This window comes from Fundulus heteroclitus, chromosome 18 (genome assembly GCF_011125445.2).
Source record: "Fundulus heteroclitus isolate FHET01 chromosome 18, MU-UCD_Fhet_4.1, whole genome shotgun sequence".
In the NCBI taxonomy this organism is placed as follows: domain Eukaryota; kingdom Metazoa; phylum Chordata; class Actinopteri; order Cyprinodontiformes; family Fundulidae; genus Fundulus; species Fundulus heteroclitus.
In genome coordinates this window covers 17,671,574-17,743,662 of record NC_046378.1, presented here as the reverse complement: position 1 = coordinate 17,743,662, position 72,089 = coordinate 17,671,574, and the positions used below count along the sequence as shown (strand labels likewise).

At 39.3% G+C, this 72,089-nt stretch overlaps 1 protein-coding gene across 1 annotated transcript; it reads right to left on the bottom strand.

Moving 5' to 3' along the window:
- Nucleotides 1-33,965: 33,965 nt before the first annotated feature.
- On the bottom strand, nt 33,966-71,090 carry LOC105936466 (cGMP-inhibited 3',5'-cyclic phosphodiesterase A). The gene is made up of 15 exons (XM_036150173.1): nt 70,882-71,090; nt 58,364-58,609; nt 48,651-48,796; nt 48,459-48,574; nt 48,138-48,381; nt 47,979-48,055; nt 47,689-47,885; nt 47,474-47,611; nt 46,988-47,099; nt 45,561-45,668; nt 43,867-44,066; nt 42,752-42,955; nt 41,534-41,695; nt 37,899-38,160; nt 33,966-35,452 (listed from the first exon to the last, which is right to left on the bottom strand). Exons 1-15 carry the CDS (start codon nt 70,948-70,950, stop codon nt 35,133-35,135), a joined length of 2,601 nt encoding a protein of 866 aa, XP_036006066.1. The 5' UTR covers nt 70,951-71,090; the 3' UTR covers nt 33,966-35,132.
- Between the last annotated feature and the right edge of the window lie 999 nt (nt 71,091-72,089).

Genomic DNA, 72,089 nt, shown 5'->3' with positions numbered 1-72,089 from the left:
GAGGAGAACGGTAAGCACCGCCCCCAGCTGTTTTTTCCAAATGAGAAGGCCTCGACATGCACGAGACTAAACACGCCACTTAAGCTTGAGCACAATGCTCCGGAAGATAGAGACTTCTTCACGGGACTTTTTTTTTCATTTTCTTTGACATAAATAGCTACGTCCTTGTGTTTTCTTATGTGAATGGTCAACTCTTACATGTATGCCATGGGGTTCTGTTTACATACCCTCTTGTGCACGCTCTAGAGGAGCTGCTGCTAAGCAACGATTCTGCACCTCGTTGTGCCATTGGCAGAGAAAAGTTGTCCTGGGTTGTCCCCATTTCGCTGCTTATCGCTACCAAAAAAGCCCGTACTCACTCGGTCGCACAATCAATTGCTTTATCAAATTATGTCTTGTAACTCATAATACATTGTGCAGAAAGCATTTTTCTTAACCAGACAAAAATAAATTAAGGTATATTGCCTTTAATAAAAACACTTCATTGAAAATAGTTGGTTAAAAAAGATGAATTGAAAACAGTAAAAACAATGGCAAATTTAGTATCCTACTGGTTAAAAGAGTACTAAAAGAACCCATAATCCTCTTACCCTATGCAAAGACGATCACAGAACCAAGCGGGTTAATGAAGATGTAAGGAAGAATGCTTGGTTTAGTTTGTGTATGAAGCATCGTTACCATGTCACATGCAAACATGGCCAAACAAGGCCAATTTGCCTCTACCAATTGTCCTACGTGCATGTTTATTAACCCCAGATGGTAAGTGGACAGCCATGGATTAACATGCAAATTCCAGAGACACAGAGATTTAACCTGGTAACCTTCAGTGACCTGTAACCTTAGAAGACAGTTCTATAACCCTCCCCAAACCATTCAGCTTCATCTAGAGTTCAGACCCAAGCTAGTAGAGGGTAAATTAGAGGACTTTTGAACAAAAAAAATAATGGTGGATTTAAAATCCAGGCTATTTTGTTTGCCGACACCATTTGTGTTCTGCAGCTGCACCACTGGCAGCACTTTACAAACACAGTGAAAAACACCAATCACCGAGGATTAAAGATTAGACACAGCAGCATCAAGAACAGATTAGATTATCTCTGTGAAACACTATATATATCCACATTTGAGTCACAACTCTTTGTATTATCTGCTCCTAGAGAAACTTTTATCAAAAATCAGTTTTATGAAGTGACGAATGCTTGTCTATATGAATTTATACAAATACCTAAATCTGGAATACTAAAGAATTGCTATAGTACAATTGTAATAAATCCTTCAAATCTAGAAGAGCATTTCTTACACTGCAAAAACGGATCTAAAAATAAGTGAATTGTTCTTAAAATTCGTGTTTTTGTCCTAGATTTGAGCAGGTAAATAATATTATCTACCAATGGAATGAGTGTTTTGACCCCTAAAATAAGATAATTTGACATCTTGCACTTGAAATAAGATGAGGAAGATGAGTTGTTCCTATTTTAAGTGCAAAAGTCTTATTCCATTGGCAAATCATCTTATATACCTGCTCAAATCAAGGACAGATACACTCATTTTAAGAAAATATTACTTATTTTTAGTTCCATTTTTGCAGTGTATATCCTAATTCTGGGATATGTTTCCAGTTTAGGCGCTGGTACAACTTATTCATTAATTTCTACTGTTTTTATTATGAATTCATAAAGTAGAAATTAGGTTTTAACCGATTCTTTAGAAAAAAGAAGGAAATTTTAAGCTATACTTGATAAACAGACCTATTTAAAAGCAAACGAGTGTACTAAGATTGTGTCTTTTGCAAGAAATCAATGCAAAGTGAGGCAACACTGAGACATTGTGGCACCATAGTTTTTACCCCATTTGGAGGATTTAACAAAAGCGGAGAATAACACTGAGCACCGGATTAGAGTTGTAACACACTGTGCCATATCCCACCCAGCCACTTGGGGAACCAAACAATTCTGAGAAGAAAAAACTCTGTCCTGCCTTAACAATCTGTATTATGATAAGCTGCTTGAAACACCATTGTCTCACATCTCTTTCATGTTGGGGGGGGAGGGGGGATCTTCCACAATGATTGATCTTATTCACGGCTTTGGCTGGGTCTTTTTCATATATTTTTATTTATTTATTTATTTCTTAGGAAGCGTGTTTGAAGCTCTTGGTCAGAAAAGACAAAGTGGAATAGCCCGAGGTAGGCTGGGAGATTGCCATCATGTTATACAGAAGAAAAAAGCTGAAAAGTGCTATCACACACAAAGGTGAGATCTGCATTATGACAGACCAAGAGGCAGATCCTTAAAAAGCTATTTCTTGCGCAGTGATAGGGTTTCCATGGATAAAAATGGTTTAATCCACTACTTTCCACTAAATGTTGATTTGAATGAGATCACAGAGGATCAACATTTTACTGGCATTTTTTTCTCCAGCCTGTGAAATGTTCTTACTGTGGGGTAAGGCACAGCTCAAAGAGGCCGGAGGATTTCCTCTTTGCTTTTTTTAAGCATGTGGTCATGTGGTTTCGGCTTCGCTGCCTTTCTAATTAAATAAACTATGATGACGTCTAATCTTGATGTTTATTGGCTAAATGTATCCATTTATCCACATTAAGAAAACTGTAAATTAAATGTCCCCAGACCAGATTACCTTCTGAGAAAGGATAATGGCCCGGTTTTGGTGTGTGCATGCTATTTATGAGTCATTTGTAAAGAAATGGTTGATGTTAATGCATTGTGAGTTCTGAAATCAACAGAATGAATGATTTTAGCCAAGCAGAAAAACTATATTTACTGAAGTAGTTTCCTGCAGATTGTTCTCAAGATATTGATTTTCTAAAATTTTAAGTCAGAAAATTTTAAATAAAGGTCCAACCAAAGCCATGATCCTGACCTGGAAAGCCAGAGGCCCTGGAACCAAGCTAAGATCAGCGTAAAACATGCTCAAAGCTGTAGCATTAAACTTTTCTTTTTTTGATGTTTGACAGTTTTGCACTACATTAAACTAAGCCACACAAAATACTGTTTAATCTGTATTTGTGAGCTTGTTCTTTATTTCATAAATATGTTGATGTAGATTGTGTTAGTAAAAGTAGTTACGGGCACAACAACTGGAATGACTTTGACTTAAGAGTGATTCCCATGTCCCAGGTTCATTTCCCAAGACAAATTGCGCACAACATAACTGTGGTACAAGAAAGCTCTGTTGTTGAAAGACCCCCAGACCAGGGTAGTCTAATCACACCCAATATATTCACTTTATTGACCTAAACTGACAACCTTTGATGATGTCAGAGAAATCCAATTTTTTATCCTTTTTCTAAGACGTTTCTGGGGCTTAATTGGACTAGTTATAGAGCCAGTTCTTTACAGGTTCCAAAACAGAACCTGCTTGTTTTTTTCCGCAGCTTTGACCCATCTTATGATAACACTTAAAATGCTCTTCCCTGGCATTTTTTTCTGGCAAACCAGTTTCTTTGCACAACACCCATTCTTTTTGGTTCTACCTCCACAAGTACTGGCTGTGTACCTAGGGAGGAGAACTGCTTCACAAGTTCCACAATGCTTTCTAAAAAATACATTTCTATTCCCTAAAAACACAGGAGACAAACAAACAAAAAACAAGGTATAAAATACTTTGCTATTTTGAACACCCTGCCTCTTTTCTTGAGGATAAATAGGTTTCAGAACACATGCAGCATTGCCATTTTCGGTCTTGGTTCAAGCTCAATGCGTGAAGCTTTTGGCCAAATAAAGCTGATACTGAAATGAGAGGTATTATTCAGGGCCTCTATAGCCACTTTCAAATCATTATTTCATGAACAACCTGTGTTTTTATCCTTTCGCAATCAACTTACAGGATCCAAGACGGACTAGAATCTGTCCCATCTGTATTGTACCCCTGTTCCGCCTTGGGAGGTGGTCATAAACCCTAAACTAAAAGGTGCAATTAGCCATTTCTGGCAAATATGATGTAGTGGAGCAGCAGTTGTCTGCGGTGAGCACAGAGCAGATGCTTTACATGATCTTTGATTCCATCTGAGGACCACATTAATAGCAGAATCTGAGGACAATTATGTTGAGGATGGTAATCATTAGCTTAATGCTGTAAAGAATAAGCCATGCCCCTTTGGTTCTGCAATCTCAAGTGCAGGCTCTGAAAGCAAAGAGAGCCCATGATCTCGCTGAATCAATTTTTATGATGTGAAAAGAAAATGTGATTCATAATCGGGCGGGGGGTTGAGTGCAAATAACAGTGTGAGGTAACAGCACAGATTATTCTTTATCAAATGATTTAGTCAACGATTTAGATCAGAGTCAAACCAAAATGCTCTTGACTTGAGTGCCATAAACACCAGAGCAGACGGGCTTTCTTTGGCTTCTGACGTTCCTTCAGACTCGAACTGTGATTTTTTTTCACAGCCTCTAAAGATCTAGTAGTGATAACACCGTGATTTAAAAAAAAAAAAGATTCACATAATGTTCAAAAGCTATTAAATGTGATTCATGGCTTTTTGTTCCCACATCAACATGTACAACAACAAGCAGATCGTGAATTCAGTCACTTTTTCGAATTCCTTTATCAAGCTCTTCTAAATGGAAATGTCTCACGTGTTGTATAACACGGCCTTCTTCTAAAGAAATTATGGGCAAGGTTGTTGTTAAGGACTAAACACTGAAAGAATAATTATTGGTTGTTTCCTGGCATACAAATGTTGTTTTGATCTTTGCAACGATGACACACTACAAGGTCTGATGGCCCATTTTCTTAAATGAACGAGAACTTGAGAAGGTCAGATCAACAAGTGAAACATTACAGAGCAGAAATATGATTCATTTCCAAAGAGATTGTATCTTTGCGGAGAAACATAACTTAAAATTACTACTGGATCCCATTGATCTTAATTTTTCCAATATTTTTAAGCCGCTGCAGTTGGGTTATTTACTAAAAATATACATGTTGCTGCATAACTCCCAGAAGAGCATGTGACTCTGTAACAACACATAAATCAGCACGCCAAAGGTGTTAGTTGGAGCGCGATAATCCCAGCATTATGAAAGATATATTATCACATGTACCCTCAGACTGGTGCAGGGAGAGCCGCTGGGTTTCCCGTTGGTCCCGTCACTTCGTCCGTTCTCCTGCGCAACGTCTTCCTCGCTTCTGTCCTCCATTCTCCAGATATGTCTTTGCGTCTCCTTAGCAGGCATGCAACCCTGCAAATGGATAATTCAAGCATGTGACCCACTTCTCATCCACAGCAAAGGGGGGGAAAAAATAAATAAATAAAGCCGCAGTACAGAGGAAAACTGACACACAAACTGAAAAACTGCCCGTGTTTTGTTCTGAATATCCTCAGGCTTCAGTCACAAGTAAAAGTCAGCATTGTATTCAGGCTGCGAGACGTGGACGTGCTTTTAGAACAAAAGCTTTTTGTTTAAGGTTAACTATTTAAAGCTACAATATCAAACGCTCTGAGCTGAACATTCCAACCAATCAAACTCTGTACCTACTTGTATTGTTCAGGGCAGTAACTGAGATCATGAGACCAAATATAATGAATCTTAAACCAGGACTGTGAAGTCTGGTAAAACCATAATCTGCAGCCTAAGAACCTCAGTGCACTGAAACCAAATATAAACAACGTCAGAGGGGATTTGACTTACTTTGAGATTGACAAAATGAACTTGAGTGGCTCTAGTTACCACATCAGTGATGGCAGGAAGTGTTGGAAAATTTTGATTTGGAGAATATTATAATAAATACTAAAATAGACTAAAATCTAGTCACAAAAGCATTCCATTCATCAGACACTTTATTAGGTACACTTCTTTTGTTGCTTGTAAGCACATGCAAATAACAAATCTCAATGCATTTAGGCATTTAGTCATGGCAAAGACGACTTTCTGAATTTTAAAGAGGAAAGGGGAATTAACTGACTTTGAGATTGGGATGTATAGATAATATGTTGTTTATCATTATTGGGATATTTTTATTATAAGAATTATAATTTATTGTAACAACAGTAAATTTGTAATCATGATGCTTGCAAGCCCTAAGAAATAACATTATGCTTGGGCTACTGAGGTAGCCTATTTGATAATGTGTACGTTTTATTTTTAACTTCAGCATCTATGTTTGTAGGGCTTTGAGAATGGGCCGGGACATGCAGCCAAAAAAGACTGTCATTCATTTTTTTATATTTTTATTTTTACTCTTACCCTTATCACAATACTTACTATCATGATGAAATTTTAAATCCTTTAGAAAGTTTATACTCTCAATGAAGTAAGAAATTCACATGACCAAGTATTTCTCTCACACCAAGCTATAGCTTCTTACGACCCAGGACAGTGATGGGTCACTGACTCAGAATGCGCCTAGCAGGGCCTCCATGCTTTTAACAGCAGCGCACCAACTACAGGTTGCTCAAGTGTGAGCCACCAGAATTGACATAGACTCCTGGATAGGTGTTGAAACATATTCAGAATAAACTGAACGAAAGTCTGGTTGCCTCCAATTTAAGCCTGTTTGCTGTCCCAATGAAGTAGACAATGAGTTTATCTCTTGGAGGATTCATTTCTGCTACTTTTAAGACCAGGCTTAAAAGCTTCCTTTTTGACAAATATTATAGGTGTTTTTTTTGTCTCTGCTCTGTCTTCTCTAACCCCAAGTTGGTCGAGGCAGATGACCGTTCACACTTAGCCTGGTTCTGCTGGTGGTTTTCCTTCCTGTTAAAGGGTAGTTTTCCTCTCCACCATCGCTTTATGCATGCTCAGTATGAGGGATTGCTGTAAAGCCATCAACAATGCAGACGACTGTCCACTGTGGCTCTACGCTCTTTCAGGAGGAGTGAATTCTGATTGTCAAGACTTATCTGCTGGGTTTCCTTAGATAGCAAATTTTTGACCAATTAGTCTGTATGATTTGATTGAATTTGAATCAGCAGCCATTTCTGCAGCCCTTTCGCTGGCCTCTCATTAAAAGGATTTTAAATGGTATGGTGTAAAAATTCAGTTATTGAAACTGTAGCTGTTTAAAGCCTTGGTATACTTTGAAACCAGTACCTGGTCCATGCCTACTTACGGTCCTCTTATTCTGGGATAGCAAACCCAAAGCAAATCAAGAATGGGATATTGTGACCTCAATTAGGGACCTTAACGCTCCAACTAGTCTACAACGATAAACCTGATCCTCCAAACTATGTTGAGAACTGAAGAGGTGTTTTGGATAAGCGTTAAATTGTCTGCAAGAAACAATTGCCTTCTCCTAAAAGCACAATTAACCCCTAATTTTTTTTTGTAATAATAGCGGTTTCCCGATACCGATACTAGCATCGGGCCCTAGACCAGCATCAAGTAATCATACTCATACTTGTAAAAGCATCCAGATACACAAACCGATACCAATTTTGTGCTTGATTTTCCTCCTAAGCTGCAACTCAAAGGGTAGATGCCACTCCATACCAGGTGGTGGTGCTAATACAGCAAGAGGTTGTTTGCTGACCCTCAAAAAAAAAAAAAAAAAAGAGAGAGAAGTAAGCTCGCAGGAGGGGGAAAATGTCCATGGTATGGAGATATTTCAAGGTAGACACAGAGGATACTAAAAAAGCAGACTGTCTGCTATGCTCAGCTGAGCTGTGAAGAGAGGCAAAAAGAAATATTTTAACATGAAAATTAGATCAACATATATACAGTTTTCAAAACTAAACAGCAAGATTGCAACGAGTACTCCAGAAACATGAAAAAATTGCACCAGACAATTCACGTCTTGTAAGGATACCTGACGCGCTTACTAAATTGATGTTCAGTCGTTTTCAGTGGTAAATGATATTGTTACGTTATATGGGATCTATAAGTACCAGTTTATTAAGTACTCAGTATTGGTACTTGGAATGTCTCTAAACTGAAAGTGTAAATAACCACCATGTAAAAGCAAAATCCTGCCCCCAGACAAATTTGAAAACTCTATCAATGTGGGTGGGGATACTTGGGGTGGGGAGGGGGCTTTGGTCAGGATGCGAGGTAGGAGCCGCAAGCTTGATTTATGATGATAGTTACACCACGGTCGGTCTTTTGTGGTAGAGGATTTTTCACCCCCCTTTTCCCCAGAGGTTAAGGGAGGCTTATGGAGCCCAGTGGGCCTGAGCCTTATCAAGGTGCTGACTGAGCAATGCCCGAAGCCAATGCTGCCAAGGCAGTGGAGCACAGGATCGGTTTGGTTATATATTATATTTATTTCCCGCATTGTATTCCAGACGGGATCACCGACAGCTTTGCACATCATGAGTCATTTATAATACGGACACACAGCATGGTTGATCTTCTCTTCGCACTGACTGCAGGCAGGTATCAGGACACGGGAAGGCAGAGAGGGAAGTTCACAGCAACCGCAGTGAAGTTAGTTCTAGGTTAGACAGTGGATATTTGTGCTCCGTGGCTTCAGCGGCATCTGCCTCCTGTTTGAGCCGATACAAGGAGGCTGATCTGGGGCTGCCGTTCTTCCCACTTCCCAGCAGCTTCAAGACACTAACGGCAGAACAACTGGCTGCTTTCACGTAAATTCGGCAATAACACGTAAAGAGTAGACAGATTTGTTTCCAGCCGCTTTTTTTAAAAGAAAAAAGTCGCTAGAGGGTGACATCACCCAGAAAAACTGACTTCAGTAGCTCTGATGCTTTGGGGTATAAAAGCTGCTCCGTCTTGTACGCTTCCGTAGTGAGTTGAAGTTGGATTAGTGAGCTTAGTGAACTTTTAATTGATTTTCAGGTTAGTGAATTATTAGCTTAGCATTAAGTTAGTTTATTTAGCATTTATTTACCTTGTTCAACTATCCCAGACCACGGCCAGTCCCCATCCCCCGCATATTTCCTGGTCCACTGTGCACTGCTTCCTTGAGGCTCTGGTACAGGGGCAATTGTTCTTTAAGCACTTAGGGTTGTCATGTCCTGGATGACTGAGAAACTACTAGGGGTCTTCAATTCCAGTCCACGAGGTCAGGTGTCCTGCAACTTTTATATGTGTCTCTGCTTCAACACACCTAAGTCAAATAATCAGGTTATTAGCAAGACTCTGGGGAACTTGACTGCATACTGAGGAACTAATTTACCATTTGATTCAGGTGTGTTGGACCAGGGACAAATCAAAAAGTTGCAGGACACCGAACCTCCAGGACTGGTCTACACCTAGGATGCAGAGCTTCTATAAAAGATATGAAAGTCTATTTAGACTCATCAAAAGCAGCTGAGTACAACTGAAATCTACATTTCATAGCGGAGTTTAACTTTTTGTTGGCTAAACTAGGCACTTTGCTAAAATATCAGCACTAAATGTAAAGAACTAAACATGGTTTAAGTTTACTTTCTTCCCACTTGTGCCTTTTGATCCACATGAATAATATTATAATTTTTCGAAGTGTGGTTTGGCCCAGTTTTTTTTCTGTCAGTCTGTCTGAAAACACATGTGCACCAGGGAATTCTGACATAGCACACTGTGCTTCAAAGTCAGCGGAAAGCATGATTGTGTCACCCTAAATAAAACTCCCCTGACATCAACATCAATGTCAGCAACATTTAAGCGGATGAAAGTCGGAGAAAAGAAGGCATGACAACAACATATAGAAATCATCCAGTATTTTTATCATAGCTAAAAGTTGTTCTAGATATTTTGACATTATTATACCACTTGAGTTAACTATTTTCTGTATCACTCTTTAGTCTCTTAAGAAATTCTGTCCAATTCTTCCTGCATTCTTCCAGCAGGGCTGGACAATATAGAAAAAAAGCATATCGATAAAATACAAATCATATAGACCGATACCGATAATTATCAACAAATTCAAAACATAGATTTAAGGTGCAGCCCTCGCCATTTTATGTGGTGCCTAACAACCTATTTTTAGGTACAGAACACACAAATAATGAATTCAAACTCAACCCTAAATTCAACCAACTGTTTACCAAAACTGCGAATTTTAAAAAAAATGATGAGTGCACTCTGAACTCTATGAAGAGGGCGGAGCTTGGTGATGGAACGTTCCTGGGTCTAAGTTGTGATTGATTGGGAGGATGTAATAACTGTAGTATTAACCTACATGACAGGCTAGAATGCAAAAGGAAGGAAAACTTTTAGTCTACTGAACTTTTTATTGACCAATTTTTTTCTATCATTGATAAATGTCTATGATCGATATATATTGTTATTGAATTGTCGTCCAGCCCTATCTTCCAGCATTCCTGGACCATTGCAGCCATTCATTTCCACTCATCTCTCTTACCGCCCAGTGGCAGCATTTTACTCGAGCCGAGGGCTGGACTTTAAGTGGGTCATTGTAGTACCTTGGTTATTTTCATTTTAAATCAATCTGTTGTTGAACCAATGGGTTTCCTAAGAACATGGTAGTGTTTCATGACTCAATTTTGGTCAAGTTAAAGATGTTGGACAGATGGCCTTGCTTTTTGTTAGCAAACGTCCTTGCTGGTCTTGATCACCTCCCTTTGTAGAGCTGGTCAAATTTCTTGATAATCAGTTACACTTACAATGATCTCTTCGGAAGATCATTGTAAGAATCATTAGAATCAGTGGCAAAAAAGGCAGACCAGCACACACATTTTTAACGAAGGCCTTACACTTTTAATGTCAGTCCTGTTTTACTGAGTCTGTTCTTACCTTTTCCTTTATCTGGTGGCACTTTCAGTTAAAAAAAGACTTGTCTTCAGGATATTGTAAATGTACAAAGTCAAATTGCCAGCATACTGCTGCAACATCAGAACCCTAAAGAATCATCTAGGTTTGATTGCCACCATCATTTATGGGGAGAGTTTTCCCTGTTACCCTCAGGTAGCAAATACGGGAAGCTACGCTGCAGAACAGACGGAAGAAAATCTGTCATCTGTGCTGCTGTCAGCTTGGTGCACAACAATGCGAGGACAAAATCAGACCTTTTCTTTTTTTTTTTTGGTTGTGTGTGTGCTTTGATGTGACTGCTGTCTGCACAACAAATTGCCCCTGGGGGATATGAAAATTTCTCCTTGAACCTTAAACAATTGCACCTGGTAGCCACTTAACCTTTTAAATTTGATCCTTTTTGATTTCATCAGCTTCTTCTTTTTTTTTTTTTTGCTTCATGTTTCCTAAATAATGACAGAATTGGTGATGTTCCCTTGTATACTTAAAGTTAGAGTGGACTAATTATTGAACCTGCATTAGATTATATTGCATTGTGTGCTGATGCTCCAATTTAATAACTGTTTTAATGAAAACAGCTTAGAAAAGATTTTCGAAGGTGGATCAATGGGTGTGCAAAAAGAAATATTTTTCTGTACAGGGGAAATTCCAACACAAGGTAAACCCTTCCACTGACCCAGCCTACTCTGTATGGATCTGAAGGCAATAAATGTTGCTATACTATTCTAAAACCTTCTCTCCTTTTGTATCACCTTTTTTACCTCTATCTTCCGCTGCGTACAAATTATCTCTTACTTCTCTCATTTCACATTCCTCCAATCTGCTAGGGTTCACTTCTACAGTCATGTTCTGCTGCAGGAGAGAAATCAATTAGATAGCTACTTCTGTGGATCAGAATGACAATACGAACACATTTACAGTTCACTTCAGTGGGTTTTTCTCTTCATGTACTGAAAAAAAAAACTCACTTACGGCAACAACTTAATCTACTTCTGACGAACTGGAACAAAACCAGCTTTATGTGATGCAATATGGAGCACATAATATTTATATTTTCTTGCATTATATAAATGATTAAACAACTTTTTCTTACTGTAAGCACAGATTTAAATAGAACACAAAGATCCATGTAAAAGCTTGATGAACATTTCTATTAAAAAAATATTAACTGCTATATGTTTTAATGTGTTGTCTGCAGTTTGTCACAGACTGGGTTTTCTGCTTTTCTCTCATCTGCCTGTTATAACAGATTTACTGACCTGAGCCTTTCTGTGCTCCATATCTCCAAACAATGTGTCTCCAGATCTCTGCTGTTTATACCCTTGAATCCTATAACCACTCTGCAGTGATGTCTCAGAATTTTGCCTTGTGAAACACCCAAGAACAAAGATGTGGTAGTAATATCTTCATGATGTCAGTTGAGTCAGCTGAATTTATGGAGTAATTGCGGTTTTAGACATAATAGTTAAAAAACAAATAACTAACAAGGTCCCATTATCTGCTTTTTCTTGAAAAAAATCAAAAGGCACGATGGTTCTGTGCTGCAACAGAGATTCTCACTCAAACAACTAACCAGCATTGCTTTTTATATTACGTCAGGAGGGGTCTTAATGAAAAAGGACAAGCTTTGCTTGAAGTCCACCTTTATCAAGACTAGCCACTAAGCCCCGATACCCAGGAAAACACCAACCACTAAAAATTCCATTGTTGATAGAAGATTGTCAAGGCATGATTTGATTAAAGGCTGGTGTCTGTGGCTTTGCCCACAAGGAGACGAACAAGGTAAGTTTTCATAAATGATTCAGAGAAAAATGTGCATCCACACAAGAAAAGGTAGTACTAGGTATGCCAGGCCCATTGGCACGGCAGTGTCAAGAAACATGCAAAAAACACTGGACATGCGCACACAACTCACAAAGTAAACACAGCACTATGGCAGGGGATCTGACACAGGGGACATGCTAGAGCAGGCTCATTAGAAAGGAATAGCCTGAGAACGCTATTAAAAGCCATAACAGTCACAACACCACACAACGCCATCTTTTTTATTTGTGAGAGTTAGGCGCATGCGGGTTACAGGTAGAGAGGGTGACCATAAGGTCTTACAAGTATGTTATACAAACTTTTAAAAGTAGTCACATTTTTTTTTGAGTGGCCCCTTCCCTCATAGGGTGTTGCCCTGAACAGACAGCCTTATCACCCATAACAAAAACCTCCGCTGCTTTGGCAAGAAGATTCTCTGTTTTATCTCCACCATCTCTAAAGTTCTTCTGTTTGGTCAATATAGAAAGTAGAATATCATTGTTGATAAAGTTATAAATTTAGTTACAAAAGTCATTTAAACCTGTTACGTCTGTGTCAACACTATTTCACCAGACTGACTCACCAGTATTCAGAGAAAATATTTATCAACAACCAACGTCCCAAAGTATTTATACCCTTTTTAAATAGATTATATAAAGAAAAATTTTTAAAACTATTTTAACTGTAGTGATGTTAACACATCTAATGTACAGGCATCACTAAAATAGCTTTAAACATTTCTGTCATAATGTAGAAAAAGTCAGATCTCAATAACACAATAAGGCTGACAGAAAATGTAATGATTCCGAGCACATTGAACTGCTTAAGCTTGTTTTGTTATGCCTAAAGCAAGTTTTCATTGAGACTTGTTGATCCTATTTTGCATCTATCTAACAGTAAGCTTTGGATATGTGTTTTACCTTGCCAATGTCCTCACTTTGTGTTGGAAAGATAAGCCTAACTTTAACTTGAGTTTTTATCCAGGCTTGTTTATCAATGTTCCAGTTCTTTTTAACTTCTTTTGAACTTGAGACAAGAAGCTATTTTTTCTTGGAGCCATTTCAGGTCTCCAAACACTACAATCTTTCTTGAATGGCATTTTGTCTTGTCTTGCATGAGTGGCTAAGAGAAAATGGCTCCTGGATAACTTCATATTATTGTATTGATGTTAAGGTTTAAATACATTATTATTATTATTATTATTATTATTATTATTATTATTATTATTATTATTATTATTATTATTATTATTATTATTATTATTATTATTATCACTTTGATGGTTATGGCCAAAATCAAATGAAAACCTAAAAGTCAGACCCTGAGAAGATAATTATTTTACAATTAAACAATATATATTTTTAACAGAGAAATGTCATATTATGCTCCATGTAAACAGGGAGAAGACTGATATATCAATCCTTCAGCAGGCAGTCGTTGACACAATAGGCTCTTGCCAAAGACGTTTGCTGTTCACGGAGGTCCGTTGAAAGATGTGTGTCAGAAAAAAACGCGAACAAAAGCAACAGAGACAACCACAGCCTTGAGATGACCACGAAACAAAGCCCAATCAAGTATTTGTGGGAGATTCTCAATGCTGGCAAGGCTGTTAACATAGAGCTGTATCCAAATATTTAAATGGAAAGTTTAGTGGAAGGAGAAATAAAAGAGTGGTAAAACAGATTATTGACATGCTGATTTATTTCCCAGCCCAACTTGCCATCTACTCACACAGCAAAAAGTACCATTACCGAATGCAATGTGCATGATAGGAAAGTGCTTGATTGGCCAGACATAGATCGATTCACCCCAAAGATATTGTAAATCATAATCATCCATCCATCCATCCATAATCATAATAATTTAAAATCTAAACCTTCCCAGGGAATGCGCAACAGTGGCTTAACTTCGCATGTAAGTTTCCTAACTGTTTTTTGTCGAAGTTCACTTGTTGGTTGAATTGCAAAATAAAACTTAATGAGAGCAGCGAGGTCAGACGTGTGAAACGGGCTTCAGGCTGAAAAAAAGCAATAAAATAAAAAATAAAAACAAAACTTGCCTGTTGCCATCTTTTAATTAAAGACGCCCCGACTCCCTGATTTCTCCAGCTCCGCTTTTCTTTTGTCGAGCAGGGGGATGATGAACTGGGAAGACAAAAGCGCTCACCTCAGCGTCCTTCTTGGTCTCGACTCGCTTGAGCTGCTCGGATTTCCCGAGCAGCGCAGCCAGGGTCTCCCTCCTTCCTCCTCCTCCTCCTCCTCTTCCTCCGCAGCTCAGTGCGCTTCTTCTGTCAAACTTCTCATGTGGAAGGGCGGCGACAACAAGCGCCGATTAGGACCGAAGTGTGTTACCGCAGCGGCCCATTGCCAGCCGAGCAGTCTAATCCGAAACGTAGAAGGGCGAATCCAGCCCTACGCCACATATCCTCGGCGCATACAGACAGGAGCAACAAGATGCGCGCTTCCAGGTGGGATCCCTCCCGCAGCCTCTCACCGACTCTGCAGACGAGCAGGCTGACAGGCAGCTGCCTTCGGTGCAATAAACCCTCCGTGCCAGAGAGGCGGGAGTCTTCATCAGCACACACCTCTCTCCCTCTCTTTCTCTTTCTTTATCGTGTTCTTTCCCCAACCAGCTGTCTATCTCCTCCCATCTCAACCCCCCAATCCACCTTACTTATTGAGAAGTGACTTTATGTTCTAAAGAAATACATCCAAAACATTCTTTTAGTTGATTTTCTCATCTTTTATTTCTCATGTCATTTGATCAATTGGGGAGAAAAACATATGGATGAGGGTATCTTTTCCTAGGGAGCCCTAGAGGGGTCATCGCAAAATGTTTTGCATGTTGAGAGAATGTGCGCTCGTTTAACTATATTGTGCACTCGTTTTACTAAATCGTGTGCACAATTTACTATATTGTGCTCTCGTTTTACTATAGTGTGAGCTCATTTTACTAAATTGAGCTCTCATTTTAAGCATAGTAAAACGAGGGCACGATTTATTAAACGAGTGCACTATTTACTCAATCGAGCGCACGATTTACTAAAACGAGGGCACAATTTATTAAAACGAGAGCACAATTTAGTGAACATGGTTATAGAACATTGTGTGCACGATCTACTTAAACGTGGCCACAATATGTAAAACGTGCACTCAATATTGTCTTGACACATGTAAACATGAGCACGTTATAGTATATTCGAGATCTCGATCTACCAAACAGCACCCACGAATAATTAAAACGTGTGCTCGAATAAGTTTTATTAATTCGAGGACTCAATTAAAAGAAAACGTGCTCACGTTTTATTAATTCGAGAGCTCAATTAAAGGAAACGTGCTCACAAATTATCACGACCTGAAAAAAAATATCACTTAAAGTGAGCTCTCCCGGGTTCCGTATTTTCCTGTAATTGACGAGGCAGAGAGCTCAGCTTCCCATGGTTGGAATGCTTTGGTAATAATAGGTGTGTACGTATTGTCATAGTGTCAAAGAAACATTTTTTTATTCATCATGCTAAGGGGCACTTTATCTCTGCTGCCCACAACTGACCCAATAGCTGTTTACAACATGGTTGAACAGTTCGATTTGTTTACACTTGCACTACTACCAGGCATGTTATGTCATATTGTTATCTCATATTGGTGTATTTTCCACTGTTTAACTTGAATGGTCCATCTTCCTTAATCTGTGTATGCCATATTAATTGAACTTTATTGATCTCACAATGGAGAAATTCACTTCTGCATCTTAACCCATCCCCTTGGGGAGCAGTGGGCTGCCACTGTGCGGCGCCTGGGGAGCAATTGAGGGTTAAGGGTCTTGCTCAGGGACCCAGAGTGCAGGCAGTGGGGATCGAACCGAGTACTTGCATCCTTCTCTGAGTGCAAGCACTCTGCTCTAACCACTAGGCCAACACTCCCACTCCCAAATAGTGTTAAGTTTTTACTTTTATTTTTGGCCTCTCTGATAAAGCTCGTCCTCTGTTTCTTTAGAACTAATTTTAGATAAGATTACCTTGTTTTTTTGTTTTTGCTTTCATTACTATAAGCTGCGTAGAACTCTGCCTGTGTCTTTGCCACTTTCACCCCCAAATTTTCCCATCGTGGGACAATAAAGGAATTTCACACATCTTTACAAAAGATTAACTTGTTTTAAGCAGGCTTGGTGACCCTAAGATGCCACTTCTTGTTAAAGTTCTGCAACAATGAGCTTTGGAGATTTTTCTTAAGCTTCTTGCTAACCGTTCTCCTTACTGAGCCGGTTTCTGAGATACACTTGGGTCCCCGCTGAGCCTTGTTTGTCACAGTTCCAGTCGGCTTAAAACCCTGAATTGTTCCTCTAACGGGATATCTAGGTAGGTTTCGGCAAGCAGCTATTCTCTTGTTGTCATTTCCTGACTTTAATAGATCAACACACATCTGTCTCGCCTAGCGTGTTCTCTAATCTTTTTTCATGTTGATGAGGAGCTAGGAAAACAGACTTCCGCGTCACATCAGATTTAAACCCCAGGAATACAGAAAATAATACATTGTATCTATTCCTATACATGTGGATTAAGGGAGACATATGAAAATCCACTTTTTTTTAGCCCTTAAATACATTTTATTGTGTACTTTGAGTGCAGAAAAGTCAAATGTAGTCTGTTAAGGTGTTGCGTAAATGTCTTTAAATTCTTTTTGGGGCTTGTTTTTGATGCTGTTTAGGTTTCTCTATTCTCTATTGCATTTTCTGAACAATTTCATCACAGTATTTGCTTTGGAGCTGGTTAACTTTCAAGGACGTCCAGCTTATCAATTTTGCAAATCTGCCATTTTTAGTCCTCCCTGTGATTTTGTAGTCTAAGGAGGTGCCTCCTTTAGATTGCAAGAGGCAGCACAAAAACGAGTTGCTCTCAGACGTACCACAGAACCGAGGGTAAAAAAGCAGGAACGTGGGGTTAAATCAACAAGGAATTCAGAATGAAGCAATGAAGTTTTATTTTATAGAAATAGAACCTTAACCCTAACCACAACTGAATGATTTCAATGTGAAAAGGAAGAATTGAAAAGCCTGAGATGTACCCTTTAAATGCCTTCCTAAAGCATTGCTCTTGAACTTTTTCACTTGGAAATCGCATCACATTGCAATCACAAACTGTAATTTATTGGGATTTATTGTGAAACACACAGTGTGGGATGCATTCATGTTCATCCACTTTTTCTCAAATACCAGAAATAAAATCAGGTGCAACCAAATGCCAGCAGTTAATAATGATAATAATAACAATAATAACATTAATAATAAAAATAATAATTTCTCATTGCAACATCCATTCCAGTGAAACTCATCCTCCATCATTTAACCCATCCCTTTGGGAGCAGTGGGCTGCCAATGTGCGACCCCTGGGAAGCATACTGTGCCAAAACTGTGCCAAATGTGTTTTTCCGCCTCATAAAAGAGAATCTGGTCAAATAAAAGTGACGATTTTACATTGTAGACCTCCTGCATATGACAGAGCCTTTGGTCACAACATTTATGCTGTATATCGTCAACTGTGTCAACAGGGTGTTATAACATAACTAGCAATTATTTTATTTGCTTTATATAATTTTTAAAGTATTCCTTAATTCCTTTTTTATTGTCTAGGTAATAAATATGAACCATTCTTATTGACACAATCATTCTACTTATTTTATTTGACTTTTATTTCGGCATTCTTTTTAATCTCATGCTTAAACCTAATGGATTTGCATAGACTTCTCTAATGGTGTTTGTTCAGCCTATTCCTTTGATCTTTTCTGTGACATGGTTTTACTTTAAACTGCAGTAGCCTCTGTCGGTGCTGCTATCTGCGGTCTGTGGAAGAAGAGGCGCTGTACGCTGGTCAGATGACAGCTTTGTTAGTCGCTGTGGTATAACAGACAACCGACAGCACACCATCCTTAACAACAGCATGCAACAACTGTGTTACAATAACAGGAACCTGTGGGGATCTTAAACACGTGCCATTGCTTTTGCTCTACTTCAGTGGGGGAGAACATCATGCTCGACTGAAGGGTAACCTTCTCCTACCGCTGGGCGTATCACTGTTACATACGCTTAAAGACTCAGAAGGTGACTGGTCATCTCTGCCATGTTCTTAAAGCACCTGTCTTGCACATTATATCTTGTTGCATTAGCACTCACAGCTGTGAGATGGTGCAAAGAACAGGAGAGCACAGACACTATGAAGTCCTTGATTTGCCTTGGAAGTCCTACTCAGATGTTAATCTAAGGACCCTGTGGTATTTAACACAATGAAATTGAGGCCTGTGCTTTGTGGGAAACGTTGAAACCACTTTTTGTTCAGATGAGACCATTAATCACGTTCCAATAAGAGTTTCTGGCACATCCTTGAAGGCTATCGAGCCTTTGAATAACCTGTGACGGAGCAGGTGAGCAGGAGCCCTCTACACGCTGGCTTTTTGTCCTGAGCACAACCGACGGGTTCGATTCCTTTTGACCTTTGCTACATGTCTTCTCTCTCTGGCTGTAGTGAGGCTGATTACTGTCAGTAAAGGTCCCAAGTGCTACAAAAACTTAAAAAAAAAAAAAGTTCAAGCCTTCTCCTCTGAATCCCAAGAGATCTGTATACTATGAAAATGTGAGGTTGATACAGAACTCGATTTTTTTAAATGTTAGATCCATTTTTTGAATCATAATGTTCACAGCAATGTACTAATCACATTTAGTTACTCTAGTTGTGTCTGTGTTAAATCATAAATGGTGCATATTCTTCCAGGGGTGTCAAACTCTAGTCCTTGAGGGCCGATGTCCCAGAACTAGGGCTGGACGATAATTCATTAACGATATATTTCGATCGATAGACATATATCGATGATAGAAAAGAAAAGGGTCAATAAAAAGTTCAATAGAACAGTTGTCCTTCCTTTTGCATTCTAGCCATGTAGGTTAATATTACATCCTCGCAGCCAATCGCAACGCAGACACAGGAACGCTCCGCCCCCTAAGCGCTGCCCCCCTTCAAAGAGTTCAGAGTTTTTAAATACTTGTAGGTTTGGTAAAATGTTGGTTGAATAAAGGAATGAGTTTGAATTCAGTGTTTGTGTGTTCTGCATCTAAAAAAAAGGTTAATAAGCAACAGCGAAGTGCAGCCCTGGCCATAGAATGGCCAGGGCTGCACTTAAAATATATGTTTTGAATTTGTTGATAATTATCAATATCAATTACTATGATTTCTATTTTATTGATATGCTTTTTATTCCTATTTCGTCCAGCCCTATCTGGAACTTTTAGGCGTCTCTACTTCAGCACACGAGTCAAATAATCTGGGCTCTGGAGAAATGGACTGCATTCTGAGGGCCTAATTCTGCCATTTGACTCAGATGTGTTAGACCAGGGACACATCTAAAAGTTGCAGGACAACGGCCCTCAGGGACTGCAGCTTGATACCTGTGCTTCAGACAGAGAGCTACGTTGTCAGTTATCTAATGATGATTCAGGGAATCCGATGGCATGGGGCGGTGTTGCACCAACGGCCTTGTAACTAAAACGCCATTTCATGCTCTGCAGTCATCTGAGAAGCACATTATTAGTTGTTACACAAAAAATCAGTGTGATGCAGAAAAAGCTGGAATGCTAGAATCTGAGTCAGAGATTTTCTGTAACAAACAAACTGGTCAATCAATGCTAAAATCTGACAAATGATTTCCATTTGATTTGTTTTGTTTTTAGGAAGCACATTGCTATGATAATGCTAAGTGTAATAACCGATGATAGCCACTTAATTATGATTTTGTCACGTGAACAGCATTGATCAGTCTCATTTTTTGTTATCAAAAATCAATCTAATCCACACACTATCATTGTCATGGATCTATCTCATTGCCCAGTCAAAGAGGAATAAATCAGATTTATACATTTCAGAAATGCATTTATATTTAGAATCAGAACATAGGCCAAGATGAAAACCATCAACCCGAGTCTTGGTCAGAGAGGAGTTAAATGTGTGAATATGAGTCCAGGAATTCAGGTTTCAGAGAAGCATGTGTAATGCACAAGACGGCATCATTTCTGCAGTATAAAGTAAGGGTTGAGTATTATAGTAAGGGCTACCTTGGTGATAATTCTCATGCACTGACAGTAGATGAAGCCTGTGCTAAATCTTCATTCACTGCTGGTTGCAGAACAATCAAAGCATGTATACTGTATCCTTCACATAAATGGATGGCATGATGAGCAGAGGAGCTTTTCATAGTAGCTGCTAATAAAATACACAGAATCACCAAGGTCAAGAATTTATACAGGCTGATTTATTAGCATTTATACTTTAATCACATCAAGGAATTTTAGAACCATTTCTTTCAAACATACTCATCACTCTGAGTCTTTTTGGTCAAAACCGGCACAGTGTCATCAAAAGCTACATTGTACATATTGCATTTTGTATTGTTTTTGTGTTTTACCCATACTTGGTGTCTGTAAAAATCAACTGCCACATAGCAATGATATCCAATGCCATACCTTGATGGGCTGGTGCCCTGCATGGTTTGGATGTTTCCCTGCTTCAGTGCACCTGAATCAAATGAATGGCTTATGTCAATGCGAACACATTGACGTGCTGGAGCCTCCAGCTGCATTGAAGCAGGGACAGGCCTTTTGAAGACTGACCCTGGACGTCGCTGCCATTTTCAGACAGCGACAACTGAGCCGATAAAAAATGCTCCCAATTCATGCCACTGAATGCAAGTTTATCTAATTATAAGTTTGTCGTAAAGTCGACTTTGCGTTACGTTGCATGTGAAATGCTAATTGTATAAGTTGGCCTGAACTCAAGCTTGGTGTCTTGTTCACAGGTGAAGGTGGGATATAGGATGAGATAGATCTGCAGATAGATCTTCTGCACTTTTTCATCGCTCCTGTCTGTGGCGATTAAAAAGGAGCTGATAGGCTAACCTCTCAGATTGTCTGTCTACATTCTTACCCTCTGCTGAATTTGTGAGGTTTGATTCACAGTCGAAAGAACAAGATCCAAGATTCAAGCCAGCCTAAATAAACCTGTTAGCATGGGTGAAAATAATACTTTTCTGAAAACAGGAACTTTATGTCCAAAGGACCTTTTTGTCAAATATCTATTATTTTATTTTTCATGCTAAGCTTATTTTACTAAACGCTAAAAAGGAACGGCATGTCGAGCGAGGAGAGGGATGTGGGTTTCCCTCCAGCTCTCTTTGCCCCTGCCAAACAAGCTCAGATAAGTGATGGGCGGGCGAATGGACGGACGGATGTTTTGTCCCAGGAAAAGGTCATCGCTAACCAAAAACATCCAGCACATGAGTTAAAAGTAAAACGTACTTAAGATATAATTGCTGTAATTTCCTGAAATGGTTTTTAAACAGAGGAGCCTGGGCTCGTCAGTGTATGCTCTGTTACATTAAAGATGAGGGCTATGATTAATGGCCAGCAGCTCTCTTCTTTTCCCTCTGTGTCTTCTTTCAGCTGCCCAATTGGTCCGCTCAGCTTTCTCTGTCACCTAAAACGCGGCTGTCACAGTTTCTTTTAAAGATAACAAAGAGCATGTCAAGAAATATTGTTTTCATGGCATTTTCAACAGTTACCATCCCATTTTGGTAAATTGGAGCTTTATTCAAATGAGGTGATGCTGATTCAAATACAATTTTGAAAACGTTTCTTTCTCTAGCCTGCTATTACAAAAAAAACAATCTGAAGCTTGTTCATTTAAAGAAAGGCTTCCTGCCTTTTTGTTATTTTGGGGTCATTGCGTACTCTGAACCCTGTTACGATTACAGCCTGCTGATGTATTATTTTAATTGGGTTACATTCCAAACGCTTTAAATGAGCACAAAAGTTTAAAGAAATATCCCGTAGAAGTAATTTCCTATCCATAATGTTGGCCTTAGAGACAGTAGTTAGAATAATTGGTCTGAACTGCTCATGTTCTCGTCCCTAATTGGTGTCGGCTCGATGATCCCTGTTTTTGTCATGTGCAATTTAATTCCAGCCGCATTCATAATCCATCGGGTTAAAGTTAGGAAGGTTAATTATGAAGGAGGACTACATGAAGAGGAAATGGGGAAAGTAGAGAATCATCCAGATGACAGAATTATGATGGAAGTGAGGAAAACGTCATACAACAGTCCAGAAAATTGGAGCAGATGGGGGGGGAGAAAATGCAGGCACAAAGTAAAAAAAAAAAAAAATAGCCTCAAGTGTTTTCACATGGTTGCAGAATAATGGATTTTATTCACGGATAACTTACTAGGCCTTCTGGCTTGTTTGTAAACCACATCAATGTAGATAGTTCACAAAAATCAGAGAGAAAAAGCCATTCGTTGAAATATGTATTGAGGACTAACTTGTGCTACATTTTAGTCCATGGCGTGATCGGATGAAAAGGATGTCTCATGATATTTAATACTCTCGCTGGTTAATTCCAGACGCTGACACAGAATCGATCAGACAAGGAGGGCTTCAAAGAGAGGGCCGCTTCAGTGAAAACAAGATTACCAAAGGGATTACTTTTGATCTGTTCTGCCAGAAAATACTCCAGCGTCTATCAGCTCCTCTACATCTCAGTTACTCAAAGCAAACTATGATATTTGCATTTCCGCACATAGTCAAAGATTAACATTTAGTTTGCCAACATTTGTACATACCTCTGAGTGTCTCCATGAGGGCCAACTCATCTCAAAACAGGGTTGATATGGGTGAAGGTTTTAATGAAGTTGACATGTGCAGTGCGTGTGTGCTCAGCATCACACAAGCAGTGAGAAGAGAGCATCTCAGGAACAGCTGGAGAGGGTTTTGTGAAAGAGACTTTTTTGTGCCGGTCCTGCTTGAAGTGTCAAACCTGCACTAAGGGAGACAACCTGTGGCTGGTCCTGTGTAATCCGGTCCTCCAAGGCCAAATCAGAAGACTTTCTGGCAATGTTTCCCAGCCTGAGATGGAACAGATCATCCTCTTTCATCCTGCCCTCTGGCCCCCATTCTTTTGATAGATAAAACGTTTAATTGAAACAATAGTTGCTGGTGATTTTGTTTCTCTACCACTTTGGCTGATGTACTTTTATCTTTGATTTAGCATAAATAATAGCTCTAAAATAGAATGAAGTCGCATTCACATAAACTGGTCAATGAGTTTCAATCCAAATTCAATAGTGGGTTGAATTACAGTCATATTAAATAAATCTAAATATTATTGAGAAGTTCATTTGTTTCAGTTACTTGTTTCACTAAGGCAAACACATTACATACAGTAACACAGACTGACGATGTTTTAAAGTCTTTATTTCTGTTAGTTATGAGTTTTCTTTCCACCTCCATCTAATAAAAACACAGCATTTAAAATTAGAAAATTGCATCAGACCAATACAAGAGGCAACATTTTTCATGCAGAAATATGGGTTAAATGAAAAATATGATTAATACCTGCTTAAAGGCGATTTTTTTTTTCTTCAAAGGGTAGTTTTAGTCTGACAAACAAGTCTCTTGGAAATTAAAAAAATGTATTATGGTGGTATATTTTAAAATAGTGCTAATATTCACCACAATGCACATTTCTTATTACTGGCAACCCTATAAAAGAAAAAAAACAACAATTTAAAATAAATTAATATCCAACAGCTGCATCATCTCACACTGAAAACTAAAAACCACAACTTTGATTTGAGAACATTTATTCGTTGTGGTTAAGAAATCAGCTGTGCCACAATCGTGACATTCTTGCTGGTAATACTGTGCAGCACTCTCCTATAACATTTCAAGTCAACAAAGAGAGGGATGTTTGATGCAACCTCTTTTCATAATCCCCGTAAATCGTCCAGAGTCCTTTCTGATCGCTTCTCTTTGGCTCGTCCCATGGGTTTTCTGAAGGATCCAGATCTGAAGAAAGCAAATTGTGTGTCTCGCAAACCACATCTCGCAAACGTCTTGGATCCCTCTTCTGCACAATCATGACCCACTTTCGGTTTTCTGGCCGAGGTTTCAAAATGTTGCTGCCGTTGTAAAAGAGCTCTTGATGCCAGGTACTCTGAGGCTGCTTTTACATGGAAATCAGCAGCTGAGCTATGATTAGTCAGGCATGCCACCCTGCTCTTTGCACCCACGTTGAAGCAGAAAATCAGAAGGAAATATGTACACAAATTCCATGTCTGTCAATGACCCTTAATGTTAATATCTCAACCATAAAAAAATTCCTTACTTTCTTCTGCATGATGTCAGTAAATACACATGCACGGGTATTTTCCCCAAGTAGCCAAGCCTGTAACCTAGAAGCTTTCTAAATTTTTTGGTCTCAACGATCAGCACTGCCTATTCTGGCTGTTATTTCCATGAGTGCACCATTCTCCAAGCCAGACTCCAGTGACAAGACAAGTAAACGACGCTTCCCATGTGCAAATGTTCTCGCTATGGTCAAAGGTCTGTAAGCGAAACAGGCCCACAGTAACACAGATCCTTCATCATCCTTAATTTAACTTATAATGTCTCTGTATTTCACATCAAACTCTACTTAAAGACCCTGTGGGATTTAGTGAACTTCACAGATCACATCGGAACCCACAGGCAAACCAAAAGTCATGAATTTAAAACTTTCTGCAAACCTTTGATCAGCTTAAAAAGTTTAGGTGTGAATAAAACTACTTCTGTAATTATGCTATATAAGATTTTGTACACAACAAATGTACTCAAATGAAAGTTTGGATTTTTCGACAAAAAAAAGCTGTGGTGAGACTTTGGTGCTGGAATAAAAAAGTTATTAGACTTAAATCTTTTTACACATGTTCACCAGAGGTGCTAATAAATTATGAGAACACTTTATGTTGATGGTGAACTGTGAAGGTGAACTCATTTCTTAACTGTTTTGTGTGATCTAAAGTTGGAACTTTAAAGATGTGTTGTAAAAAGGATGCTGTTGAAATGATGGAAGAAGCAGTCAGACACCGGCAGCATTTATAAATCTTATTATTGAACAGTAGTTACAATACAACATCAACAATGCCTTGCTAGTGACAGGTTCTAATAATCCCAATATATTGTATAGTTACTTTGTAATACATTATTGAGAGGCACTTCCAGTAAATCTGGCAATAGAGGAGCTACAGTATTGTGTCTAAATTACAAAACAGTAAAAATAAATATTATTTCTAAAAGTTTTTTCCCTTTGTCGTAATATACTTTTGAATCTGTACAGTATATATTTTTTTTATACAAAGTCAAACAATAGCAAGAAAGATTTTTTTTTCTTAAATACTGGTGAATCACACAATTCCCCCCATCCTGTAGGTATTGCTACATGAGTCAAGTGCAAGATACTGGAGAGAGAAAAGATAAAGAACCGAGTCTGTGAAGCGTTTGCAATTGCAGATAAAACCGTACCAGCCTCGTCTTATTTTACAGGTGGTGGAAAAAAAAAATAAACCAAATTGTTTTGGTTTTACTTGTGACAAACGTGGAAAGCCTTAAAACAGTTTGTGGAAACGATACATGTGAAAATGTTATGGCACAGGAGAGACGCCCCCTTTTAACTTAGCGGAAGCAACAAACGTAAGAAGAAAATCGAGTGTTTTTTGGTTTACGATGGCTTCATTCTGTGAAGAGTTGGTGAGTTAAACTAGTGCTAACAAAGTGCACGGACATGGGGGTGAAAGAATGAAGTCATTAAAGACACAAACACTACGAGCGGTGATTTGTTAGATATCTGCAGACAGTTCTCTATTCACTTTCATTTGTGAATATAATATATACATCAAAAATCAAAACATGTATATAATGTATGCATATCCTTAAATCATCACCAAATTCTAAGTAACTATGTCAGAAAAAAAAAAAAACTTCGTTTAGGGCTCATTTTGTGCAAATCAACAAAAACTGCAAAGCTCAAAAATGTTTCTTTGGTTTGCACAAGTAAATATGGTTGCAGCAATCCCCTTTTCCTTATTTGATAAAAACGAAATAGTTTGGCTCTGATTACACGCTCTGTTGTTTTTCTTTGTTTGGCAAAGTTGTGGAAAAACAACGAAAAGCAAGTTATTAATGCCATCGTGGTGGACTAAGATGACCAAAATAATAATAATTAAAAAAACAAGTGGTAAAATTAGGTAGAACTGCTAACCAGAGTGACCATAACTGTAATCAAATCCTATTTTGAAGAGGTGGTAAAATGAACATATTCTCTTTCTGTATTTTAACATTTGAAAGAGACACAAACGGCTAATAAGGTAACAACGTTTGCAGCAATGCATTTTGTATTTGAATTAGAAAAACTCTTTACTTAAGGTTTAAGGATATATGATGTTACGCTTAAAGGGCATTTATCGTCATTTTTAGAACAAGAAAACCTAACAGTTTCGAAAGTACTTAGCAAAACTAAATCACCATTGGCATTTCTTTTGTTTTTCTAAGCGGAAGAGTCATTTTAAAGTAACTTTCAGAGATATAACTTTGTAAACCAAAGGGTGGGCTACGGGTGATGGCTTTCTCCAAAAAAATCCTTTTTATTGGGAAAGCAGGTGAACTTGCCGAGATAACCAGAGGAAGAGGGTGAATTTCTCCTCACCAATCAAAAACAAGTCTCTCTACTCAAAACACTTTTCACCCCAGGATTAGGGTAACAATTGGACCCTGAGGGACATAGACACAACACAATTCATGTCATGGATACGGCAAATTGCTCCAGTGAACTAGGAATCTTAGATAAACTGAGGTGTCAATAGATGTTATTTGCGAGCAAAAGAAAAAAAAATCATCTCTGGAGGAAATATTTGTTGTTTGGCAGCTATTTTTACATTTTGATCAGCCTCTGGCAGTACCAAACATCTGCTGACATCAGCTGATCCTGTTAAGTTTTTTAAAAAAAAACTTTCCTGCAGGGTTTTACTTACCATAGCAATAATCTATTTCTGTCTCTATTTGACTTCACTTTTAACCAACGAACTTAAAGTAACTAAGTGACTTCTTAGGGCCAAACAACATGTTTACAGAAAACTAACTGTGGACAGATCTTGTCTTTGAAACAATATTTGACAGCAACATTACTGTAGTGCAGGTAAACCTTCAGAAGTAAAACACTAAGTGATAACGAGTAGAGAAGTGAGACTTTCAGCTGCTTCCATTCACTGCTGCCATGTTTTACACAAACACTGCGTGGCTTGGTCATTTAAAATGCTCTGGTGATGTGGTGGTTGTATTGGTTAATTTTCATGCTGCTCAAAACCAAAGTCAGCACAGAGAGATAGTCCACTACACTGCCGATCAGATCTAGAATTTTAAATTTTGGAAAGTTCCTCTTCCTCACTGGACGAATTGCCAAATTAATCTTTGCCATTACTGTTTTTGCATTGACTTGTCATTGCATTGTGCAAAAATGCCTGTGTTTGGTGTGATGTACGCCATCACTCATTAGCAACTTCCTGTTGGATTCTCAGCTTTGGAGAGGATGTTTTGCTGCATCAATTTGCCCCAAAAGTCGGAACACTAAAAGTTAGAGGTGCGTTAGCCCCATTCTAGTTGGAAGTTGCAAGACCAATGTAATGTGCAAATTGCTGGTTTACAAACTCTCTTTTTCAAATGTTTTTTTTTTTTTAACATCTTGATTTTGAACATAAAAAATCTAACTGGTAGGTTATTATATTAGGCAAATCTCTTTCCACGCAGCAAATAGTGCCTGGTTGTAGTTCTTTTAGCAGAATACTGCACTGCACCAAGGCGACAAGCAGTGTTATGGGCTTCACCTATTTTGATCGCATGGCTGACCTGTAAGATAAAACATTTGGGAACTGTAGGTGCTGTTAAACTACTTATTTCTAGATGAGGCCCTTTTTCTACAGCAAAAATTCTAAAAAAAAAAAAAAAAAAAACAAGATCCCTTTTACATTTCTTACTATAAGAACAATTTTGTTTGAAGTTTTATTAAAAAAACATTTCAATTACTCTTGATCTTATTTAGCGTGTTTAGCTGTCATGTTGCGGGAAAAAAATATACAATTGCTGAAAATGTCTCTCAAAAGATGTTGTTTCTTCATGTATGATAAGTCTGTTACAAATAAGGTACTCTATGCTGCACACAAATGAATTGTTTTACAAATCAGTGTGTAAAAACTTCCAGGATTTTCTTTGTATTTACCTGGAATTATCCACTCATTTGCATAACCTATGAATTCCCTTTAGTTCCCTGTAGTTCTTTACAAAATGTTTTTTCAACGCTAAAGTTCTAAAGTTAATTGGTTGTGAAATGTTGATTCAACGCAGATATCAAGTTGCAGAAAATCAAGTTCTTTTAAAATCGTTTCCTAAAAAACGTGAATTTGTATAGTCTGCTCTTTAAACTGTTAATGTAATTATAAACAATTTGTAATTAAAAAGTTAAAACATTGCAATGATTCTAAATTTTACTCTTCACTTAAAAATTATCCAAACAAGTCTTACATTTAAAAAAAAAAAGGTTAGACACACTAAATACAGAAATAAGGTTGTTCTTTTACTGTACTTTTACATCATCAACTGGTTGGATTATGGTTGTAAGTTCTGTGTAATTAATATGCCTTCCCAGATGCATCCACTAGGTGCACATCAGAATGGGGGGGATAAAGGATAATAGGATGAACAATAACAGCTGGGACAATAGATGATGTTATGCTGCATCAATTTGCCTCAGCAGTGATAAAACAGATCTAGAAATGGCGTCACCGGCCAGTTGACCCTGCTCTAGCAGGTATTCACAAGACCAGCATGGTGTGCCCTAAGCAATGCAAGTCAAATACAACAAATTTCTCTTCAGTTCATGCTTTTAAAAATAAAAAGAAGATACTAAAATCATTATATAGCAAGACGTATGCCTCTGGTTTTATGGGTTGCAAATGATAGACAATTACTGCAATTTTCATTGCACATCTGCCATATTGAATCCGAACTTAGGTTGGCCAATAACTTCTGACTAGTACTTCTGACTTCTTTCTTTTTTTTTATTTGAAATCCAAACACATTGTTACCCTAATTTGATGATTTTTGTGCAGCTCATCAACAAACATGTCTTCAAAATGTTCCAGCATTTATATCCATAGTACTGTGAAGAAATATTTACCCCTGATGGATTTATTCTGTCAATGCGTCTTTTTCCCACAATTAGTTTTCAAATCATTAAACAAATTTTAATATAAAAAAATAATAAGATGAATAAGTACAAAAAGAGGTTTTTAGTGATGATTTCATTTACTGACTGATTTCATCAGTCAGTAAAGGCTTACAAGGACAACACTTAGGGACTTTAGTGAACCCCCTTATCCACAAATTAGGAAGAAATGGTAGTCTGGCCTCAGACGTTCATCCAAGAGGACAGATAAAAATATTCTGAGCAATGATGACCCAATGGTGGGATATTGTGCCGTTGGTCTGTGGTGGTTTTACTGCTGCAGGGCCAGGATAACTGATTGATGGAACCATAAAATCTGCTCACTGCCCCAAAATTTTGAAGGACAATGCTTGGCCATTTGTTCTTGATAATGTATCAGTACAATTATTCAAAGCACGGCCCAAGAGTCTGAAAAGAAAAGGAAGCTTTTGGAGTCTCTTAGTAAAGGTCTGGATCAAATCCAATTGACGTTGTCATGTGACCTTTAAACATGGCCTTTGTGCTTGAAAGCTGTCAAATGTGGCTGAACTAGAAGATTTTCAAGCGTTTGATAGCAGTTGCTGCCCTCGAAGGTGGCAGAAGTAATCATTATGTTTAGACACGAATCATCGTCTGAAAACTGCATTTTGCATTTACACTGGTTATCTCTATCTGATTATGTTGATCTGAAACAATTCAGTGTGACAAAAAGCAGAACAAATCTATACGGGGAAAAATTACTTTTTCACAGTTGACTTAGAACAAGTCAATCTTTCCTACCGCTTCTTCAAAACACTGGTCCGTACTTCTAAATTTCTGAGGACTTGCATAAACAAAGCTCCAAACAGAGGCAGAATTATATTTCCCAAACAGAAATATATGCATGCATATGTGTTATAAAAAAAAACACATACTTGGAAAAACATGTTTTGCATTGCTTGGTAATGGAAACCCATAATTCAATCACAGCTTTGATTGCTTCAAGTCTCTTTGACTGCTGCACTGTATTGTAACATTAAGAAGGACGTGTTTGTTTTGACTCACAGAGTGAGTTTTACACTCTGAGGCATTGTCAAATATTTCCAGAATTATATGGAGCTCGTTGTTTGAACGCCTAGCAGGCTACCATTCAAACATCCACATCTAAGCCTTTGGACTTAAATGTAAACAAGAACAATAACCAGATGGTCTGATTAACACAGGCTTCCAAATTTAGAACGTAACAAACTCAAGTACTGCATCTGTTAGTGAGCAAAGCCAATGAGCAGTCAAGGGTATTATGTTGCACAGTTTAGCCTTCTTGTGCAACAATGGGCATTCTGATAACAGTGCAATGGATACAGCTAAATATTTGTACAGCATTACAACAGTATAAGCAAACAGTAATCGAGTGAGTAAATTGTGTCAAAGCGAACAAGCTTGTTTAACTGACTGCATAAGTTATTTCCTCTTCTTCATTCGGGGTATTTAAAAAAAATTGGCCTGATTGCTTGAACAGCATATAGTGTATGTCAGGTAGTTATAACTGATCAGTCGTCACCCAGCAACTCACCTGCTACAACAGAGCTACAAGGGCTCCAACCATCAATACTCACGGTTATCGCCTGTCATCTTGTACCTCAACTCATCTTACAGCGGAAAACTCTGTTGTTTGACTGCTTTGGACATCTAGTACCACATCTCTGGCACTTGCTGGCTACTTTATTAGGTGCACCTTGTTAGCACTGAGTGGGACCCCCTGAAGAGTTGTAAAAGAAAATCCCACACAACCATAATACCACCCCCAGCATAAACCATAACCCGACCCTTCCATCTGGGCATGGCTGCCGACATCGTGACTTATTGGACCAGGCAACATTTTCCAAGTCTGTTATTGTCAAATTTTAGCAAGCCTGTTCTTAGCTGATAGGAGTGGAACCATGTGTGGCCTTCTGCTGCTGTCGCCCATCCGCCTCAAGGTTTGACATGATGTGCATTTAGAGATCGTAGTCCACATACAGTGGACGTTGCAATGATATATTATTAGAGCTACCGTTGCCTTTCTATCATTTCTTACCAGTCTGCCCATTCTGCTCTTATCTTTGACATCAACAAGACAATTTCACCCACGCAACTACTGCCCAATGAATATTGTCAGTAAACTACTTAGATTTATGTCTATACAAATCCCAGTAGATCGTCAGTTTCTAAAATACTCATACCGTCAAACCTGGAACCAACAACTGTGCATCATTCAAAGTCCCTTAATCCCCTTTCCCCTGCATCCTCATGCCCGATTTGAAATTCAGCAAGTCGTCTTCAAAGCATTTGATGCCTTCATGCAATTAGCTGGTTTGTTATAATTGCTATCCAGCGATTAATCAGCTGCACCTCTTAAAGTGTCAGATGAGTATAAATCTATCTGCTTTGCCTGCACTGGCCTCGAGCCAGCTATGACTCTAAAACAGCGCTTCTAAGGTTTTTCAGTTCTAATATTAAATCTGATGAAAGCTACCTGTTGCTGTTATGACAAAAGACACTAAGCCTCAAATCTCCCCCGAGGCTTTTCCGATGTCAGTTTAAATATGCAGTAATGCACGTCTCTGTAATGACTGGAGAACACAGATTGTCACATGGTTTCGATTTCCAACCAAACTGGCTCCTCTACAAAGAGCGGCATCTGGAAGAATCTGCTAAAATATGAAAGCTATCTAAGACCCTGCTGACCCTTCTTGAAAAGCTACATGTAATGCCGAAAGGTTCCTCTCCGTTCTCTCCTATCTCTCCTGTTTCCTTACTAAGCCTCATTACTCGGGGCTGTTGTCCGTGTTCACATTGTCCTCCATCACCACCAATCAGGATCTTAGAGGAGATCAAAGGAGAGCATGAACACCAACTGTCAGGCCATATATTGTGATATAGTTACACTCAAACAACTGCTGGGTTATAGCTTCAACTCAAATGCCGGGTTCATACTGTTTGGGACACAAGTTTAATCCAAACCTGGAAACAGGATCAAATAAAAGGGTACAATTATGCAGTATAATAATGGTAATGTCAGCAGGTTTTGTTATGACTTTTAGTTCACACTAGGAAAAAAGTTTGTTCACTTAATCTAACATCAGCCTTTAACCTGCTCAGCACCCTATAACTACTTTTACCAAGCGACGCAACCTGGCGTCAGTCATATTCATGGTTTGACCTAAGCAATATTTTCTTTAGAATTACATTCTGAAAATGAACTTTGTGCTACGAATTCAACTTTAATACAATTCTTATTAGGGGATATGTTATTATCATTTGGTTAAATGTTTTTAATATTAAAGAAATGAATTAACTACAATGAAAATTAGACTGGTGTTTTTAATATAAAATGGTTTGTTTACTATTTGTGATTAAATAGGGGGTTCAACTTGCTGAGGAAGTAATTTGAACAGGAGCTACTGGTGTAAATTACTATTTTATTACTATTACTGGTGACCTGTCTAGAACGTACCCCACTGACTACTACAGATAGGCCAGACACCCCCTGCCACCCTGCAACAATAATGTTTAGAGAAACTAGAGGCTTAAAAAAAACCAGTTCCCAATATTACTTTTTTTGGTAGTATCTCATCAGTTATTTGTTTAAGCATTAATATTGGACATTAGAACCACTTTAACTCACTTTGGGGGGTTATATCTAAACCCAGTATGCGGTGTGAAACCAAAGGCTCAACCCTGTTGTGTGAAATGAACTTAAAACTATCAGAAGACTGGTAACAAAAATTATGCGAATTGGGTTGTTAATAACCCAGCAGGTTTTAGAGTGGTATAAACGGAGGAACCTTCACCTACAGGATTAGTGTCAACTTTAAATAAAAATGTTGTCTCTTATTTAAAGTGCTTACACCTCTTATTCAGCTTTTTCTCCATGCTACTATTGAGAACTGGCTACATACACATGCTACTTAAATTCCTCTAACCACTTTTTTATTATTCATTTTGAAATTATAAAAAAAAGGCTTGATTACCCTTGTCTTAAATCGAACATCTAAACCGTTTCTTGTTGGTGCCTGCTAGATACCAACAGGCCTTTCAGGTCTGTGAAGTCTTTTTTGTGTAAATCGTGGTTGATTTGGAGCTGTGACTCTGCACTAGTCTGGTCCCCCACAGCAGATTATGTCACGTTCTCATAGGCTTCACCAAACTGTCAGCATTAACATTTATTTTACTCCATTTTGGTTCTTGCCAAATCTAGCCCAACATTTGTAGGTATTTAGAGGACCTAAATGCAAAATATATATATAAAAAATTAAAGGAGCATAGCGCAAGTTTTTGCAGAAGGTTGCCCCCTCTGGTGACGAATCAAAATGACACCAGTGTTGTGCACGAGCATGGGGGAGGAGGAAAAGCATCTGCTACTGCGACTGCACAGGTATTTTGTTTAGAGGTGTAATGTCTTCTTGGGTAAGAAAGCTATAAATATTGAAGTTAGGCCATGTTCTCTCCCTAATGCGTCACCAGCGGCAGAGATTCAACAAGGTTGCCAAGTGAACGAGAGCGCGCAGTGCGTCACACTCATGAACATGCCCAGAGGATTTGGCCTGAATCACTCTCATGAACTGACTAATGGAGCCTATAGAGGCCACTGCAGTAAATAGAGGAAAACTCATTTTACACGACGCGTAATTGTAAGGGCATGAATGGGGAAGGAACATTTTTTTTACCTTTAAACTTGCGCAATGCTACTTTAACTAAACAAATAAAAGAAGGAAGAGAGAAAAATACAAGGACAAGGACGTTGGAAGTCCCTTTTGTTATTCTAAATCTGCCTTCCTGAGTTGTTCAGCCTGAAAACACGTCGGTGTCTGTGTGGACTGAGTAACCAAAAAAAAAAAAAAAAAAAGGGAGAAAATGAATGCTAAAATTTGACGTGGATTTTCCTTGAGCAAGAATAAAGCTTTTGGAGCAATAAGGTTCTTTGTCAAACGTCTTCTCTGTTTGGAGTGTGGAATGTGATTGTGTGAAACTTGTGTTGTCCTCTGGTCTTTTTTAAACACAATACCGTTGGCTCTTTCTTCAGTCTCCTTTAATCCACATGACTGTAGACAGCGTTTACCCTGACTTTCATCCCATTGTCCTGAAGAAGGGGCTTGCTGCACACCTTTAGCCAGCTGGGTTGGCTACACAGTGTGATGATAAAATGGAAGCTGCAGGAAGAGTGGTTGTTGGCCCATTAGTGCACAAGGGACAGCCTGGGTGAGGGCAGGGCTGCAGATCCAGAGTAAAACAGCTGCTAAAGTAAAAAAAAAAAAAAGAAAAAAAAAAACTTAGTCCGTTTTTCACAATCACCACTCTGTTTCTTCTATTTCTTCTTCTTTTGCTCATCTCCTCATCAGATATACTAGTCATGCGCCATCCCAGTCCTCAACCCTGTTTTTGTTAGGCACGTTTTACCCAAAACATTTTCTACAGTGTTGTGTCAAAGTGATGTGCTGGCTACCATACAAAGAGTTTGGTTAGGAAAGAAACAAACGTTTTCAAAGAATGGTCAAGATTCCTGGTTTAAGAGGAGGCTCAAGTTCATAATCTCATTCTGGAACTTCCTCTTTTTCTCCTGAGGTCTCTGATTGTGGAAAGACTTCCTCCTCCTCCTCCACTGCCGCCTCCTCCTCTCCTTCATCGAGGTCGTCGGCTGACTCCTCCTCTTTGCTTGTCTGCTCCTCCTCCTCCTCGCGGATTGCTGTGATTGAATCCACAGGGTTTCCTAAGCAGTTGGCCTTTTCGTCCTGGGTCTCCTCTGAGGCTTCACCTGCAATCACACGTTTCCACATTTCGTGGTTTTCCAGAAGATGTTGTGTGATCTGACAAAAGACCTTCCGTCTGCGCAGATTTTTGGGTTCCTGGCGCTCTGTGAATGCGAAAGGAAAACTGTTAGACAAGCGACCGAGGGGGAAAATATGACTTATGTATGTGGTAAAAAGTACTCAGAAACCTTTTATCTCCCTGTCATTAAAGGTCATTACACATTAAATTAAACCTTTCCTATTTGGATCAATTAACAAACGTTATCTCTATGTGCTTACTGCCAGAAAAAGTCAGATGTTTACAAGAACCAAAATGGGTATGCCTTTAAGAAATTGATGTCATGGCTTTATAAGTCTCTGATAGGTTAATTTGCAACCTTTGAAGTAAATACAGACACATGTTTAGATGACCTTTAAGGCAACATCTCAGACACACTGCTTGATGGGAAAATCAAAACAAATCAACTGAGATATCAGGAAAGGAAATGCAGACATCCCCATGTAATTTTTGAACGCTTAAGGTCCCATGTTGATCTTTTCAAAGTTACAATAAAATGTAATACCAGTGTGCGATTTGCAAAAAAAACAGAGGGGGGGATAATTTCAAAAGTTGTATTAATGAATCAAAGTTTTATTAATAATGGTTAGCTAGCAGGTGCTCTTTCAGGTAGCTAGCTAGATCCAGTAGGTTAGACTTTTGTTTTTAAACTTGCGCCATCTACTGTCGGGACTCAGGAGTGGGTATTAATTTACTTTAACCACTTTGAGCAGAAAATGTAATAATACTCTTTAAATAGAAACAACAAAATTAATTTACAAATGTGAAGGACACAAGACATGAATTAATATCAATTTTGAAAAATCCATCATGCTCAGGGGTTAAAGCAAAAACAATCAAGTTGACTGAAAACATTTTCTAGTCAGCCCATATATTCCCGGGCCGTGGACGTCATGCCACCTTAGTAACCTCATTTGCTTATTGTGACAAGTCCACTTTAACCAAATCTGACAGTTCCATTGACAAGTCCTGTATCTCTCCCACCTTCCAGCTTCAAAGCCTTTGCACCATCAAGGACAGCCCTCTGCATAATCTCCTTCACTTTCCACATCCATAACATCATCTGGTTAACTTTCATATTTGCAGCATCAAGCAAGTTCTTCCTTCACACTTTTGCCAAACTGGTCCACAGTCCACTCACCTTTCCACTCTACAATTTCAAAACCCTCCATAAACTGCAGCTAATTCAAAAGACAGCAGCTTGCATCATTACATCATCTTCTTCACACCTGTACATTAACTCTACTGTAACATTCAATATAAATCAATCCTATATACTCTGTGTCCCCACCTCTCGCTCATTGACTGCTGGAGATGGTCAACAGCCCCTCCACGACCTTCTTTGTTACAGAAAACGCAGGTGGAATAATATTTATGATTTTTTTTTAACTTTTTCCGAATCAGACCCAGTCAAACCGGGACATCGTTTCACATTTCAACCATCCTTCTTCTACTTAAAAGAAAAGCGCGTCATGCTAAATTAGCCGAGCTACAGCGTTACTCTTTCAGTTTTAAATAAAACATAACAGCAACAGACACACTTACCGAGGGAAGTTGTTGTCAGCTGTTTTATGCACTGAACTTTCTGACCTGCTGGTTTACATAAATCCAAAGAAAACCTTTGACTACCGCTACTTTCATTCATGCATCTGTGGTCAGTTTGAGATTTTCTTTTAAAAGTTAAATTGATTGAACACGATAAACCTCAGACTGGTAGATTTCCGCTTTGCAAAGACCCGCCCTAGTCTCCTTCTGATTGGCTAATGTCCTAGCTCTGCCAGATTTCATTGGTTAAGCGCAGCTTCTGTTTAAAATCTTGAATGAAAAGTCTACACGGAATATTTTGCGCTTATTTTCCAAATGACGAAAGTCCCTCACAGCGACGGAGAACATTAAACCCCTGATAATATTACTTATTCAGATCAGAAGGGGGAGGAATGTATTCCCCCCAGGGATAAAACACGAATGACCAAAGAGGGGGCGTCACAACCAGAGGGGGGGAAAATCCCCCCCCCCCCCCCCCATCCCCCCCAGCAAATCGCACCCTGTGTAATACCCATGGGAAGCTGGAGCCATCGTACTGTTTAGAAAAAATACAGGTTCTGTATCCCAAGTATAAAAAGGTTTTATTGCAAAATGTGCATATAAAACACAAAAAAATTGCATCAATTTTAAGTTGTCCTTAAGAAATGTTTAGTATTTGCAAGCAAAACATTAAAACCCAATCATTGCGCCGCTTTTAATAGGTTTGAGGAACCATGGCTCAAAGCACAAGATGCAGCAGTCAGATTAGCTCCAGGCTGTAGCCAAACTGTTGATCATGCAATCAAACTCTGAGTCATTCATGTTTTGAAATCTTTCCAGAACAACAATTGAGGCAACTTTCCTTAATTGTAAGTGACACCGTTGTACGTTTTCCCTGATTATATAAATGTCATTGGTTCATAAAGGAGAAACATCCTGCATTTTTAGGGATTAGGAGGCAGACATACGAGAGGCATCGGAACCTGTGGAGGCCTCTTCATCCGCTGTGTCCTCTTCTTCAGTATCTTGTCCTTCCTTTTCCACGTCCAGCTCCACCGCCTCTTCAGACGGGTCCACCCAGTGCCCTGGCATGAGAGCAGCAGAGTCGTAGGAAGAGCACAGTGGTCCCACTATGTGGGAGATGAAGGACTGCTGTAGTTTGGCGAGCTGCGGGGCAGACCGGTCCATGAATGGGCTGATAGGAAGGCCTAAAGTTGCCTCCTCATCACCCTGGAGGAATGTAGAATATAGAAAAGTAGTAAACTAGAGAGAAAGACAAAATAAAAAGGCACTGGAATAATACATGTTTGCATATAATCTAATAATAATCTATTTTGTATTTTAATAGCCATAATTAACTTAAAGCAGCACTGTGTAACTTTTAGCCACTAGGGGTCAATAGACCTGAAACTGTCAGGTTTAATGCTGCTGAAGGAGTTTGATTAACGCCATTGGAAGCATAAGTGTGACCAGATGAGATGAAGACTGTGCTTGTTGGCTACAAATGCTCCAGCTGGTTCTCAAAGGATCAATATGTGGAGCATATCCACATGAGTAAGTATCCCATGCCCGCTGTTATTTACGGTGGAGGATCCATGATGCGCTGGACCTGTTTCTTTTCCAAAGGGTCCCGTAACTTTGCTAGAGAACATGGTATTATGAACTTTATAAAATACCAGGACATTTTAAATAAGTGGACAAGACTATATTTTATCGAAAATGGATTATCATTGCGTCTTTAAGCAGGACAATGATCCAGAAGATATCACTGAATCAAAACAGAAGTGGTGGATGAGACCCAAACCAACCTCTGGTTGGCCCCAGTCCCAAGACCTAAATATTATAGAAAACCAGTTGTGTCAAATGAAAAGATGAGGATGTAAGAGAGGATCTAGAAGCCTGGATGATTTAAGAGAGACTGTGTGAAGAGGATTGGTCGAAGGTCCCCCTATCTCAATATGCTCCAACCTTGTGCAATATTAGATAGGTGATCAAGTGTTGTCCTACTGAAAAAAAGGGTTGTACAAAATATAAACAGCTGAGGTGCTAATGAGTGCAGAACTAGTGAGTAGGTTAAAAAAAAACATTATTATTTCTTCTGCTGCATTAAAAGACAATTTTATTTTAAGACTTTTAACACATATTTACCAATGGTGCATATAACTGTGGAGGTATAATTTATCTAATGAATAATAATTTTTAAAAAGCTGTTCAGCCAACTGAGGGTAAACTCAATCTCTGAAATATTATGAACTCTGCTGTCAAGCACTGAGAGTCCCAGATATACAGCCCCCGGGTACAGTCACTGGAAAGTAGGTCAAGAAGACTACAAATAGAAAAAGATGAGTTCAAAGTATAACTAATCTGTAGGTATCAGCCACACAAATAAAACCGTCCAACTGACGGAGGTTTGCTGCAGATGTGACGGCTCCAATCTGCAAATTTGTCCCCATGCGGTCAAAACATACGCAGGCGCAAAAAACCTGCCTGAAATGTATCTGGCCCCGTTTCCTCCAGTTAACAGATTACTCATTCGCAAACATGATTACGGTTCATGAGTCGTTTCTTGTCCTTGAGATGCTTCACACGCTTGTCTTTTCTCGTTTTTCCTTCAACAGGACAAATTAATGCACATCCCTGGATAATTGCTTTGAACTTGTTCTGTAGCTTTAAACCCGACAGAACCTAAAGCAACGGAAAGTGGGGGAGAACGGTTGTTTTGCCCCGTTAGGACGCTATGACAGTGCAGGATTCTGCCTTTATGTTTGGCGGTCTGATGTTACCGCTTTCAAGCTGTACAAAAAGAGGTTGTGGGGGGTGGGGGGGTTGGGGGACAAGGATTCCTATCGCCATGCCAACCAAAAACCTGCACGGCGTCAGCATCAGAGTACTGCTGGGTATTGTATATATGACATACATGTGGAACCGCAGCCTGCATCGTATAACCAGATATTGGTGGCGTTTAACATGTTAAAGTGGCGTGCCGCAGGGTGTGAAATAAATACGTGTGTGTGTTTACATCTCTGACAAACTGCGTGAAGGTCTGTCCCAGCGACTGTGAATGAGCACTGTCAACGATGGCGTATTTAGGTCACCCCCCCCCATAAAAAAAATAACAAAAACAAAAAACATGAATGTGCCCCGTCTCTCTTTGATGCCCCCCAAAAGATTAGAGCCCCGCTGAACTGTGTTTTTTTATGTTTCTGATATGCAATTTTCCTTTATGTTAGTAAACGGAAACCTTGTGATGAATGCCTTCTACAAGGTTTGCATGTTTAACAATACAGTATTTTAGAAATTAGTTTTTTTTTTTTTCATGTGTGTGAATAGTATGGATAGATTTACTAACAACAAACCTCCCTGAAACTTCCAACCAGTTGCTGCGCAATAACGCTGCCACTCCAGCTAATCAGATCGTATCTTTATGGTCCAGGTAGTTCGAAGAAGGATTTGTTGCCAAGCATCAGACTGCATTGGCAAATTCATGAGCAAGAAAAGGGTTCTGAATATTCGGCTCCAGGCAGAGGTAGATGCATGTAGTTACACACAAAGGACCCTTAGTGGAGTGTCCTTAAGCACGAAGGGACCGTAAATCCCCGTCATATGCAGAGGTGCATGTTTCCCTGTTCTCCTTGAACTGCTATCTTCCTCAGGAGGAAGGCGTGTGCAAAGACACGGTACCTCTCCAGGGGATGTGGAATTCGAAATATTGACTTTGTTTTATTTTCCACCCTTTCCTTTATTAGTAATATCAGTTAATTGTTGCTTCCTCCATGTTTCACTATACAGTGCAGTGAAAAACTAGTTTTCTCCCTTAGGTATTCCTTCTCTTTTGTTTGTTTTTCACACTGAAATATTTGAGAAATTCTGAGTAATCTGAGGAAAAACTGTTTTCAAATGAGGACTGCATTTGCAAAGGTAAAAAATACTATTCAAACCAACCAAGCCCTTATCACAAATTCTGAATTCAGTTTCCACTCACAGAACTGAAGACTGCCAGCCCTATAGAATACAGAAATGCCTTTTATAGACCCTCTCTGACAACAGGAAGTATGCCAAGAGTTCTGCCAGAATCAATATCAAGAGATATGCCAAGGACGTCTTACATAGTCATTGACTTCTATCAGTCTGGAAAGGGGTTTTATTACAAACTTTTTAAGGCTTTGGGACTCAAGTGAACCCAAGGGGGAGCCATCCTCCACAAAGAGAGAAATAGCCGGCCTATCACGTTTACTGCCAGAGCGTACTGATGACTTATCCAGGAGGTCGCAAAAGAACCCAGGACAACAGCTTTGGCACTTCAGGCCTCTCTGGTTTCAAATAAGGTCTGTGTTCAGGTTATGACCACAAGAAAGAGAGGCTGGGCAAAATGGCAACCATGAGAGAATTCCAAGATAAAAAAAATCCCTGCAAACCAAAACACACAAGCCCGTGTCACATTCACAGAAATGTCTCTTAAAAAATCCCAGCACCTTGATCAATTCTATAGAAAACTGTGGGCAGCATCTTTAAATATGTAATTGTTGTGATTGCTTTGATATTTTTTTTTAGGTGATTTAACTGCTGTCTACCTATTAGGCTGCAGATACTTTGATAAACTCACCTGTTCATAGAATTCATTCACAATTCCTTCTGTCCACTGCAGATGCAGCTCCTTATTCTTCAAGGGCCCATTGACATCTGCAAGCTTGATGCACATCTGGCACACCAACAATCGGTCATTCTCGTTGGTCCAGTCAATGCCAGACACTCCTTCATCACCCACCTGAGGAGAAACGAGGGCAAAGAAAAATGTGTTGTCTACTGATTAGTCTGGAGGTTCATCCAGCCATTGCTCAGTGTTGGTATTTATTTAACTATATCGGCGTTTAAACCAGCAGATTTCATGTGTAATTTTACTTTTCTTGCTTTAAAACAGTTGTTTGCCAATGTTCAATGCAGTTTATTTATATGGGGCCAATTTACAACACATGTCATCTCAGGGCCCTTTACAAACTCATTTCAGTCAAATCATACAGACAGATCGGTCAAAAAATTTTCTATCTAAAGAGACCCAGCAGATTGCATCGAGTCATTGAATTGCAGCATTCACTACAGCATTTGCTCCACCTAGTGGACAGTCGCTGGCATTGTGTCATTGACTTTGCAGCAATCCCTCACCCTGAGCAAACATGTAGCGACAGTGGAGAGGAAAACTGCATGTTAATAGGAAGAAACCTCGAGCAGAGCCACGCTCGGTGTGAACGGCCATCTGTCAATATAGGTGCACACATTTGATAAACAGCTCTTATGCATGTTTAAATCATTAACTGTCTTTATTTTTAAAGAAATGGCTGGGGGAGGACTTTTTATTGTGCAACACCAGGTGGTGGATGAATCCATCAGGCTACTAGAAGCTAGGGACCTGACCCTGGAGGAGCTACCAAGACTTAATGATTTGAATGAGCTTAGTGTTAGGTCTTTGTTTTCAGTTTTAGCATGTGTCTTGTAGTTATGTGATGGTTTGAATTAGTTTGCCAAGTTTATTTTCTGGTTGTTTCTCTTAGCGTCCTCCCCCCCCTGCTTCATTTCTTGTGGGCTAACCTTTGTGTACATATTTATTTTTGAGTGAAGTCTGTTGTTATACTAAGTTATGTTTGTCTTTGTTGATCTCACTTTGCTTTTGGGGATTTTTGGGGAAAGTTAAGAGGAGAATATTTTTTATACCTTCTGCTTTACTGCTTGGTCCCTGACAATTAGGATAATGTGGAATAAATGGCAATCAACCAGAGCCAGAAAGACATAGTTAACCAAGAAAAGTGAATAAAAAATTGTGTTTTACTTTTGCATTAAATTCTGCGAGGAAGTCAAAGTGCTTCTTGAGGTCGGTGGCCAGGATTGCTTCAATGACGAGAAAGCGGAACCGCTTGAACTCCACGTGTTCAAGGTTAGCCAGGAAGTTGAACTCAGGTCGAGACATGAAGAGGTTCCACGCTGCTGCCGCATGATGGTTTTCCAGCACTGACCTGTCATTGTATAGAAGAGCCTACAGCAAAGGAAGAAAGAATATCATTCAAATCAACACAGAGTGCAATGGATATTCCATGAGAGTTTAACATAGTTTATTATGCTATTACAACATTTTAAGCATGAGTAGCAGTTAGTGGTTTTAACAATACATATTTAGTTTATTGATCAGTAACATGTCTACACATGATTATTCTGCTAGTTGTTGGTCTGTCTTTTCATTTTATTTGTAATAAAGTAGTCATAGGGTAATATCTACTTTTGATTATAAATAATGGTGAACGTATACATTATCCTCTGATACTCAGTGGGAAGGCCAAGCTGAATAAGCTTTTTTAAGTCATAAATTCAAAATTTTTATAAACCCTTCCAAACATGTTCAGCCTTAAGAAACAGTAAACACTGAAACACAACACAAACCAACTGACCCTTACCTGAAAATGCACCAATTTGACATTTCAACAGTTAAAGGTCTCTGTTAAACACATTTTATTACTCGAAAAAAGATTAAATTGGTTTCCTTCTTACAGGAGAACATGGATGGATGGATGGTTGGATGGACAGACAAAAAAATGGATACGTGATACACAAACAATTAGGCACCTTGGAGATTCCAAGATTATTTGCTAAGTAAAAATTGTCAGTCCCGGCATACCATGCCTTGTCTCGTAATAACTTTTAGCGCAGTTCATGTTCATTTACAGAGAATAGACACATGGCAGCTTGAGTTTTACCAAACTCTGAGTAACCTCAAGTGTTCAAAATAGTTACATATTTCATCTTTGTGTTTATTTCTTTATTTATGAGTTTAAAAAAAAAATGTGAGCTGACTCTGCAACTGTTGGCAAAATGCTACAAAGACTCAAGCTCTGCCAATGTTGAGCCATCCCTTGATCCCCCTCTCACTGCCAGGACACTACGTTTACGTACCTGTGGTGCACTCGTGGCTACCAGAAATGCATTTGTTCTTCCAGGGTGGTCGTAGTCGTGCATGGCAGCAGCTACATAGAGGGCCATGAGCTCCAGGGCGGGAATTAGACCGCACAGGGAGCCGTAGCCGTCTTCTAGCATAGAGCTCATCTTGGACGCCAGGAACCCTGAGGCTCCAGACGTGATGCTGTCCACCGAGTCTAAAGACGGCAGAAAAACACAAGCTGTCAGTGAGGAAAATCCGGTCTCTTCTTTGCTTACAGAGCAGCACATTGATTAGCAATCTGATGCATTGAGTTCAAATCAAAACAAGCGACACACTGACAATCATAGTAATATAAGCACATTAAATACAGAAAATAGTACTTTACCAGCATTTTTTGATTTTACACTCTGCTTGTAACAGAACAGAAATATGAGTTGTGTTTAAACTACCATAAACACATTACTAAATGTGCTTCGTAGTCTGCTCATTGAATTTTAGTGCCTAAATGAAACTGTGCTGAATTTATCGGTGCATTACATACACTCTAAAACCTGCTAAGTTATGTATTTAACCAGAGATACAAAGGTTTCTGCCACAACTTCACCGATTTCCAAGGTGCATGAAGATGGTCAAAGATCTGGAGAGATACAGACTGCAACAACACTTGTAGTGCTAGGAAACAACTTTATTTGCTGAAACGAGTTGGTCAGGAATGCATTGGTCAGAAAAAAGTTTTATCCTTGGACTTCAAGTGTTCCTGGAGTCTTCACTATGTCTTTAACCCAAATGGTGTGTCACTTAAGGTTAACATCAACTTTTTGTTTGCTAACAGCGAGCGCTAGCTATGTTCAACATTTGGACCAAAGAACTTGTCATAAAGTTATAGAGGCTAAGAAACTACTTTGTTTCCCTGCAATATTAACATTACTTGTTTTGCTGTAACAATTTATTTATTAATTAAAGAAGCATAGCGAAAGTTCCAGGATTTTTGCAGACGTCTGCCCCCTTTGGTGACACGTCGAAATGACACCAGCATGGGAGCAGAGGGAAAGCATCTGCCGCTGTGACTGCACAGATCTTTTGTTTAGAGTTGTAACGTCTTCTGAGATAAGAAAGCTGTAAATATTGAAGTTAGCCCATGTTCTCTCGCTAATGCATCAATTACAGGGGAGACTCAAGAAAGAAAGTAGCAGGGTGAACGAGAGCACACAGTGCGTCACACCCATGCCACACCTAGAGGATTCGGCCCAGATCACTCTCTCATGATCTAACTAATGAAGCCTATAGAGGAAACTGTGGTAAATAGAGGACAACTCATATTTTACACATCGGGCGATTGTAAGGGTATGTATGGGAAAGAAAATAAACAATATTTAACAATAACAATATTTAAAAACTTGCAGTATGCACCCCCAAAATAATTTTGGCCAGAGATGGATGGAGGTGATAAAAAATGACAAATTTTATAGAGTGTTATTTATCTAATGTGCATTGTGTTGTCCTAGTTGAGCTGTTAAACAATGAAAGTCCTATTTGAGGTAGCAGTCCTTTTAAAATTAATTTTCTATTTTGTATCTGATAAATGTTGTTAGATTTGATTATAAGTTATTAAAAATATCCCATCGAGTTGTTTTTGTCAATTTGACTTTTCCAAAACAGATATCTTATCATTTTCTATAGGGAATGTCTGTTTTCAGACAGTGGGTACCAGTGTGTATCCCGTTCTCCGTGGGCAGGGTGGGCAGGCCCGGCACAGGCTGCGTGGTGAGGTACCACACGGCATGCAGCACATCAGTCGCATGGATTCGGTTGTGATCTGAAAGAACAACCATGTTGCTAAATTAGATAAAGACAACAGTGAGAACATTTTTGCAGTAAAGTAGCCCTTTACCTAACTTCCAAATGCTACAATAATTATTGTTATTGAATCAAATTAATAAAGAGTTTAAAAAATAGTAAGTCTTATTTGGTTGGCTACTTCGCAATGTGACAGCCAAAATAGTTAAACATAAAGAAAACAATTACAGGACCTGAAGGACTCAGAAACTTGGTAAGAAGATTTCTTGAAAATATAAAAACACAACTTAAGCCAAAACAAACTGAGGGCAGAAATTCATAGAAAGGGTTGCAAACAAATAAACAAATGTGGAAGTCAGTTGTCAGTAATTCATTGACTAATCTGTACCGGAAAAAAACAAAAACAAACTAGAAACCTCTAACTAGTAGTGCTTTTTCATGTGTAATCGACATGACAGAACAATAAGACACCCAGGACAAACCTGAGTCCAGCGTGGGAAGAGAATGGACCAACAATAGTCACAAAATGAAAATATGACGGCTGATTTTAAAAACGTTTTTAAACTACCTCATGTTGCGGAGATGCTTTAGTCAAATAGACCCAGAGAGGCATCTGTAGAATTAGACACTTTAATTATATGATTAAAACTTGTTCCCTATCTTAGGACTTTAGGCTCTGTCTTCACATTGATAACATAATCACCTTAGAGCAAAAAACAACTTTTGCAAAGCAAGTGAAATCAGGAATGATGAACATATTTTTGGGATGTTTTCTCTGTCAAGTACAAGAATAATCATCTGCCTCAGATAGCCCGGAGACCTGGTATTTTCTCTTTATGCCTCAATATTTGTAAATTGCTGGGATACATTTTGATGTCCTACTTTAAAATGAGTTTTCAGACCCTCCAGTCTAAATGTACTTACAGAAGGCTTAGAGGAAGAAAACTTATCCAGAAATAATATGATTATGGTTCAGCATTAAATACTTTATGGAATCCCATCATATGTTAGAAAACCTAAAATGTCTTGAGCCGAAAGAGTTAAAACAAATCATATGTAACTTAGCACCATTAGAAGGTTTGAATTGCCTAGCTCCAAATATATAGCTTTATATATTAATTGCTGCACTTTAAATAGAATACAAAAGACCCATCGTTCCCTAAGCTCATTTCTGCAACCTACAGTATCTCCAGCGTGGCATTACACATGCCAGACAGAGACAGAGGAGCAATGTGATGCAGTTTTATTACATGAGCAATGGATCCCCCTTGTGGCAGCTAATGGTACTAAAGGTATTACATTTTCTACGGTATATACACATTTGGATGGTCTACTCACATGGTATGTCCCTGTAGCCGTTCTCCAGGGCATGGAAGTAGTTCATAAACTCTTTGATGGGAATCTTGAAGGTCCCAAACAGACCAGTGTCCTCAAAGAGCCGATAGGAAACCTAAAGGATAAGAACAGAATAACCTCTTAACATCTGAGCAAACATTTACAAAATGACCAACATTCGTTTTTTCACTAAAATGCATGTAGGGAACTGCTTTTTTTTTTTAATAAAATGTGTTGAGTTCTTGGGTCTTGATGGTCTAGCTTATTGAGCAATTTATTGCATCTTTAATGTTTAACGTGTAAATCTGCAATTAATCTGCAAAATGTCTCTAAGGCAGGTCTGCATTGATCCATTGCTGAGCCTCCTGCCTGTCACATACATTTACATATAAAATTATAAAATATTAATAGCAAGCATTTAATTTGGTTCCATTTGTTCATTCTAAATTCAGCCAGAAAGTTTTTTTATTTTTTTTATTTTAATTTCACCTGGCTGAGGATGCACCCTGTTTTGCCATGGGTCTTCTCCACAAGGCTGAAAATAGGAAAGTTCCAGTTGTTGAGCTGACTCATCAGGGGTTCCAGGCCCGGCATGACCGGACTCTCTGGGGCAGACACTGACTTTTCCTGAAAGCCAGAGACAACTCTTACTTTGTGTTCGTCTGGTGCCCTTCGCTCCGGTTGAACCCACTAAAGCTGTTTACCTCTGGGGACGGCAGGAGTGGGTGAAGAACAATGCCCTCTGTTGGACACTCCCTGCAGCCATCTCTCGCTTCACGCGGCTTCTTGCCTCCCTCTCCCTCGTCGTCATTTTGTGCAAAGTCGCTGCTGTCACTGTGGTTGGTCTCGTAAGTGCTGTCGTAGGTGCTGTCGTAGTCTGAGGAAGCTACGACACGCTCATCTGGGAGGCAATCACACAAACACAGACCCGTGCTGTTCTGAATCTTGGCTACCATTTCTATTCTGTTTCACGGAGACGTTTCTGGGCCAGTACCTGGATGGGGTATTCTGTCTGTTTTGCTTCCTGATTCTACTCCGTTGTTTAGCCGATTGTTGAACGGCCTGCCGCAGCTAAAATTGAGAGCGCAGAGGCATATCAGCTCACTTTCTGCATTTAGAATCGCTTAGGAGAGCGCAACTGGCTGGACCTTACCTGCCGCAGAGTGACTGAGGCCGCCAGTGAATGGTGGTGGAGCTTGGCGCGCTCTGGCTGTGAGTTAAGGCTCTGTGATGGCTCTTGGAGGCAACAGACACAGGAACCTGCTCTGTCTGTGGCTCGGTCGGCTCGGGAAGCTGCACTGAGCACGTCTTTATCGTTGGGCTGGAGACGGGAGTTCCCTGGACAGGAGGAGACGGACACGGAGAGCCCAGAGGTGATACGTTGGAAGGAGGGAAACCTGAAAAACATTGTTCCCCGGGTTAAATGGAGTCATTTAAAACAAGGCCAGAATGATCCACACACATGTGCACAGACCTGGTCTTCCCAGTGGTTTGCTGTAGAGGTGGTTGGAAGTGCCAGCGGCAGTGTAGGAGGCTGACATGGAGCGGCTCTTTGAGATGGTTACCATCAACGGGTTGTTCCTCGAATCACTGCTTTGGCGAGAGAATTCAGTCAGATGCAGAAATCAAGTTAATCCCACCTTGTTGAAGGTGCTGAGATGATTACCCGTCCACAGTGTGTTTGGTGCTGGCTGAGCGATCTCTCCGCACAGGGCCCGGCTCGATGGTGGGCAGCCCTGTTGCTGACGTGGTCGTGGTCCAGGTTGAGGAAATTCTTCTCAGCAACCCTGGTGGCAGACTCCTTCTGAGACGCTGCAGGGCGAATAAAGACAGATACATTTTACCCACCTGCAACAAGGTTATTCATACTGCTTCAACTGTTTTGACATCTTATCACAGAAACTGGCAAACAAACTTGAACCTCTGTGATGGCCCTACACACACCGGCACATGATTGTAAAGTAGTACTAAAAGGTTAAAATTCCTTGACGAATAATTATCTGATTTTTCACTTCATTTACACTTGCATTCAGGGCATATGTCTACAAGCTTTGTACATTCTTGCTCTGTGAACAATGGCAATTAGCTCAAGCAGATTTTTGATTTAAAAAAGCTGGACTGTATGCTTAGGATCCTGATAGACGGTGAGAATCCACCCCAGTTTCCGCCTATATCAGGTTTCCCTCAGTGAACGACTTGTATTTAGCTGTATAGCTACCCGTCTACTCTGACAGGTTCCCCTGTCCCAGCCTCCTCACAGCGTGACGATGCCTCCACCTTGCTGGGCAGGGTGTGTTCGGGGTGATGTTGATTTTATAGTATTTTACATGAAGGCATATCCATTTTGGTTTTGTCTGACCAGAGAACATTCTTCCACAGGTAGCTAGTGGCAAACTGCAAACAGGACTTTTTTGGGCTATCTTTGAGCAATGCTTTTGTTCTTACTACTCTTAATGTAAAGGCTAGATTTGTGAACTCCATGACTGACACTTGTTCTGACAGCAGACTATCCCACCTGTGGTTCTCCGCAGCTCCTCCAGAGCTACCGTGGCTGTTTTCCTGATGAACCCAGCCCCCTTCTGGCTTTTAAGTTTATGTGTGCCGTACTCTTTCTACTTTCAAATGATGAGATAAACTGGGCTGCACAGTGGATCAGATTTAATCGTGGGTGTCTTGCAACAAGAATGTTATGGGTTCAAATCCTGGTGTGGGATCCATACATTTACATGGAGTTCAGCTGTTTTCCTTCCCATGCGTGGGTTCTCTCTAGCTACCCCATGCACTTCCTACAATGCAAAATTCACGTATGTTAACAGGGCCGACTAAAATTGTCCATGTGTTTTTGCTGTGTGTTTCTGTTTTGCCCTGTGATACACTGGCAACCTGTTTTAATTTATAATTCACAAATAGGAAAAAAGTCACCAAACAGTAGAAAGGCCAGGAATATGATACATTAGATTGTCCAACCTCTGTAGTGCTGAAAGCTCAAATAAGTAAATGGACAGGCAGGGGAACAGATGGATCGTCTAAGTCTAAGTCGAGTCTGAAGTCTTTTATCTTTGCAACTTAGGTGCAACTTGAACCGAAGTATTAAATCGTGGATATGGATAAGCGGGTACAGATAACGGATGTATGGATAGACTAAACCTTGCTTCATATGTTTTATGCTTAGAATATGTTGAACCCTAACCCTGCTTTAAACATCTCTTTAAACAACTTTCTCCCTGACCTAAAGTCTCTAACAAACATCTGAGGTCTCTGTATTTATACTTTGGTAAGATTACACAAAGATTGACTATTTATTCCTGAAGACAAGTGCTTGCACTGGACTTGATTTAGAGGTATAACATTAAGGGTTCTGAATACCAATGCATGACAAGCTGTTTCAGATTTTTATTTGTAAAAGTAAGATGTTGGATATAAGCTGACAAAATGTGTAATGTGGGCACTTTTTAAGGTTCTGTGGGCATCAGAGAAAGTCTACGGTAGCAAAATATGCAATGAAAGAACTTGAAGATCTTGTCTTTTCAAATTCCTGAAGAAGACCCCGTCCTGAAGGTGTCAGGCCTTTAGGTGTGACTTGTACAGTTTTAATAAAATTCTCAGTGATGCATTCTTTAAAAAAGATGAGTGGCTTACAGTGAATGAAGATCATCTAGTTGTGCTCCTGTGTCAAAAGTGTACAACTGAGCTTCCAGAGTGTGAGTTACTTGGGTCTGCACTGATAAACTGTGAAAATAACAGATCTGACAGTGCAGGGCTCCATCTTCAGTGATGGATGGATGGATGGATGGATGGATGGATGGATGGATGGATGGATGGATGGATGGATGGATGGATGGATGACTTGATTTTTCAGCATTCCCATTCCATTTTGGGTTAGTCTGTTTATTTTTGTGTACGCCTTTGAATTTTCTTGTTTCACTGGCGCTGGACAGAGGACAAATGAGTTCCTATGTGTATGGTTTACCTTTTTGGCTTCATGTGACTTCATGCTGGTCTCTACTTAGTTACTTAAAATGGTCCTTTAGGCACAGCTCTCTGCATCCATGGCAAATCAGCTCTTATTGTGTCCTTCTTCATCTAATCAGATTAATTCATCATAATCTATCCATCAAAGTCACATCTTTGGCATCTTAGGTGTAGAGGTGCAAATGTCTCTCTCACATGATGCAAACAGAAGAGTCAGACTACGCTAACAAAAAGACAGGGGATAATGGTGCAGCGAAAGAACATACAGACATTTATTGGCAAAATAATAATTTCATGATGCTTTTGCTGGTGGAAAGAAAAAACATTTAAAGGAACTTGGACGAGATTGGCGAGACTTTAAAACCCGGCAGCAGGCAAGTGACTAAGGAAGGCTTTTATGTTCAAGTAGAGTTTATTGTAGTGTGATAATCTTCGACTTGTAGTGAGTCCGCCTCCGAAAGTCACCTCGAAGTCACCAGTCACAAGTCGCCACAGTTCATCTGTCAAAAAAAATCTTAGAATGTTCATGTAGCTGATATTTACAGTTTTTATTGATTGCTTTGACCTGTTTGAAGATCTTGCAGCCTTTCAGTCTTCTTCATCACCATCTCAGCAGAGCAAAAGACACCTCTTGCAAATGAGTTAACCCATTCTCATTGGTTTGACACATTTTCCCTGCCCTTTTGCAAAATAGTTAATGCAGATGTCATTCATGCAGTCCAAACTCCAATGTTTTAGCTGTGGTAGCCAAACCAAAACCATATGTTCCTAGCTTTTAGAAACTTCTTGATCGGTATGAAATCACTGAAGCACCTGATTGACACTTCTTCACACAACTTTTCAATTTGCAGTCAGTTTGCAGGCCTTATAATGGGCCATGTTGTGTGTTGTTCTTTGCAAGCATGGATGGTCTAAAGCAGATGAGAGTCAAAGTAAGAGGTAGATGGGTCAAGGGAAGAAGATTAAGAGGAAGAGGAATCTGTGTGTGAGGTGGAGGTGTAGCTAGAAGGGATCAAGTTACAGACAAAATTCGGGCAACTGTGATTGATCATGTGGTAAATCCTGGCCTTTCACTTAGAGGGGCGAGACAAAGAGTCCAACCTGTTCTCAAAAGAAAGGCGGTTGCATCCATTGCACGAGTTTTTTCAACTGGGGAACAGGTAATGTTGCTATACAGTATACACACACACATATATATATATATATATATATATATATATATGTATCTATTCCTATAGAGAAATTCTTCAGTGCATGGAGATGGAAGTTATATGATCACTGCCCCTGTGAGCAGATGCCCTTGCTCAATGCAATGACTGCTGCTGCCCAAGATTTAGATGCAGAGGCATGTCAAGGATTGATCAGACATGGAAGAAGATTTTTCCCAAGGTGCATCGCAGGGGAAAATATTGAGTGTGATGAAGATGAGGCCATGTGGCCTTTTCGTCAAGAGAGAAGAGATTAGAAGAGACAGACAGCCCTAGTATTTTCTGTTGGAATATTTCATTTGTAGCCACAATCTGAAAAAAAAAAAGAATAACCAATAAAATTTGCATTACAGAATATCTAATTCTGGATCCATTATTTGCAAGAAGGCAAATTTGACTACAAATGACACTGATATTTAAGCTATGTCCAGTCTTTGGCTACAATGACCAGCAATGCAGCACTGTTTCACATTGAGTGTGGTATTTTGTTGCCCTTTGTGTATTGAGTGATTGGAAGGGCTCATACATTTGTGTGCAAGTTGTGTTGTTTGAGGGCAAAATGTGCTTTTGGTCCATATTTTAAATGTTTTAAATGTTAAATGAGTTGGAGCCTTTTGCAAACAAAATGTGTAATTTTGACCATTGGTGCCACTGTTTAGGCCTCTGCGTTAACTGTTTTGAAAAATTTGGATTTTGAGTTGATGCTGCGTCAAAGCAATCAATAAAAACTGTAACTAACTACAATGTTGTTAGCATCTAACGCTAATGCAAACACTACTACAGATAATTTTTGTATGTCGCTATACTTTTTCTAAAATTAGGTCCGTCTCTGGAAATTGTGACAAAAACTGTGACTGGCAACTAAACAACACGACTGACACATTATAATTCAGAGGAGGAACATCCTAAGCAACAGTAAAGTTTTGAGCTAAAGATTCTCACATAACCGGTGCAGCTTGTTATAGAAAATTATTGGATTGTTTACGTGAATGGTAAATGGTAAATGGCTTGTACTTGTATAGTACAAGCACTTTACCCCCAAAGCACTTTACACTACAATCCATGCGTTTATTTTTAGTAGAATTGATTACTGCAACGGTGTTTTCACAGGTCTGCCTAAAAAGTGGATCAGACAGCTGCAGCTGATCCAGAACGCTGCTGCCCGCGTCCTCACTAAGACTAAGAAAGTAGAGCACATCACCCCAGTTCTAAAGTCCTTACACTGGCTCCCTGTATCTCAGAGAATAGACTTTAAAATACTTCTGTTAGTCTATAAATCCCTGAATGGCTTGGCACCTAAATACATCACAGACTTGTTATCAGCGTATAAACCCTCCAGACCACTCAGGTCTTCTGACTCCAGCCTACTCTGCATACCTAGAACCAGAACCAAACATGGAGAAGCAGCTTTTAGTTCCTATGCTCCAATTATCTGGAACAAACTTCCAGAAAACTGTAAAAGTGCTGAAAGCCTGAGTTCCTTTAAATCGAGATTAAAAACACATTTGTTTAGAATTGCCTTTGAATGTTCAAGTTAAAATGTTTTACTGTTTTCAAATGTTCTTTTTTGTTTCTACACTATCCCTACTTGCTTTTATTCTGTTTTATTTTCCTATATTTTAATCATGTAAAGCACTTTGCATTGTCTCTGTACTGAATTGTGCTATATAAATAAATTTGCCTTGCCTTGCCTTGCCTTACAATCAGTCATTCACCCATTCCCAGCTGACGGTGGTGAGCTGTTAGCAGCCAAAGCTGCTTTGGGGCAGACTGTCAGAGGATTGATCTTTTTTTTTTTTCACAAAATTACCAGGGCCACACTTATTGGCATCCCTAACAATTCAAATATAATGCCACATTTACTGTAAATTTATACTCTTAAATCTTTGTTGGATTGCTAGTTTTTTACAGTATTAATCTGTGGCTCTGTGTATCCTTTGGTTATAATCATGATGTATAATTATGACCAGACCCACTTTTTTATCACCATGTAAAGTGATAAGGATGGTGAGAGGTAAAGTGTCTAAATTTCACTGTTAGAATACCGCAGCACTGGAGTAGTTACCCTGTTTCCATTACAACCATTAGACACGATCTAAATGAAAACCAGTTTGGAAGAAAAAAAAAAGCCACAAATGTAAACAAGTTGGGTTTGCTAAACGCTACTGGGACTTTGTAATATGCTTTGGTCAGATAAGACTAAAAGTAACAAACACTCCACATGGGCCTGGTGTGAAACAAAGGATGAATGTGAAGCAAAATGATGTTAATTCCACCATAAATATGTTAATTATGGTGGAAGAGTTGTAATGAATCCAGGCTAAACAAACAGTGGCCTCTATCTGGAAACTAAAACAAAAAAAATAGGTTTGATAGGATAATAATCCAAAACATGTGGTAACATGAACAAAGAAAGTGAACCTTCTCCCTTGGCTATATCAGCCCTCAGACCTATAGTCCTAAAGAAAACCTCTGGGGGGAGCTGAAGAGAAGAGTGTTAGAGACTGGCCAGTATTCTGGACAATCTAGGGAGCTTGTGTAAAGAGATCAAGATCACTCTCTCTGTTTACTCCCTCCTTGTGAAGTGTTTAAAAAATTGTATAAACCAGGTTGAAACCCTGTCTAAATTTAAAGCAAACAATCAGTCTAATCTATTTTACACGAAACTTCAGCTTGCAAACAATTCTGATGCTTTGTATCATACCCCAAAATGCTGTTTAAATTGCATCACGTTTTTTAAGTCTTATCTGAAAAGCTCCAACGTAACGCAACAATCTCATAGTTTTATACTTCCCTCCAAAAGAAGAAATACTTAGTTGTCACGCTGCAGGTTTCCTTGTGGTTCCTAGAGTTTCTAAAAGTGGAACAGGAAACACAGCCTAAGGGAGGTGACCCCGAGCTGTTCCGATGTTACGCAGCTATGGGCCTGAGCTGGATGTCCCGCGATGCACTCAGTGTGTTAGCCTTGTTTTAGGGTGTTTTTCGCCATCACAGATTTCATTGGGCTCGAGTTTTACACATGTTCCTCTCAGACCTGGCTGCAGAAACAATTTAAGGGGGGTATTGGGAGGGAGGGGGGCATAACATTTTGCTTCAGGCTGAACAGTGGCTCTGTGACCACTCCTAGGAACTCAAGGAAAAAAATTACTGCAATAATATCCCAAAATCAAAATATATATATATTGAAAAGTAATAGGAAAAATATTAAAAAATCATTGTGTGGCAGAAAAGTTAAAGCTTCTATATTTTAATAAAATGCCATTTCCTTGCATTCATTTTATTGATTTATTTTGAAATATGTGGAATCTGTCGAACCTGCATCATCAATGATTATGCTTCAATTCACAGGTAATCAAGTGTCACTCTGAGATGGTAAATGTAGTTGTAAATGCCTCAAATGGGGTTGAGTTCTACTGATCAGCTTAAACAGTCATACTAGGAGAGGGAACTACTGCAGCTAGGGAACACAAGGATCAGAACAAAGCAGTGCTCCCAGAAAACCCGAGTTTCTTCCATTTGGCTCAGTTGCTGCTCCATTTTGCTCCTTGTGTTTCCTAGCTGCCGCAGCTAACCCTCTTAGCTTGAATGTTTACTCCAGTGTTGACTTCAGTGCTCACGTTTTCAACAAAAATTAGTGGCTGCTTCCTGCTCTCACATATGTAAAGCTCCATTGTCACTTGTATTTGTTTGGAAATAAGTCTAAACCTCCATGCATAGCAGCACTAGCGACGGTGACCACAGCCGTCTCTGAATAAGTTGGCTACGCTACAAATGTAGGACTCAGTGACCCACCCCCTCCATTCGTAGTTGGCTAGGAAATTGACTCCACTCTTTGGCTTGATTGGTTGAATTGTATGATTGACAACCCGAATTGGCCCCTATGATGTGAAAAATAAATAGATAACAGCTGCCAGTCCAGGGTGACCACGGCCCCCCAATGCCCACCCATGCCGCCGGGGATGTTTCCATTGTCCTGATTTGACAAATCGCTTATGGAGGAGGAAGATTCCTCTTATGCTACGTCTGTGTCTGGTTAATGTGTCATCTTCTTTAAAAGGAGTTGGAGCTCTCAGAAATTTGCTTGGCGAGAACCATTGTTGTTAGTTGTTTCTATGTAACTGAATAATGTCACTGTAAGGGAGTAGTGATTTGTCCTGGTTATAAATCTACGTCTCGCTCACCAACCAGGACATTTTCCATTGAGGAGAAAGATCTTAACCGTGTTTTTAAAATTCTTAACCCAATTCTACAACCAGACACATAACCCTAAACTGCTCCAGCTGAATAAGCCAAAAATACATGTCAGGCCTTGCAAAGCTATTCACACTCATCAAAGTTTAGGGTTGTTACACTATAAAACCACAAACTTTTATATGCTTCATGAGTCAGACCGGTACAAGTGCTCCATTATTATAAAGTAAAGGGGCAAACAGATAAGATTTCAAAATGATTTTTACAAATCTAAAATGTGTACTATGCATTAGTGTTAAAACCACTCAGTTTTTAGGATCACCTTTCTCTCCAATTCCAGCTGCAAGTCTCATGGGTTACGTCTATACCACCTTTGCACATTTCAAGACTGACAACTTTGCCTACACTCTGGCAAATCAGACAAGTCTAAAGCCGCTGCTCACTTTTCAGGTATCCTGTCTTACATCACACGCTTTATTTAGTTTCCTTGCCACCTTGAATGCCTGCATACATTTTCAAGCATTGGCCTTGTCAAACAATATAAAGCCATCAAGAGCATTTCGTGCAATTTGAACCACAATAACCCTACAATAACGTAGAGTATTAGCATAATTGAGGAAGGAGAAGGAGACACCTGCTTAAATCCCAAAGCGCCCAAAATCCTATCCTCAGCTTTTCATGTATAGATGCCAGTACCCAATCAGGACATAACACAGACATCATTTGTGGAATCTGACAAGGGGAACAAGCTAGTTAAATGACATGAACCCAAGGCATACATAGGCTCAAGCATATAACTTCTGTCACTGAAGCCATTTGATGCACTTAGTTATGAGATAACCATTGTCAACTATTGCTGCTGATTTATTGATAGTTACCAAAATGACATAGCATAATTCTTACTAAACAATAATAAATAACTCAAAGCTCACATAAGTAAATGGATGGGTGGGTGGTTATAGATGTTCAGATGCAGAGTACCTCAGATCATTGTGCTGCTGCATAACTGAAGTGTACTTTATCTTAAGGCCAGGAACCAGACACCGGACATTTTCCTTCAGGATTTTCAATAGAGCAGAATTTATGGTCCCATCGATTTTTAAATTTCCCCTTAACCTTAACACTACCACCACTGAATCCGTAATATGTTGTTTTTCTGAAATGCTTTTTGTATGTAACCAGACACAATTAAAAAAAGCTAGTGTTGTCTCATCTGTCCACGTGATTTTTTTTTTAGAAGTCTTAAGAACAATCAAGATATTTTTAGGCCTGGTATTTATTAAAAGTAGTTTGATGACTTGAAAAACTTAAGTTTGAAAAACAAAACACAGCAAGAAAGGGACAAATTGATACAACACATTTTCATGGCACAGTATGTTGAAAGAAAATACGTCCACGCTTTTATGCTCCTTCTGAAAAAACCTTCTCCTGTGAGAATGACAGCAAATACGACACTGACACAATTTCTTCTTTCATGGCTCAAAAGAATTCCCTGCAATAACAGTAAAAATGTTTTTGTTTTTTTTTATTGTTTACGTCCTTGTTTGATTTTACTTGTTCTTTGAATCCTGAGAGGAGCTCTGACCTTAAGGCTGGGAACGGGCTGTGAAGATTTTTCTGTTGATGTGTTTCTCCTCATTTTGCATACTTTATTTGAACAGTACTGCTGTAATTATCAGAGTGTTGCCGGTTCCAAGCTATTTTAGCATACTTACTCTACAGGCTTTATTTTAGCTGGTTTACAGACCTCATATTTATGATAACAATAATCATTATCTTTAGTTCTCATTAGAACTTTTGTACATTCAAATGAAATTTATGCTCTGCATTTAGCCAATCCCTATTAGGAAGCAGCGTGCATCCACTATGCTGCGCCCAGAGAGCACTCTGCCGCTAAGGGTCTTACTCAGTGGCAGTCTTCCTAGGATGCAATAAAGTATGTTCTGTTGTTATCAATAAAAGCAATGACTTGCATATGGGAAATCTGAAGAAGAAGCCCAAAATTTACCTTTGGGATGGCCAGCCTCTCTGGTTTTTCCGGCCCATCCTCTGAGTCGGAGCAGGCATGGGGGTCTGTGGGGATGCGAGGTCGATGGAGTGGCTGGATGTTGATCTGGGTGCTGAGGAGGTTGCTGACAGCTTTCAGAGAGCTGCTGGTGTTCGGGGGCAGGGAGGGGTCTGCCAGCAGGTCCGAGATCATACCATGGGCCTCTCCCATCACCGCAATGTCCACCACCACGCTGGTGCCCGAAGACTGAAAGAAGAGTGAGGGAAAATAAGTTGTAAAAGCGCTCATTTAGGGACAGAAACAAGGATTTTGTTTTCTGAAAAAAAGAGAAAATGATTTAAGCAGCTAACTGTGAATCAGTCTGCCTGACGGTGGGGTTCTGCACAACACTTTTACAGTCCAAGAGCCACATGTTAGTCAAGAAAAAGAAGAATGACAGCATAAACATATCTCCAGCAACATTCACAATTTTAAAGCTGCTGCATGATATTTCCTCTCACTTTACCACACAGGAGCACACTAAACTAAATGTTAAAGGTGTAAACAGGGCAGACCTTATGTCCTAACAATGTCCTAATCATGTGCACCTGAGGTGATACACTTGTGTATAATTTTAGCCACTTTGAAGGGGAATTGATTTGGGGTGTCCAAATTGATCAGATAGCAATTTTTGATAACATTTTGAAAAACAAATTAAAACGTCTTCAGTTTTTAAAGGATATTTATAGAATTTGAAATTTACAGTATGGTTAGGAAAGCAAACAGGTTGTCACACAGACAAAACAAACACACCAAAGCCAACTCTGCCAAATGCTATCTGTCTCTCATTAGTATATTCATTATTTAATCAATACATTGGCTTAAGGGAGAAATGGAATACATTCTTCTTTAATGGTATGTGATTAACTCAATAATGTTTGCTGTCTTCCATATTAATAGGAACAACAATGCAAACAACTATACTCACGGATAAAGACAAAAGGCCCTCCGAAGACCCAGGCATAAAGTTGTATATTATAGGTTTGATGGAATATACTTGGAATTTATTTATTAATAAAAAATGTTAGTATGAAAACATACATTTTATTCTACTGGGTTATTTGTAGTGCTTTATCTGTAAGTATATTAAACATTGTAAATGTGAAACGAGAAACCTTCTTATCAAATAGTATTTTGCTAAGATGACTCTCTCCAGATGGATGTCGTTCCGCTGAGCTCCACACGGCTCCACACATCCATCTGGAATCGCTAGAATTAGGAGGGATTTCAATCCCGCATACAATGGACGAGCCAATCAGGATCACTGGGCGGGATTTTCGTAGATGTGACGTATCAGAGAAGCAACTGTTTGGATTCAGACAACAATGGCCGCTCGCAGCGAGGAAGCAAGCGGTGACCAGACGTCCCTGAGTGCCAGTTTTGGATTACCTGTCCCCGGCAAAAGCTGTCCCTGGAAATGTCCCCAATTTCATTGTATCATGATGGAGTATAAAAGTTTAACGCAGTAAGATGTATTTACCCGGTCCTGCCACTGTCCCGACGTAATAGAAGACATGAGCCAAACGCCTTGCTGCCCCGTCGGTGTTGCAGATCGGGCAAAGCAAACCAACCCCCCGACACAGACTCTGAACTTAGTAGAATCAGAGATGTCCCCGGCTTTCATTAGAGAAATCCGATCACCCGGTAACATAAATGCCACCACCGCTTGCCCGCTGGGCAGAAGGCCGAGACGTGGATGTGGAGTTCTTTTACCCAGGATGCTGTTTGGCTTTGAGAAGGAGCAATTCAAAGCTGTTAGGCTTGCGACGATGGCGGATGAGTCTCTGATTGTATGGAGGTAGGCAATAGAGTTCCTTCAGACTGAAATCCCGCTTAAGTTCTGTCATGGTTGAGTTTTGGTTTGGCTTTGTTTTTCTGTTATTTTCATTTTGTCATCTCTTTTGGGTTAGGTTTGACTTTATTTATTGTTAGTTTTCATTGTCATCAGTTGTTTTCTGTCATCTTCACTTCACCCCCTCAGCAGTCAGTCACACCTGTTAACATTTACTAGTTAATTAGCCAGACTCTTGTTCCACCTGTTAAGTGCTCTATTTAAACCTCCCTCTGCCTTCAGTTCAGCACTGGGCCGTCTTCTGCTATCCACCACTCCATGCCAGTCCCTCTGTAAGTCTTTTTTTATTCTGCTGTTCGTTCCTGGAGAAGCTCTGCTCTGTGCCCTGGTGTCTTTGGTGAATTGCTAACCTGACAAGCTGCTCTGGAGAAGCTCTGCTCTGTGCCCTGGTGTCTCCTGAGAACTGCTAACCTGTCAAGCTGCTCTGGTGAAGCTCTGCTCTGTGTCCTGGTGTCTCCTGAGAACTGCTAACCTGACTAGCCGCCTTGAGTCCTGGTGCTGCTATGAGGCCTGCTAGCCGAGCAGCACCTAGTGATTGTGGACAATCTCTCTCCGGGCCGTCAGCTCCTGCCATCACCTACATCCCTGACCTTCTGCAGCCCCGAACCTCCGGTCTTCATCATCCACCATCCAGCACAATTCCTTTAAATAAAAACTCTTAAACTTTAGTCCCGTGTGCGCTTCCTGAGTTCTTCGGTAAACAAATCATGACAAGTTCCATTTTAAGAATCAACAATGTTAGATTTACTTTATATTAGGCTGTTGTCAATGCAAATGGAAAGTTACGTTTTGGTGCATTAAAGGACAACTTTGAAGAAGGCAAACATGGAAAGTGAGGACCAGGTCATGGTTTGAGGAAGGAGAGATATAATATACTTTGCAAGATGGCAGAGCTCCTGTAATGCAGCTTTAGAAAATGCAGATATAAATAAATACAATTACTGCTTAAAAATACTAGAACAAATCATGTAAACCAAACATAGGTCTAGGGTCTGAATTTAGTTGTGTTAAATCATAGGATTGTTCTTAGCACCCATTCTGTTGCAATATGTCAAGGGGACAATGGTAGTAGACTAAGCCTTGGCGATGGGAAATATGACCAAAATTCTGTGTCAAGAAACAGGGTAATGATCAGAATTTAGCAATTTTCAGCCTGACCAGACCTCAATGGTGATAGGCTGTATAAAAACGGAAATCCTGATCCATTTCTGATCAGGGAATACACAATACCATATATAAGCCAGGCAGGGCCGGATTATCCATAAGGGCCAGTGCCCAGGGGCACCAACCATGGGGGGGCACCACATGACACATGCTTTAAAAATATATTTTTCATAAATTGTTATTTTACTTGAAATTGTTGAAAGACCATGCATTATTCGTTTTGTGAACACTGATGTCACAATAATAATAAATAATTAATAAATCAAGATTTTTTTTTATTTCAACATTTTAAAATGAAATATTTGAATATCTCATTTGCCAGTCTGTGCCCTGCGACAGACGGGCGACCTGTCCAGGGTGTTCCCCGCCTCTCGCCCGGTGTACGCTGGAGATAGGCACCAGCAACCCCCGCGACCCCATGAGGGATTAAGCGGTTTGGAAAATGGATGGATGGATGGATGAATATTGCTCACTGCTCATATGCCTACATGTAGTTGTGTAAGTTAGTAAATAGTAAATTACATTACAGAAATCCCCTTGATTATGTCTGATGTTTTTGACCAGAGGACAGCACGGGTAAGGGGAGGGGGGCTTTGAGGTATAGTGCCCAGGGGCACCACATTGTCTTAATACAGGCCTGAAGCCAGGTCACAGCAACAATACAGGAAATAAGCTATTTTTAGTATCAGAGAGATTATTTAAACATAACATCAGTGGAAGCACAGAGGCTGTAAGAAGCCATTTAAAAGAGAACTGTATTTTTTTCAAGATTCATGTCTGCTTTTCATTCAGGTTGTGATGCTTCTGCAAATAACAGGAAGGCTAAACATCTCTCAGCAATGTTGCAACTCACTTTGTATTTCTATAAAGTTACTCTATAGAGAGTAGACAAATAAGCTGTTGTTTAAAGTTACAAATACTAACTGTGTTAAATTCTAACCACTGGGATCCTAAGATCCCTGACCTAAAACATGCAGGACAGGGGCTGTTTAACACTGACTTTGGACACCACTGGCTTGAACTGTCAACTTTCTCTGTTTAAAAAATAGTAAAACACTGTTTAACAGCATATTCTCTGCCACCCACATGGTCTGGTGTTGCCTCTACTCCCAAAAGACTCAGAACGTCATTAGCACAAACTCCATTTCTCGGTCTCCATCTGGTGTTAAAGCAGAGCGTGGAACTCAGACAAAATCTGAAAATTGAATATAAAATGTTTAAGTGCCAAAATGTTGTACACATCAGTACACACTACACGATTTATCAATGTGTTAAAAATAGAAAAACAAAAACAAGGATGGTAGAATGGTTGAGATACAACAGTATCACATCTGTGCTAGCCATTAGATCACGGTCACGTGCGTGATCTGCTTCTTACGACAGACATATTTTTATTTATTTAATCATTTTGTTTAATTATAGAACTAGTTTTAAGTGCTACATAATAGTGGTAATTGCTAGCATAACAAACTAGCATTTATAGGACAAGTTGCAGCTGGTGCTCCTAGCTGCCTCCTGTCCACTAATCTCAGCTGCTCTGTGAGGCAGCGCCCTAATTCAAGTGTGTGTATTGTGTTGCAGGCTTAAAATGTTTTTGTTTTTAATTGGTGAAATAGTATATGAAAAAAATCTACTCAGCTCAACTTTAAATCAGACAGTTTTCAGTGTTTTCTGATGTCCTAAAAAGTAACTATTAGCCCTGCTAGCTATAGCTAAAACTAGCTTACTGTAGACTTAGGAAAAATAACAATTCTATTTATACTATTAATGATTCATTATTAATTATGTAATGCATTCTACATGCAACATTTGTATTTTAAAGTTATAATATAACAATTTGCTCCTGATTTTCTGTCAATCATTATATGCACAAAAGGATCAAAAAGTAAAAGTCAAAAAAGTCAGCATTGGCAGGTCAGAGATTAGAATTAAATCACAAAACTTTGATTGGAACATCTCTACATTTTGTGTTTTTAATTCATAACAAACAAAGACAACTCTTTGATTAATAAATAATTACATTAATTAGAAGCTAGATTAAAATATTCATCTAAGCTAAAAAGGGGGTCGTGTCACGCTTATGAAATTCAGAAATCAAGGCATGTTTTCCCCTCTCCACTTCTGCTCTCGTCCTGTATCTCTCAGCCGCTCTGTGGCAGCTCTTGAAGCGATTGAGCTCACATGATCAGTCCATCCATAAGCCTCCGATCTCCCATCTGCCTGCCACCCCCACCCCCTGCCCCCTGAGGCTATGAAGCTCAACGACTGGCAACAGTCTCTGCTTTTGTAACTTACTTTGTATGTGTTCCAAACTTTTCCACTGCCTTTGTAATGTCAGCTTTATTTTTATTCTCAAAGTTCATATTGAGTACCTCCTCTCACATCAACTGAAAGCATCCAAATTGTGTAGAGGGGAGCGAAAAAGGGGGAACGAACGGGGTTGAAAAATCGGAACCCCGATCTTTCTCCCGACAAGATTACACATAATTCTCCAAGTTACCGTCTTTGTGCAGGCTGTGTGAGCTTTTCAAAGCTCGGGGTATAATTTGATGAGTAAATGCTCAAACTATCCAGTTTCTTGGAAAAGCTTGGGTCTTTATGTGTGCACATAGAAGGGTGCATGTGTCACCTCAACCTGAACAAAACCCATTAGACCACTCCAGAGCTTTATGACATCCTGCTATTGTGACATTCACCTATTACCTGGCAGTAATGGACTCTGTGCAGCTAATGTCATGGGGAAGTGGGATACTAGGATGAATTTATGGCGTATATAGACACCCACCCACTAACGCTCATAGATTTTGGTGTTGCAGCTGTTTTACGACACTTTCCCTGCTGTTCTCGGATGTTAAATCTAAAACAGGCAATGGGAGGCGTGCATCCCATTTTGTCACTGGTTTTAGAACAACATGCAGCTGACTGAGAGCGACTGAGAGCCGCTCTGGTAGTCACAGTAGAGAGACAAGGCGAGGGAAAAGGTTATTGAATCCTTCCAGCATAAAGACCCACGGGATACAGAAGGGGGAGTGATGGTCAATGAGTGAATCAACAGTGGGAGCTGTTTGTGTGTTTGAGAGCGCACACAGGCATGAATGTACATGAGGTGCCTCTTGGGATCAGTCTGTCAGGCTTTCAGGGTAATACAGTGCATGCTGCACACAGAAAGATGGGTCATAATCCCACAACAAATACAGTGCAGTGTAACAGAAGACAATATCAAATCCTGGCCTCTGATGTACATGGATAAAGGAAACAAGATTTGTGTATATCAGGTTCCTAAGAATAGAAAAGCTGATTTGGATCTTTTGTGAAGCTACAGCAACAACATTAAAAGGTACACCAGCATTGATTTACAGTTGCGTCTGGGTTTTGCTTTCAAACTATTACAGACTGAGGGTTTCAAAAGATAATACAAGAAGGGACATATATTTTGCAAATAATTTATAATTTATCTGTTTAGTTTACACTTTATAAAAATGGAATGCTGAACATTATCTATCCTTTTCTCAATAATCAATGGAGAAATCTGTATTGGCATTGCAGGAATCAAACCCCTCTTATAATTAATGTTTTTGCATGTTTCTTGCACTAGCACTTATTGCACAATTCTCAATAACCTCCAAGTGTTTGAGGTTGGAAGGACTCCTTGCAATCATCCTCATCATAAGCTCTGTCCATGGAGTCTCTATTTGATTCAAGACAGGTTTCTGGGGCACTCCAAAACCTCAATATTATTTAAAGTTAGAAGAAGTATGCTGGTAAGACTAAAAGATTATTATTATTAAACCTAATCCTGCCAGTGGCATGAGTAATTTTGACAATACGTATTTAGCAGTGGGAGGCACAGCTAACCGAAAAGTTAGCTTCACAAACTCATATTCTGTGCACAAAAGTATTAGCTTCACAGCCGTCAAACCGAAGATAACTAAGGAAATTTGATGAAGTTCACACTTGCCACTTAGTCTTCACACAAAAGGTGTGAAGGTGTGGCACGCACACAGGGCATATGACGAACGTATGCAGCACTGCATGTTTGAAGGCATAGCTGTTTTTGTTCATGGGTAAATGATTTTTAAACTTTTACTTTCACACAGCAGTGGAAGCTTATGAGAGGAATATTCCATCCCTCTTTGCCTAGACCATCATCATCATAAAAAAAAAAACGTTGCGTGTGAGTCAGGAAGCCACTCCATTTTTGCCAGTTACTGTGGGAGAAACAAGCAGCCTGCTCTATTAACTCCATCTTGTAAATAGTATAAATGAAAAAGCCTAAAGTCACTGATAATAAGCGGATCTGGTAACACAATGACAACTTCAATGTTGTTTTGTGGAGCCGTGACTCTTACTGTTGTAGACAAGTCTGTGAAGATGTGTATTGCGAGCCAGGACAGTGACACAATTACGAATATATGTCTTGTTGTGAACGCTATCATACTTACAGTTATCAAAACCTAATAAAATGGACAACAACCAGTCCACAAACAATTTCTAAACTTAGGTTGAATCATAAAGTTTATCTTTCAAAGTGTGTTTATTTCCCTATTTAATTCATATGTTCTGTTTGTTTTACATTTGGATTTCTCTCAGTTTAGTGATTATCTTTGCCTCTTTGTTAGAAATGTCTTTGTGTCTTGGTTCAGCTTCCTTTATTAATAAAGGCTGCAACAAACCCCACGAGAAGCGAGAAATATGTTCTCGCTCCCCATGCAAATGACGAAATTTTGTTCTCGCAGCCCTCCTCTGGGAGTAGTCGCTGCTTGTCCTTGACACGCCTGGGCAGAACATTTTTCTCGCAGGGTGTCCAACTATTGTTCTGTGTGGTCAGGATTTGGATGGGCTTGTTTAAGCCCCCCTCCTCGCCCCCCCCCGTAATACATCTTTAGCTATTGCAAATAACAACAATGTTTCAACAATTTGTCCTTTTCCTTCTTTCCTCCTGCCATATCTGCTGTTGAGGTTTTGTCTGTCAAATTTCCAGAATTTTAGAAGGGGTGTGACGTGTGTTGTTGCGGGGTGGACTTTCTAGGAGTTCGGCCGCCGAGCTTCTCGTGAATTATGAATCGACCGAGCCAAAACAAACTTTTGTCATGGGTTTGCCAACCGAACAACAGGAACAAATGTCTCTGTTCTCGTGGAATATGTTATAAGCTTTGGTCTCCCTCCCTCAGCTGCCCTCAAACTGCTTCAGCTGCTCCAGATTTCCTCTGATTAGCTCCTGTGGTTCACTGATCATTCTCCAACCCAGCCTCAGTATATAAGCTCACTGGTTCTCTTTGTTCACTGCTGGATTCTTCCATTAGACTGCTCGATGTTCCGTTGCACTACCAACTTCCTTCGTGTCTGCCTATGCTTCAAGACCTGTTCTCCCTGTGAGTAAGGTTAGAATGATTTGGTTCATAGTTGATCATTTGTGATGTTACTTACAACATGAAGTTATTCCTTATTTTTAAATTATTTAGAAATTGGCATGTAGGGTTGAGTGACAGCAAAAAATACGACATATGACCGTAAATATTTGCATTTGTTAAAATCTTTTTTCTTCCTGTCTTTTGTATTAAAATAAGTATATTTTAGTTGTGAAACGTGTTTATCAAAATAAATTTGACTTTTTCAGACTCCAATTATACAAAATAATAAGTTTCAATGTGCACTTATCTTTTACCAAAAATACTTAACAAAGTTCCTTGTTTTCAATGTTAAGCAGAAGATACTTGGATTCATTTTAAGCATCAGTAACATCACTTTACAAACCTTTTTTGTTTGTCTCATGGTACTACCATTTCTAATACTAATACTAAAAGGCTCAAAAATATAATTTTTATACTTTAACAAATAGAATAACATTTTAATAAATCTGACACCTGCTCAATGTAGAATTATCCAGTTTCAGTTTTGACCACACTAAAAATGTTTGATTTTGATCTAGCTGATCACAACTGCAGTCCAATAAAATCAAAACAGGGAAAATGTCATTCAGTTTAGCACCAACAAAAAGCAGATACTAGCTTTTGCATCGTTAGCAGCAAACATTTTAGCTCGCCACTGTCAGCATTTAAAATCTGCATCTTGTCTGTCACTCTTTCACGGTCTCCTTTTTCGACATGCCAGATAAACAACTTTAACGCTGCATTAGTGCTTTTAATGCTCCCTCGCACAACCAGAGTACTGTACTTCAAAAGACAACAATAACAACATAGCGCTTGACATCAATTTGAGAAAAATATTATGGCATTTCCCGAGATCAATACACACCTATTGAGAACAAAAAACACCACACCACTTATTCTAACAAAATACCACAGATGTCTTTTGTGTTATGAAACTAACTGTAAACTGCAAAGCATCCTGGTTGAGATTTTCACAACAATCAGAATGGGATGAAATTTCTACAGTTTTTCAGGTTTAGTATGATACAATTCCCTACAGTTAGTCAAATCCACTCAATGTCCGAGGTGAATTATCACCTCCAGCTGTAATACTCATGCCTTTTCTGCAAGTATGGTGGACTCTGAGCTATTTGAAACTTTATGTACTATTATGCACTCAGGTGCAAAGTGCATGTGATGTACATTTTGTGATCTCTACCTGCCCACTTGGGTGTGCCAGGACTTTCTGCACATTTCTCTATCCTGATCATGTTGAGTGTCGTTCAAGATTTTGAGAAATACGTTGTGGGGAGATCCACTTTATTTTTTAATACTTTATTGCTTTTAGGTAAGGCTTGAAAAACTTTGTCCTTCTCTTCAAAGTGGACAGCAGACAAACCAGTGTGTTATTACCCTCTATAGGGCTGTAGAGACTACTGTAGATGCGTAAAGAGAATGCTGTGGTTCAAACTGCCTGCAAATATATATAAATACAGCATGTTGACAAGTTGTGTGTATTCACAAACATGGTGATATCTATGAGGACCTTTTGCAGAGACCCTGCAACCAGAGACTTTTGTTCTACCTATGAAAAGCAGCACATGCATATCTATTGACAATGTTATTACATTTTAATGAGTCATCTGCGTGACTGTCAGCCATTACACGGAATGGACACAAAGTTAATTTTTGTAGCCTTAAGGGGCAGTATGCTGTTTTTTAACTCCTATTGTAGCCAGAGTGCATCTATACTTGGAAATGGTGCTAAAACTTTCACCAGAATGACTTTACTTAAACAAATGCTATGTTTAAATTTAGCGTAGCAGCAGTATTTTAAACAACTGAAACTTACACAAACAAGGCTGAATGAGAGCCTAAGTTTATCTCGCTACCAAGCCGAGTGAGGAAGAGAGTAAGGAAGGCGAAACAACAAGACTCACTGTTGGAAAGCTGTAGCAGATGTTTGTGTTATGCAAGTGAAATAAAACAATAATTTATTCAAAACTTGTTATAAATCTTTTCCAGGTGTGCAAATTGTAGAAAAAATTGGGTCAGAATGGTGTTTGGTATTTTTAATAGACAAACAGCTAAAAACCTATTGTATTCTATTTTTTTCTTTGAGAAGTTCTCCTAAGTTACTGTAATAGCCACTGTCAGAATTCAAGAAAATAAGTACCATTAAGGTAGGGCGACCCTATTTTGATTTGCCCAAGATTTGTCGCAGTTGTAAAACACTTTAATGATACTGTGTTTACTTAAAGAAGTCGTATACCTTTATTAGATTTAAAGTGTGCCTTCTCTGTGTGGTTAAGAAGAATAATTAAATTATAAACTTGAAATAGGCTTTCAAAAGTCAAAAAGGACAAAAGTGATTTTAAAATTTTAGGAAATAAATAATGACAGGAATAATGATTCCATATTAGAAAACTAACCTGTAACAATAACAGCTCACTTTCTGAGTCATACTAGGCAAATAAATAAACAACAATCTAAAATAATATTCTGAGAAAATACGTATCTTTTCTTTTCAATGTAATAATAAAAATAAAGGAAACTTGTTTACCAAACAATGTTGTGTATACTTGAGTCTTTAGATTTTTTCTTAGTTCCAGTTATATTTCTTTATTCTCATCTTCTCATCCATATTTTGCAGAAGAGCAGGTCTTACTGCAGGTTTTTGGTTGCTCAAAAAATAAGCATGAAAGTCTTTGTAAGAAGTGTCTTTGCAACTATATTGCACAAGCAGAATACCCTTCAGTGACTAAACAGAAAGCTTGTACATGTTCTCGCTCTTCATCAATGAGAAAACCGACTCAATGTTTGCATTGTGTGCAGGAAGTGCAAAGACAAACCGTGCAATCTTCAGTGTTTTTGAGTAAAAAAAAATTTCTGTCCATGTGTCCTACGAGGTCACCAGAACGGTAAGGTCAGAAATTTCTTTAGCGCTGTGTCTGTAGAGCTACATTTGTGCAGCTGAAGCGATACCAGCACAGCCCTGCTGTTTCGTCTGTGAGAACAACCAACTCAGGCTCAGGGATGCTGTGACATGAAACAGGATTCAGTTGTATTAAATGCGTTACATCAGTCAATTCAAGCACATACCTGTTGTTTATATTATTATAAACTGCTCCAAACAATAATAACAAAGACAACTGCTTATTTCTCTACTCCTGCAATATATTTATATTTTACTTTTATGTTCTACTTCCCCCAACCCAGCTTACCCTCTCGATCTAGCTCTCTCCACAGAGGCAGTTAGAAAATATGTAGGCAAATCAGGCAGAAAGGCAGATGGGGGATGCGGAGAAAGAGAGATAAAGGGAAAAGTAGTGACAGCCATGGCCAGTCAAGTGAAAAGGAGAGCAGCTCACTCCAGCTCACCAGCTGAGCTTCTCTAAAGTCGAATCTACAGTCCAACAGCTGTAAGTGTAAAACTGTAGTGGACAGCATTGTTCCTTTGTACAAAGCATGAAAACACTTTGGAGCTGGAACAAATCACGCCTGTCAGACAACTCTTAAAAACAAATTATTGATTTATTATTGATAATCCCACAAAATACCCAATGACATGGACCTTGAGATATTCCGTATGGATTATAGACCACAATTTTGTAATAAATCTAACTCAGGGTCACACGAGGAGATCTGTTGCCGCATTAATACACTTCATTTATTTCAGTCTGAGTACAGATTAAGAAGGTATGCTGACCACTGCGTTGGAATTAAATAACATACATATTTGGTGGCGCAGTTAACACACGCCCTCATTCGGCAGACCTCTTGACAAATACAAGACTACATACCTGAGAACAATAGTGACACTGATTCCCTCAGCAGTGTCATCACTAGTTTCTCACAGGCGTAATTGACCTAAAAACTACCAGCCTAATTTAGACTCAGCTTCAAGTTGTCCCATTTAAACCATCTCATCTCTGATTAAATGGCTTTTACACACGCTCCTCAAACACACACACACACACACACGCACGCACACACACACGCACACGCACACACACACACACACACGTGCACGCTCAGTCCAAGCAATCCAAGAAAATGGCCAACACCTAGGTTGAATAAAATCCATACTGAACCTGTTTAAAAAGATGTGCATTGTCCTGCTGTCGCCCCATGGCAGTAGCTGAGTGCCTCCGCTGCATCATTTGTGTTTGAACTGCTGAGTTGCAAAGCTGCAACCGAATTCTTTAGATATACACACTTCTAGGCTGTCGACAAACACTAACTCATTAGCAAATGCATAAAAAAACTCCACCCAGAGCTGCAAACGTTTAGTCAAGCACGTCCTCGCCTTCTCCAGTTATCCTCTGACTTTCTTCTCTCGTCTCTCCTCTGACGCTTCATGAACCTCCCTCCATCCTCTCACCCGCCCCTACCTCTCCCAGCTGCCAATTACAAGTGTTCAGTGGGGGGATCAACGATTAGGAGACCTGCAGCACTTGGAAGTCTCTTGCTCTGAATACTACCTGGTCGCCAGGATACAGCAGGACAAAGATCAAAATGTTCACGGATCATAAAATAGTTGTTTGGGGCTCAGTTGACCACAGTTAGACTACGCCTACGACTTGTCAAGTGTTTCCTGTATCTTTGGCTGATGCATGACAACCAAGCTGAAACAGAGATATACTATTGGAAAAGGCCAGGACAGGGAGTCATTAATTCACCCAGTCTATTTGGATTGGAGTTGTCATCTTTGTTCAAGCGATGGCTGTATCCACATCATTGGGAAAACTTGGTTTGTTTTGCCAAGTTTGATTGATTTTCCCTGTTGTTTTTGTAATCTGAAAAGCTTAATTTTAAAGACCAAATGATTAATTGGCAACCAAGTTATGAGAAATATTTAGCCCAACGTTTGCAAAAAGAAGCTTGTTTGACCCACAAAGCAGGATTTTGTCTTTCTGCAAGTTTTAAACATTGAAGAATATGAGTCATGGTTTCAAAACCCCTAACATATTCTATCATACAGTTCTGGTGTCTTTTTTGTTGGTACTCCTCAGATAATAACCAAGGTTTATGCAAGTGGCCAGTTTTTGCAAATATATTTGGTGAAATATAATTCAGCCAAGTCTGAGTTCTCTCTTAGAACGGTATTTCTTTTCCAGCTTTTTTGCCTCAGGCATTCGTTAACTAATACTTGGAACAGATGTGACATTAAATCTATTTCAAGAGAGAGCAGTCAACGTAAAACCATTCATTTTAGCAGATGAAAAAATGGCAAAATAATAACTTTTCTTTGAAACTGAGATTCTTTGTCATCTTATAGCGGTAGTTAAAGTGGCTAGCA

Excerpts from the sequence above, each read along its gene's own strand:
- LOC105936466 (XM_036150173.1), bottom strand. The coding sequence starts at position 70,950 with ATGATGCAGCGGAGGCACTCAGCTACTGCCATGGGGCGACAGCAGGAC. Across the intron at positions 47,886-47,978 it reads AGACAGAATACCCCATCCAG|ATGAGCGTGTCGTAGCTTCC; the intron begins GTACTGGCCCAG and ends ATTGCCTCCCAG. Across the intron at positions 44,067-45,560 it reads GGAGAACGGGATACACACTG|ACTCGGTGGACAGCATCACG; the intron begins GTACCCACTGTC and ends TGCCGTCTTTAG.